Raw genomic sequence first — 68,079 nt, forward strand, 5'->3', positions numbered from 1 at the left:
AAACTTCATTTTTAATGAAAAACCCTTTTTAAAGGTATAGTGAATAGCACCCGAGAAATGTATAAATATGGTTTTTCGTTAAAAGTGAACAGTACCAGGAGTTTTTTTTGTTAAAACTCCCAAAAATAAAACCACAAATACTTATTATCTTGTTAACCAAACACCCAACTTTAAAACACTTGTCATTTAATACTTGTTATCTTGTTAACCAAACACCCAACTTTATCTTCAACCCACATCCAAACACCCATCTTCTTCCTTGCTTTTCTCCCAGACCCGACACCCCCAACCGCTTTTCGTCAATCTCATCCCCACACCTCCTCCATCAACCTCTCCTCCGTCCATCGCAACCGCATCTCCTTCCCCGTCGATCCCACTCCCACCCCCTCCTTCGTCGTCCCCACCGTAATCCCTTCTTCGACTTTCTTCCAAACCTCTGTTAATCTCCTCCACCATGAATTCCGACGAGAGCGAGGGGAGTGGCGAAGACCTGGGGTTCAGTGGTGTTTCCCGGTGAGGGGAGTAGCGGCCGCCACTCGTCGCTCCCACGTGGCTTCGCCACTGGGCAGCTGGGGTGATTTGCTGAACACTGTAACGGAGCGATTATTATGTATGGGTTTGCAACTAATTATATGTATGGCATCTGATTTTGTAATACATACAAATATATGGAATTTGATACGATTATTATGATTTAGGTGAAAATCAGTTGAATATCAGAGTGCGCAACGAATAAGACTAACAAGAATAATAAGAATATTATTAATAAACGAGAATGCTGAAACGGCTACAAAACCCTAACACTACGTTTGGATGAGAGAAATAAACTTGTAATTTGTGTAAAAGTCAGAATTTATAAATTGATATGAACCGGTTCCCTTGTTTGGATTCATAACCATAGAAATTTAGAATTTCCGCGTGGAAAAAATATTGGAATTTGGGACCTCTACTTCCCAAGTTTAAATTGTATGTCATTTCTCAATTTCTATGATTGAGAGTTTAAAAATAATAAATTCCGTATTCAATTCCATTGTTCTTTTATGTTAACCAAACAAAAAAATTCACAAATTCTAGAAAATAAAATCATGTCAATTTAATTTCCATCATTTTGAAATACCTTAGTAATCTTAAATTTCTTCATCCAAACATAGCGTAAAAGGCTACTTTGTCACTAACTTGATATTCTACAAGCTACAAAGCACCATATATATAGAGAACTAACATAACCCTAATAAGCAAGAAAACGAAACCATAATACTAATGGGCTAAGCCCAAGTTCAAATAACAAAATAATCCTAAATTCCACCCCCGTCAAACTTATGGCGGTACACATCATGAGTTTGCTAATAAGCAGATGCAGATGCACGCTTCGTTAGGCGGACAAGACAAGACAAGCTTCGTTAGGCGGACACGACAAGGCAAGCTCCGTTAGGCAGACACGACATGGCAAGTGGGTGAGCAATCAAGCAAGCAAACAGGCAAGCGAGCGAAAGTATTCCAAGTGGTGCAAGTGCAATATTCCAATTCCAATGCCAGTGCAAACTTTCAATCAAACAAACTTCAGTTCACCAGCACACAACATCACTTGAGTGGTCACCAATTCAAGTACTCGAGTAATCGTTGCAACAACAAGCTCCAACAGCAGGTTATTTCCATGATATCCCTGTGGGCCTCAAAGACATCAAACCAAAAAATGGGCGGTAAATAGCTTACAACCCATTTTTCCTCTCTGCTCGTGTGGGCCAAAACTTCCAACAATTTTTTTTATCTATTTTTTTTTTTCATTTTTTTCCCTTTTTCCCCTAATATAGAAGCAGCAACGATGTAATCCATGAAGATGGAAATGGGTGCAGCTTGGTAACTGGGTGCATGAGCAGCGGCAGTGTGCATATGGGTTTCTCAGCAATGGTCGATGGATCGAGCGGTTTAGATTTAGTCAAATGTGGCGGCGGGTACTGGTATGGTGGGTTCATGCAAGCTGGGTTAAACAGGAAGGCCTAAGGTAGAGACAAACTTGATCCGAGTTTGTGATTCTCGAGTCAGAGCTTCATTAAAACCGTTGGCAAACAAATTCTTTTTCTACACTCTTTTCTTTACTTTTTCTGCAACCTAAGCCAACGACAACTGAGAACAAAACAACTAACAAACGGAAGAGACAGACAAATTGATACTGAACAGAAGCATATTAAATCCCGAAGGATCAAACCTGCTCTGATACCAAGTTGAATATCAAAGTGCGCAACGAATAAGACTAACAAGAATAACAAGAATATTATTTATAAACGAGAATGCCGAAACGGCTACAAAATCCTAAGAGGCTACATTGTGACTAACTTGATATTCTACGAGCTACAAAACACCATATATATAGAGAACTAACATAACCCTAATAAGTAAGAAAACGAAATCCTAATACTAATGGGCTAAGCCCAAATTCAAATAACAAAATAATCCTATATTCCAATAAAATCAACATTAGGGTTTCGAAACATGAGAAGATACGATTTTCACAAACAATGTAGGAGTCCGATTAGCGTTTTGCTAATCATAATATCAAGTCAACCTCAGAGTTGGTTGATTGCGACGATGGTGCATTGCCGGAGCTGTTGTCCAGTTGCTGAGCTCTCAATCTGGCTTCCTTGGCCTTATGCTTCTTACTGTTTGTGTTGACTTAACCCTTTCTCAATTGTTTCACTAACCTGGCACAGGATGCGACTCCAGGGCTTCTTTTTCACCTACATGCGTTGGTCGACCCTACCTTTATTAGAAAGATAGTACAAATAAGTAGTAAGTGTATCATTACTGATGCTAGATACTATTTACGTGATTTGTATTTTGTAGATTACATATATATAATGTGGCATTTTGATGGTTGGATTCCTTCAAGTCATTAGAAAAAGAATTCAACCATTAATCGCCACATCACATACGTGGTCTACAAAATATGATTTTAAAACATAATCTCCCTAACATTTTGATTGCATTTTTGCTCACCACCCTCAAGTGGTAGTAATGTTCATTACCCTATGTTTGTACCATACTTGACCAATCCCGAAACTACTGAGCACCAGTCAACGTTATACCATCAAGGACCTAGAAGAGTTTCCCTCAAACCAGGAGGTCAATCACAGCGCGACACGTGTCGACATCAGAAGCCAATCATAGCGCGACACGTGTCAACATCAGAAGCCAATCACAACACGACACGTGTCAATGTCAGAATGAAACTAGAAACTCTCTTCTATAAATAGAGATCATTCTCTCATAATATTTCCTAATGTCATTTGTCCTAAATGATTCACTAGTACTCACTAAAGGAGAGCTTGAACCTATGTACTTGTGTAAACCCTTCACAATGAATGAGAACTCCTCTACTCCGTGGACATAGCCAATCTGGGTGAACCACATACATCTTGTGTTTGCTTCCTTGTCTCTATCCATTTACAAACTTATCCACACTAGTGACCAGAGCAATCTAGCGAATGTCATAAACCTAACACTTTCTGTTGTACCAAAGTCCTCACTGATTTTGTGCATCAACATTTGGCGCTGTCTGTGTGAACAACACTTATTCCCACTCTCTTCAGCTTTGCCAAGCTGGTTTCCACCATTCGTACACTCTCTTTTGACCAGGCATCCCTCTCCAACATGGGGAGCGAAGGAAGCCACATCACACAGAATGACACCCCTCTTGCACCTAGTACGAAGCAACGAAAGAAAGAAGGAAAGAGAGTTGCTCTTCAAGCTAAAGTCGATGAGCTAGAAGCTCAGAACAACAAGATAACAATGAAGAATGAGGTCCTCCAGGAGCAGTATGAAAAGCTTTTTGAGACGCTCCACGAAACTAGGCGTACTCAAACATGCGAGCTCGTTGCCCCTGTGGACATCAACCATCATTTGGGTGCCCCCCAACACGGAGGGTCACCTCCCTTCGACATGGGTATCCCTGATGAGGAGCGAGCTAATCATCAAAACATTGATCAATATGAGACTTCTCTCAACCCAGATGCTTCGACCTGAAGTAGAAGAAGTGGAGGAAGACACCTCATTGCAGAAGGGTTGGAAGGATCGAAAACCGTTTATCGTGACTGCTGAGACTTCCTAAAGCAACGTCGAGAGAATCCCCTCCACATATGCTCGAAGATCAATGACCCAAGGGTTTCTGAAAGACTAGGTCCCCTCCCACGTCCTAGGCCAGCTGCCAATCTAGGAAAGGAATGATAGGTCCCAGAGGAACATGAAGGTACGGGGGACTCTAAGGTATTCCGACAGACTTGCCCTAGAAGTCAGTACGGTGAGTCCAAGAAAAAACCACACGCCTTTGTTCAAACTTTCCTACTTCCAAGAGGCGATGAAGACTTACGAAAGAAAATTCCAGTGGCACATGACTCCACTCAGGACCCCATTGAGACAGTAGACTCATTTAAGGAATTGAGGAAACTGTTTGTCTCTCAACACATTTTCCAGACTGATCACTTGCATTCTGCAGATGACTTGTACACTATTCGCCAGAAACCGAACGAGTCACTACGAGAGTATGCCGGCTGTCTCGTAGTGCCGGTCGCTTCAGCCATGAGTATTCTCACTGCGCTGAGGCAGATGACAAGACCGCCATCAAGGCCTTCACGGCAAGCCTACGTGATTATTTCTTCAAGTACATGATCAATGCCAACACTTGGAAGACTTACTCTGAGGTGATGGCATAAGCTTACAACCACGCCTCCGCCGAGCAAGGACATACCAAGGGAACCCCCATATGGTTAACCTCTATCAACAAGTGGGAAGTGGAAGTCAAGTTCTACCAAGTGAGGAGATATTGGCCATTCAGACACCCATTGCATCATCTCCTGCCTCATTTAGCTACTCGCTAAGTCACTAAACGTATCTGTCTCTTGGTAAGAGGAAGGATTTTTACTCTCAGCAAGCCCATTACAACAAGATGGATAAAAGTTCGTATCAAGACAACCAGGGTGAATGTACCGTCGACTATTATGACTATGGGTCCAAGCCTCACTCTTTCAAAGTGGAGGACTAGGTACTAAAGGAAATGCTATTATAAGAAGGCATACACATTACAAATGTTTTTACTCTTAACCGCTTGAGATCTTTTATCACACAAGCCATTTGGCAAATATTTAAAGAAGAGGGAATTCAGACAACTTCTTCTGAGTCTTTTGTGTTCCTAGCACTGGAACATTTGGTCTACGCTGACCTACCCTTATACTCTAACTCAGAGCTTCAACATGCGTACTTTGACACAAAGTATGTGATACTAAGTGTTACAACCAACATGGTTCACATATCAAAAGCATGGATCCCTTCATGCATAACAAAACATTCATAAGGCATCACTCATATCAATCAACATAAACATTATACATTCCAACACATTCATACATAAACATCATACATTCCAACACATCCATATATAAGCCAACTGTGCTTCGAAAAGGTTCAGCATACTTTGTGTCTTCGACACTTGCTACAATGTGCCTCGACACCTTGCCCTTATTCTCACTAACCAGGTGGTGAAATGTGAAGAAGGAACTCATCTTCATGCCACCAACCAGGTGATGAAATGTACAACCCGTACTTTCCTTCATGCCACCAACCAGGTGATGAAATGTACAACCCGTACTCTAATATCATTTGGCAACTTGCCACTCATGCCACCAACCAGGTGAAGAAGGAATTCATATTTGTGCCACCAACCAAGTGATGAAATGTACAACCCGTACTCTCCTTCATGCCACAAACCAGGTGATGAAATGTACAACCCGTACTCTAATATCATTTGGCAACTTGCCACTCATGCCACCAACCAGGTGAAGAAAGAACTCATCTTCATGCCACAAACCAGGTGATGAAATGTACAACCCGTACTCTCCTTCATCCACCAACCAGGTGATGAAATGTACAACCAGTACTCTAATATCATTTGGCAACTTGCCACTCATGCCACTAACCAGGTGAAGAAGGAACTCATCTTCATGTCACCAACTAGGTGATGAAATGTTCAACTCGTACTCTTCTTCATACCACCAACCAGGTGATGAAATGTACAACCCGTACTCTAATATCATTTGGCAACTTGCCATTCATGCCACCAACCAGGTGAAGAAAGAACTCATCCTCATGCCACCAACTAGGCGATGAAATGTGATGAAAGGTGATAAAGGAACTCACCTTCGTACCACCAACCAAGTGATGAAAGCAACTCACCATTCATTCCACCTACCAGAAGACGAGTGGTACAACTTGTACATGTGAACTCCTAGCATTCACAAATAATCAAAAATCCTCAAGCTTGACAACTCAACTAGGGGAGCATTTATGCCCAACAAGAGTTATAATCACCAACAAAGTCTTATTGCAAGCCAACAACAACTTCAGTGCATGGCATACGAAGATCAAGCTATTCAGCCCTCTTGCATCTGCTTCAGACATTTCCCCTCTGTAACAATGCAAACACTACAACTCGTAGAAAGCTTCACACTATTGATCAAGACAGTGTGAAGCAAAACCAATTTATAGTGCCAACAACAGCTTTATCAAAGGAGTTCAACCATAATTCTCAAAAGCTTCACACACTCTTGATCAAGACAGTGTGAAGCAAAACCAATTTATAGTGCCAACAAGAGCTTCATCAATGGAGGGCAACCACAATTCTCAAAAGCTTCACACACTCTTGATCAAGACAGTGTGAAGCAAAACCAATTTATGGTGCCAACAAAAGCTTCATCAATGGAGGGCAACCACAATTCTCAAAAGCTTCACACACTCTTAATCAAGACAGTGTGAAGCAAAACCAATTTATGGTGCCAACAAGAGCTTCGTCAAATGAGTTCAACCACAAATCTCAAAAGTTTCACACACTCTTAATCAAGATAGTGTGAAGCAAAACCAATTTATGGTGCCAACAAGAGCTTCATCAATGGAGGGCAACCACAATTCTCAAAAGCTTCACACACTCTTGATCAAGACAGTGTGAAGCAAAACCAATTTATGGTGCCAACAAAAGCTTCATCAATGGAAGACAACTACAATTCTCAAACCTTTGAGGCAAATTCAAGACTGTTCAAAGCAAATTCAATTTATATGGTTCATCCAAACCTTCGACTACTACAAGGTGTGGCTTGTATCACAATCTCTTGATCAACAGTGCGGAAGCAAAATTTGTATATGTTGTCTCTCCCACATTTTCAAATTTCTAGTTTCCCAAAAAAAAAAAAAGGAAAATTCAACAAAACTTCATTAATGGAGGACAACTACAAATTCTCAAAAGCTTCACACTATCTTGATCAAGATAGTGTGAAGCAAAATCAATTTGTGGTACCCAACAAAGCTTCAACAACAAAAACTTCATCAATGAAGGACAACTACAAATTCTCAAAAGCTTCACACTATCTTGATCAAGATAGTGTGAAGCAAAATCAATTCATGGTACCCAACAAAAGCTTCAACTCCAAAGCTTCACCTACAAAGCTTCAACTCCAAAGCTTCACCTACAAAAGCTTCGCCCACAATAGCTTCACCTACAAAAGCTTCACCCATAAAAGCTTCACCCACAACAAAAGCTTCACCTACAAAAGCTTCACCCACAATAGCTTCACCTACAAAAGCTTCACCCGTAAAAACTTCACCAACAAAAGCTTCACCCACCACAAAAGCTTCACCCATCAAAGCTTCACCAACAAAAGCTTCACCCATAAAAGCTTCCCCCCACCACAAAAGCTTCACCCACCAAAAAAGCTTCACCCACAAAAACTTCACCAACAAAAGCTTCACCTACAAAGCTTCACCTACAAAAGCTTCACACTATCTTGATCAAGATAGTGTGAAGCAAAATCAATTCATGATACCTAACAAAGCTTCAACCTCAAAGCTTCACCTACAAAGCTTTACTTATAAAGCTTAATATATATATATATATATATATTTGGAAATTCAAAAATTCAAAAATTCAAAAATTCAAAAATTCAAAATTTTGAAAATTAAAAAAAAAATTAAAAAATTGCCTAGGCCTCCTCTTCTTTGGGCCTAACAACTTTCATAACAAATATATATGAATGAGGAGTTTTGGGCTACCACTTAGAAAGGAAAATGGTGAAGTTTTGTTACTTTGGAAACTTGACTACTAGCAAGACACCTCATTCGTCAACTTCCTCGACCGGAGACAAGAGGGACTCCTACCATATGCTACTGCACCTTGATACTCGGAAGTCTCACGACCACTCAGTGACTTGGATTTTTTTCAAGTCTTCAACCGAGAAGTTTTCCTCACTCGGGAAATTAAGGGAGCACTACCTCAACCTACATGCTTCACTCACAAAGCTTCAACATACAAAATTCAACAAAAGGAAAAATTCAAAGAACTTAGTGAAGAAGGCCTTGGTGTATTTAACCCAATATGTTGAAATGAAGCAAAGCTTGTTTATTGATATCTCCGATAAGTTACAAATATGTACATATACATGAATCAAAATAAACAAACAAGAGGGAGCCTTCATAAAGGTTGCTCAGGAGAAGTCTCAGCAGTCGGCAGAGCCCTAGAAAAAAGAGGCACCAGAGGGTGATTATTCGGAGTCTCAGTACTAGGCAGAACCCCAGAAGGAGGAGGCACCGAAGGTTGATCATTTGGAGCTTCATTACGCGGTACAGCCCTAAAAGACGAAGACAATAAATGTCTTTGGAACAAACCCACAAACCTCTGATGATCAAGTAAAATCTGCCCATCAGATTCCTGCAGCTGGTCGAGCTTCCTCTTTATGTTTGTAGTATAGTCATGTGCGAGCCTGTGTAACTGTTTATTCTCATGCTTGAGCCCTCTGATCTCCTGTTTGAGACTTATCACTTTAGCTGCCAATGATTCAACTTGGTGGGTTCGAGCAAATAGGCGTTGGGCCATATAGGACACAGAACTTGCACACTGAACACTGAGAGCCAAAGAATCCTTAACAGCCAACTCATCAGACCGTTTGGAAAGTAGTCTGTTATCTTTGGGAGTGAGAAGGTTCCTGGCCACCACCACAGCAGTCATATCATTCTTCATCACAGAGTCCCCAACGGTAAGAGAACCAGTAGAGGATAAGAATGATGGGCGCCATATGTTGTCTTGAGAAGGCATGACTGCCTCTTCACCAAAGTTCAAGTCAAAACGATGGTCGGATGGGCCAGACATTCTCAGAAATGATGAAGGAGAAATAAGGTGCAATAAATCTCTGAAGTAAGGGGAAAATTCCTACAAGCAATAACTCTCTGAATGTACTTCTTGCACACAATTGGTGCCCTTATAAAAGAAATGGCAACAGGGCCGTTGGTTCAAAAATCGAAGAGGCACCACTCTTCGGATTCTGAAGAGGCATCACTTTCCACATGCAACATCAGCTCCTTGGGTACCACAGATAACTTTGTCAAAGATCTCTGACAAAGTGTAGACATATAAATTTTGAAGGTCCAGCTACCCTACTATTACCCACAAGGGTAAAGGAACAACACCACTGCTTGATAACTAGAAAGTCTCAATGTGTGTCAACCTCCGTGCTCCGTGGCAAGGCAGACTGGCAAAAATGCCCAACCTTTACTCACATTCGAGAAAACACTCCCAACAAAATTGCTTGCTCAAAAATCGAAGAGGCACCGCCCTCCGAATCTCGAGAGTCAGACTTCCAACAGGATTACTTTCTTAAAAATCGAAGAAACACTGCTCTCCGAATCTCAAAAGTCAGACTCCCAACAAGATTGCTTTCTTAAAAATCGAAGAGGCACCGTTCTCTGAATCTCGAGAGCCAGATCCCCGACAGGATTGCTTGTTCGAAAATCGAAGAGACACCGCTCTCCGAACTTCGAGAGCCAGATTTCCTTGGATAAAGCTTGTCTGCAATCTTCACACACAACATCAACTTTCTAGATACCACAGACCACTTTTTCAAAGTGCTTTGATAAAGTTAAACACGTGAAGCTTGCAGCTCCTACTACATTGCTATGACCAAGAATGGTAAAGGAATATCACTACTACTTGTTGTTAGGGAGACTCCTATATATGTCGACCTTCATCCTCCACAGCCAGGCAGACCTGCAAATAAATAAAAAAATGCTCAACTTTTCTTCACATCTAAGAGGGCACTCTCAGCAGAGTCTCTCGAAATACTCAGCTCATTTTCCTCCCGATAATACCTCTGCAAACAAGCCACACCAGAGCAAGAGTATCCTATATCATCAGGGTTAAAAGCAAGAGTATCCCATATCATGCTTTTTCCCTTTCTTTTCCTTTGGCCTTGTTCTTACCTGCAAGACAAGGAGAAAGAGAGCAATCAGTCAGCACTTGGAATCAAGCTTCCAGTCAGGAACTGACTGCCTGGAACCCCTTGCCTGATTACTTACCTGGAATTGCTCTCGAGTACTCATCTTCAACGTCTTATGCTTCCAAAGAAGATACAGCATCTGCCTGAGGAACAAATAGGGCAAGTGACAAGGATACAAGGAAGCATGTGGAGACAAGTGTAACAAAACATGTGCCGATACATCCACTACTTTGTCAACAGCAAAAGTATCTCATATCATCAAGGTCGAACGTACTCTAGATTTGATGGACTTATTTTGATCCTCAAATTCTTGAGTCGGCCTTATACTCTGAAGGAAACCAGAAAACCTTCCAGCATAGTTCAAGAATAAGCATGTGGAAAGTTACTTCTTCAAAAGCAAAAGTATCTCATATCATCTCTTCTCCATTTGCTTCTCCTTATCCTTGTTGTTGTTTATGACATAAGAAGAAGGAGAACAATCAACCGGAAGCCGAAGTCGAACCTCCGATCAAGGTTGCTTGCTTGGAAGTCTGATTGCTTACCTTGTTTGTTACCTCCTTCGGCAAATCTCCTAACTCGGTGACTTGGGGGACTCCCACTATAAGGTTTGTATCGCACTTGACCAAGCTCGAAACTACAAGTAAGCTTCAAGTGAAATTGATACATTACCTTGTGCATCTTCATCGGTTAAAGATACCACCCCTGGATGGAGGAAAAGTACTTCCAGAGAAGATGCCACATCTACATATGAGACAGATAAGGCAAGTGAAAATGATACCACACTTCGGTACTTAGAAGTTTCGTGATTACTCAATAGCTTGGATCTTGCAAGTCCTCAACCGAGAAGCTTCCCTCACTCGGGAACTTAAAGGAGCAATGTTTGTACCATACTTGACCAATCCTGAAACTACTGAGCACCAGTCAACGTTATACCATCAAGGACCCAGAAGAGTTTCCCTCCAACCAGGAGGCTAATCACAGCACGACATGTGTCGACATCAGAAGCCAATCATAGCGCAACACGTGTCAACATCAGAAGCCAATCACAACACGACACGTGTCAATGTCAGAATGAAACTAGAAACTCTCTTCTATAAATAAAGATCATTCTCTCACAATATTTCCTAATGTCATTTGTACTAAATCATTCACTAGTACTCATTAAAGGAGAGCTGAACCTATGTACTTGTGTAAACCTTTCACAATTAATGAGAACTCATCTACTCCGTGGACGTAGCCAATCTGTGTGAACCACGTACATCTTGTGTTTGCTTCATTGTCTCTATCCATTTACATATTTATCCACACTAGTGACCGGAGCAATCTAGCGAATGTCATAAACTTAACACTTTTTGTTGTACCAAAGTCCTCACTGAGTTTTAATTTTGAGATTTGTGTTTGTCCACTACACGAATCTCGAAATTTAAACTCATTAACGGTAGTAAATAGGATGGTAAACATACACCATAATTTATGACGGTGAGCAAAAATACTCCCTAACATTTTTCTTAAAATACATTAAATACGCTTTACATGAACTATCATTAATTTGTTATTTTTTAATAAACATTGAACAGTCGCATGTGTTCCTTCCGAGCCCATGTCTCCGGCATCAAATCTTCCGTACTCAAAACTCCCTGTACCTCATGTGCCACCTCCAATTTTCCCACACCTGTACAGTAACATAAACACCCATTTAACTTCAACTTTACACTTAAGTCGTTATGTAAATAATTGTTTAATTGGACAGTCTAGAGAGCACCAAACCAAATTAAAATCGCAACTACTATATATACAAGGTTTTCTGATTAACCCTAGACAACCACACTTCGATCATATCATCACTGCAATTAAACCCTAATTAACACTTTGATCATATATATATATATATATATATATATATCGTCTGCGCATGTCTTCAACCTCGTCCCTACTACCTGTTTCTAAGCCATCCCATAATCTTCCAGATGTGTGGAAATTTTCAGGTCGACGGGCCGAGGGCCCACTCTAACAACACCGATACTGTCCCCACTTAACCACATGCACAATCCTCAGGTGTGGGGTTTTATCACAAAAGGCCTCGATGTTAGTTAGAGAGGGGTATTTCTATTTAAAGCACTCTTCTCTTCTCCCTCTGTCCGATGTGGGACTGGGGGTTCCAACCCCCAGGAAGAAGAGAAGAGTGCTTTAAATAGAAATACCCCTCTCTAACTAACATCGAGGCCTTTTGTGATAAACCCCACACCTGAGGATTGTGCAGGTGGTTAAGTGGGGACAGTATCGGTGTTGTTAGAGTGGGCCCTCGGCCCGTCGACCTGAAAATTTCCACATGGTATCAGAGCCAGGAGGCGGGCCCGTACTGCCACGTGATTGGGTGGGTCCCCGTTGGCCCCTCGTGATTGTCCACGTAGGCCAAAGATGCCACGTGTTTGGGTGGGTCTCCATTGGCCCCGCGTGATTGGGTGAGTCCCGACATGGCTCCACGTGGTTGCCGATGTGTGGAAATTCACGTGTGACCCATAAGTGGGGTCTCACGTGCGGGGGAGTGTTGGAACCCCCAGTCCCACATCGGACAGAGGGAGAAGAGAAGAGTGCTTTAAATAGAAATACCCCTCTCTAACTAACATCGAGGCCTTTTGTGATAAAACCCCACACCTGAAGATTGTGCAGGTGGTTAAGTGGAGACAGTATCGATGTTGTTAGAGTAGGCCCTTGGCCCGTCGACCTGAAAATTTCCACAAGATGAGACCATGCAAAATATAGAGGAGAAGGAAGATGTGGAAGCCTACCGAGAAACCTATGCAAAATAAAGAGAGTTACTGCCAAACCTTCCAAAAGAGAAGGGTTGGGCCACTGAACACTTGGTTCAATACCAAGGATTCTGGCTAAACTCTAGCTTTGTCTTAAAAGCGGTCATGCTGCTTCAAGATCATTTCAAAGCTGGTGCAAGTAGTACGTCCAATATATTCTTGGCTTCGTTTCCCAAATCAGGTACAACATGGCATAGAGCACTCATTTTTGCTACCATCAATAGAACCCTGCATGATGTTGCCTCTCCTCATCACCCTTTGCTCACCACGGGGCCCCACGACTGTTTTCCGTACTTACAGTTGGATGCATATCTATATAATAATAATATGCATGAACATCGTGATCATGATCATCACAGCCGTTCATTGATGTCGCATGATGATCGTGATCATGATGGTGATGGTAGTACTAACATTGCTACAACTACTAGACTCTTTGCAACCCACAAGCCTTACTCTTTGTAACCAAAATCAGTGACTACTAATAATATTGGTGGGTCAAAATTTGTGTACATTTGCCGCAACCCAAAAGATGTTTGTATTTCTTCATGGAACTTCATGAACAAATTGAAGTCCCAAGTATGTACACCCCTCTCACTAGAAGAAGCATTTGAGCTTTTTTGCCAAGGATTCTCTGACTATGGACCCTTTTGGGACCATGTGCTAGGTTTCTGGAAAGCAAGCCTGGAATTTCCAGAGAAAATATTGTTCTTAAAATATGAGGATCTGAAAAAAGAGCCGGATGTGCAAGTGAAGAGATTGGCTGAGTTCTTGGGCCAACCTTTTTCCTTGGAGGAAGAGAGCCAAGGGGTGGTGCAGCAGATCATCAAGCTCTGTGGTTTCGAGAATTTGAGCGGTCTGGAGGTTAATAAAACCGGCAAGACTCAACTGTTTAGTAAAATGCAGTTTGATATTAATAACTGTGACTTCTTCAGGAAAGGTCAAGTGGGGACTGGAAGAACTTTTTCACTGAAGACATGGCAAAACGTATGGATCAAATCACAGATGACAAGTTGAACGGTTCCGTATTGACATTTTATACAGATGCCTAGGTTTGATTAATTAGTTGCTTAATCAATAATAATAAGGGCTTATGATCCAAGTATTTGCTTTATTCAGTCATGTTTCGTGTTTTCCTCCCAATTCGGTCCTGTACTAGTTGGTAGATCTGCTCGTTGTTGACTTTGTATAATAACTATTGCATTTTATGCAAAACCCCATTGTTTTCTAATTTTAAATAACCCATTTTACGTAAAACTATTTGAACCCGATTTTGTGCGCATTCGGCTCATGTACTCTAAGTTGTTAGATGATAGAAATATTGAGGATCATGATTTTTTTCCGGATAAACGTTGAATCAATCTAGGTCGCAGTCATCTAGTAACCTTGTCTTCAGGTTTTAGAGCCCAAGGCCAAGATGCGTTCCTTCCTCAAAGCTTTTGTGCAGAAGTCAGCAATGCATTCGACACCACCACCTGTTCTTCTCACCCGACCGAGCTCGGTTGCGAGTTGACACACCCGCTTTCACAATAAAGATGTAGTTAGTTCATAGTTATTACTCGGTCTGTGCGCCACGATGTCTTGTAATTTCTAGGACAACAAAATCCAAAAAGGACTTGTTTTCTTCCATATAAGCAAGCTTTCCTTTATTGTAATGGAAACAAAGAGGAGATAATAACAGGGCGATGAATTGGTTGAAATGCATTAATCTCAAGGTAGTGATCAAGGAGACTCTTCGCTTATATCCTGTCGTTCCATTACTAATCCCCAGAATATCAAACCAAAATGTGAAACTACGACATTAAAGCGAACACACGAGTTATAGTCAATGTGAGGGACATTACAAGAGACCCGAAATCTCACAGCAAGCCGGATGAGTTTGAGCTGGAGAGGTTTGTGAATAGTGAAATAGATTACAAAGCGGCTGACTTTCCAAACCCTTCCGTACGGGAGCTGGCAGGAGAAGCTGCCCAGCAATTTAGTTTTCCTCGGTTATTATTGAGCTTGCTTTGGCAAATGTAGCGCAGAAGTTCGACCGGAAACTGCCAACATCAGCGGAAGATATAGATATCGCTGAATCCAAGGGTTTAACCTTGCATAAAGAATCTCCTCTTAGCGCCATCGCTGTTCCACATCGATCGTCAGCTTGCTAGGGTTTGCATACATTGGGTGTGCAGATCAAATGGAGGGCCTGGCTACTCTTGTAGGTGTCCAGTTGGTGCAGCAGCTCTCTCAATAAGTACGTATCCTGGATTTTGTTTCAAGGTCGATTATTTAAAGGTGGTTATACTGCTGCAGTAAATACGTACCCTCTCTTTTTAATTAGGCATTCTCTTATGTCTATGGTGTTGCGTGCTTAACCGCATTAATCACGGTTATCCAATTTTTGCCTATCAACATCATATGTGCCTGCTTTCATCGTCTTCGTGATCTTCAGCGACACTTGACATTAAACAATTAGGTAAATAATTAAAAATTTATCAAATATTTGAAGGATTTTACCAAACATTAATTAGTTCGCTAATCATCGGTGTTTTTGCTGGATATGCTTACTGCGGGTACTGATACCACGCATACAATCCTAGAGAGGGCGGGTACTGATAATTAATTAACATTAAGAAGTTGCTGTACTTTAGTAAATTACTATTAATTTGCGATCGTCCGTATTGGATAACTACTTATGCTGTATTGTATCTGTAGAGAATGTCTGTACTTTTGTTATATGCTATCATATGCTTGTGCATCTTTTATCGAATCCAACGACGCTACAAACGTTGAGAAATTGGGAAAATAACAGCAATTAAAAAAAGCAGGCAGCAGGTGTTCCAAGTTCTCGCACCGAGCCAATTCAATAATTTCACAGCATGAGTCGAGAACAATACGACTGTATCCATACACTCAAAAAGCTAGCAGTAGCAATTAGAAAGGAAAAGGAGAACCTCGATACAAGTACTTTGGTTTGGTTCTACATAAATTCGGAGAAAAAGAGAAATACAACTTACTTTCATCTAATTAAAAGTAAAAACGCACAAGTTGCTATGCTCTGAAGTTCTTTGTGACCACATTCAAAATGTAAAAAGCCTACCTACAGGTCAATGACACGAGATAGCTTCTGGATGCGGTTCAATAAGAAGTCCCCTTGCTTGATGGTTGCTTGGTACAGTGAATTCTTAGCATCAGGACGATTGGTTTCTAGAACTCCGGCAACTTTGTCAATCTTGCAATGAAGCTTCCCTGCCGCAATGAAACGAGATAGTTCCCTGTATGTCGTAGAATGGGTTAGATATATGCAGAAAGAATGTAAACGTAAAATACTTAACAGCTTCTCCATGAAATCAAGGACCAAAAATTTTTAAACTACATAAGGTAAACCTGAAACAAGGTAACCATAAGACTCAGTCACTTACAGATCAATGAAATCCACGGTCACGCCAAATGCTTTAGCCATAGCTTCAATAGTAACACTCTTGTAGGACTCCAAGAACTGAGAATAAACAACAGTTCTGATCTCCCTCATGTAATACCGAAAGTGTGGGTGCAAATAACGGTCCAACTTTATCTGCTCTGTCAGGCCAGCTGAAAAAGAAAAAAGAAAAGAAAGAAAGAAATTACAACTATGAAATTTATTGATTTGGTTGATATATGACAGGACCAAATTGATGCCCAGGTAGCTTATGAACATGCAAATCAAAATTCTAATATCATACAGATAGATTAATATATCATGTCAGACATATATCACTGCATAGATCTACTTACCAAAAGCTTTGAAAAATGATTTGTATTGGCAATCATATAGAGAGTTCAAAAACTCTGTAAGGTAGGGAATTTTCCCAATCACTGTCAATATTTCTGGAGCATCCACGACCTGCGACATATTGTTTGAAATTAATAATTTCTTGTAAGAACACACATTACTAACACAATGGGAGAAACACATAAAACATGAAGGCCATATCATAAAACATGTGGTAAGAAAGCAGTTTACCTTTTGTTTTAAAGAAACTCTGTCCAACGATATAATGCTTGTAAGGACGGTATAAAATATGAAGATGTCATACGGAAATATCTCATAAGTGGTGAAGGTAGAAATGGAATCCAAGAACAGATCAGCAGCCTTCTTAAAATTCCGAGTGGACATGCAGTACAAACCTTCATACACCTTCAAACGGTTCTTCCTTTCCCAATCACCTCCCTCTTCAAATAAACTGATATCATGATACAATGGTTACAAACAAAGCTCAACTACCAAATTTAAAAACAAAAAGATGCAGGTCACAGATCCATGTCACTACTACTTACTTCTTTGCTTTGTCAATACTCTTAGAAATGAGGTCAAAATCCATGTAAAAGAAACCAAGTTGCAGTGTATAGAAGACCAAGTCCATCTTTTGCCCAACTGCAACTGTCTTGCTTTCCGTTACCTTGAGTTGTTCCAAAGCTTTCTCCTAGGTTCATAAGGGAAGAAGTTTAAAGTCAAATTGGGGAATACCACTAAAAGGGGGAAAATAAAAGGCAGATATAACTTGTACAACAAATAAGTTACAACTTATCTACCTTGTCACCAATACGAATGAAAAACAGGGACTTGGCCAAATGAGCTTCTCGAACCTCACTTTCCCCTAAGTTTTCTTCCGCATCAGCAATCCTAAACAAAGGCAACCAGATAAGCTACTTGGTAAAGGAAAGTACTTGATCACAATGGCTATAATAATAGCACAAACAACAATGTTCTTCAAACTAGAAAATTCAAACACATCTTGTCATTCTACATAGCCCACTGTAAAAATCCCGACTGTTGGTCGACAGAGAACTCATACTCCATTAGCATCCAATCTCATAACACTGTATCACCTGTGTAAAGCCCAATTCAACAAGTTATCCAAGTTCTTTTCTGCATCAGCAATGCTAAACAAAGCCGAGCCGACCATATAGTTAACTTGGTAACAGAAATTACTTGATCACAATGCTATCATAATAGTACAGACAACAATATTTTTCACACTATACAATTCAAGCAAATCTTGTTATTCTTCTTAATTACAGTAAAACTCCCAACAGATCGCGAATAAGTCAACGGAGAAATCATGCTTCATCAGCATCCGATCCAACAAAACTACATCACTTGTGTAAGCCTAGTTCAACAAGTTACCTAAGTAATAGCGAATTTTCATAGCTGTATCTCACAGTGAAGAGCTCAAAGCATAAATTTCAATCCCCAGTTCTCTTTTTTCTCACAATTCTCAGTAACCAAACAGAATCTGGACCAAAATCAAAATTAAAATCGAAGAAAACCAATAAAGAACTCACTTTTCGTCGATCTTCTTGAGCTCCTCCCGGTTCTTCGCCCTCATCGAGTCCATAACGCCCTGGTCCAGCTCAAGCACCGATTCGGCGACCAGGGTTTCGTACAACGGCGCCATATCTACAAAACCCCAAACAGAAACTCAATCCCCGATACGCAAACACCGAAATTGAAAGCACAGAGAATGCAAAAATCGGTTCAATTTAGTGAAAATAGGCGATCTTACGGTCGGCTTTGACGGAGGCGAAAACCTCCTCCCTGAGTTGGACCTTTTCGATGTCCGGAACATCGGAATGGGAGAGGAGGAAGAGCTTGTTTGCGAGCACGAGATGCGGCTGCTGCGTCCCCTCTTGGGCTTCCATTTGGAATCGGTGGTGGTGAGTCGGTCGGTGAGTTAGGTATCCGAGTTGGGAGTTCTTTGCGCTTTGCTTGAAGGAGGAAGTGGAACGACAGTGTGTTTTGGCCTAGTGAGGGTGTTTGTTCTCTCGCTCGGTAACACGAAGGGTAAATTGGTAATTAAGGAAGTAAAACGTAATTTTATGGTCTTTTTACAGCACCATAACTTAGCGGTTTGCATTTGAATTGTGAACCGGGCCGGATCAAACCGGCAAAATTTAAAATATCTAATGCATACCGAGTTAAATTTGATTTTAACTTTTAATCTCTGATGTATCAGAGAGGGACTTAAGTTCGTTTTAGAGTTCAGTGGAATATTTGCCTCACGATTTTAAATGAAAAATTATATTTAAAGGCAAATATGATTTCGCATTATATGTAATCTCAACTATTATGGTACATTAAAAGATGTGCAGTGCGATAAAACTCACGCCAAGAGCTTACTCTGGTTATTCAGCATTTAAATATATATACTTCAAAGAGTAAATTGTAGCAATGGTCCCTCAACTAAAAATCCATTACCATTGGTCCCTCAACTTATCAAAATGTGTAGCTATAGTCCTTTTCATTAATTTCTTCAAAATTTTGTCAAAATATGTTATGTTGGAATAACCATTTATTTAATTAGGGTCCCTCAACTCATCAAAGTGTGTAATTATGGTCATTTTTGTCAACTACGTAAAAAAATTTGTCAAAACGAGTTATGTTTGAAGGACCATAGCTACAATTGGGATAAAGTTAAGGGACAATTTCTCCAATTGAATTAAAATTGAGGGACCAAAGGTAATGGATTTTTAGTTGAGGGACCATAGCTGCACGTTTTAATGAATTGAATGACCAATGGTAATGGATTTTTAGTTGAAGGACCATTACTCCAATTTGAGTAAAGTTCAGGGACCATAGCTACAATTTACTCTACTTCAAATACAAGTAAAATAAAATTGTAAATTGGAGGCCCTACCGATTAGGGGCCATTGTGAGGCTAAGAGTTAACTTATTGTGAAGCCAAGTTCACTCGCTCATCTTTAATATAAATATTATCATTTGTTCAAATATATATATATATAGGCTAATGATCTCTAAGATTGACCAAACTTATCATTTTGATCCCTCACTTTCAAAATCAATCAATGTCGTCCCTGACATTCACCATTGCACATCAATTTGGTCATTCCGTTTAGATTTCATCAACTATTTATGCTAGTTTGCATATGGGACCCACAAAACCAATAAAATGGTGACATGTGGACGTGGATTACACAAAAGAAGGGTTTTTATCACATATAGTCCCTGACATTGATCAAACTCCTCATTTTGGTACTGAGTTTCAAAAATCAATAAATTTTGTCCCTGACTTTCACCATTGCACATCAATTTAGTCATTCCGTTAAAATTTCGTCAATATTTTTTGTTAGTGTGATAATATGGTCCTACTAGTCCAATCATATGGCGCCACATGGATTAATTATAAAAAAATATTTTTTCAGGATTTAAAACTAAAAGTACTATAAGAAATTTAAAAACAAAAAAACTAAAAGAAAAAAAAAAGACATCATCGTCTTCATCTAGATATGCTCAAAAAGAAAAGGAACGCACCATGACACCACTAAAGCTCTTGTCCTTCGTGAACTCATTTTTCATTCTCTCTAGTTGGTTATAATCCAATCAAATTTGAATTGAATTTGGATTCGATTTTATCGAATTTAGATTGAATCTTATTTTCCAATCGGGATTGTGGGATGCGAGAGAAATGTCAATGCTTAGTTTCTTATAGTTAATCCACTTGGCGCCATATGATTGGACTGGTGGGACCACATTAGCACACTAACAAAAAAATATTGACGAAATTTAAAGGAAGGGCTCTATTGATGTGTGATAGGGAAAGTTAGGGACCAAATTTATTGATTTTTGAAACTCAGGAACCAAAATGAGGAGTTTGATCAATGTCAGAGACCATTTGTAATAAAAACTCTTCTTTTATATAATCCACATGTCACCATTTTATTGAATTTGTGTGTCCCACATGCAAGCTACAGAAATAGTTGACAGAATATAAACGGAATGACCAAATTGATGTGCAGTGGTGAATGTCAGGGACGACATTGATTGATTTTGAAAGTGAGAGACCAAAATAATAAGTTTGGTCAATCTCAGACCATTGGTGATAAAAACCACACACACACACACACACACACACACTTTATATACAGGTAAAATAAAATCGTACATTGAAGACCCTTCCAAACTAGGAGCGATGTATTGTGCGGTGGCGCACTTCCACACTCTCAAAGTCGGCTCTAGTTTTCCCCCGGAGGCCTTGGATTATTTCTGCCATAAAATGTACTCTTTTACATCGTGATGTCCGTATACAAACAGTGAAACAAAGGTCCATAGGTCTTGTTGGCTTAATGCAATTGTTTCTGTAAAGTGGGTCAGCCGATCATCGCCCTAATGTGTTTAAGTGACTAAGATATAACCAGGTGATTTAGGAGGATTAATGTTATATCTCATCCTAAATTTTAGTATTTTATTTCATTTTTGAAATATTTTAAAGATTTAATTAAAGTTACCTCGTTAATCTTTAGTTTTGAGAAAAGTGAAGTGAGGGGCATTTTTTGATCCTTGTTATCATTCGGAAAACAATGAAAGACAAGTGGTGAGTCACATCCAAAGAGAATGATGGAATGATAATGATGGTGATTAGAGTGACGGATTGATCCAGTTTTCAGAAAAAAAGTCTTGTGTGGATGGAGGTCATTAGCTTTTACATCTAATCATTTGATTTTACTTATATTCATATAATGTATTATTGTCACTCTATGTTGTATTATTATCCCTCACATGAGTTTTGCGGCTTATCTGAGCTTTTTGTCTGATGCGTCATTCGCACAATGCATGGTTATTTTGCAGAGTAACAGGTAACTGTTAGAAAGAGGATTTCTGACGTGTTTATGTACCCATAATGGGAATCAAAATAAGGAATTGAATTAGGGTTTCTGACGTGTTTACCTCTAACAGGTAACAGTTAGAGAAGATGATTTCTGACATGTTTACCTTCTCTTAGTGTAGATAATATCTTTTGTTTAAAAAAAATTTGAATTCTGATTTACGGACCAATCCAATGTTTACTAAATTTTGAGAAACCAAAAGGACTGTGAGACCCACCTAAATTTGGGAATTCAATTCTTGACTCTGGAGGAAATGGATCCTTGATAATGCCCTCACATAACCACTGAAATTCCCAAAGAGTGAAGGAATGGGGTATCCATTTTTCATACCCATAATGCCCTCACATAACCACTGAAATTCCTAAAAGAAACCCAGAACCCATGCCCAGCGCCTGTCTCATTCTCCCTCCCTTCCGCCCGCCCCTCATACCTTCCCAAGGCTACAAAGTACAAACCCACCATCATCTTCCACAACAACCAAAAAACAAGATCAAACGAAAGCTGAAGAAGAACCTACTGCGATTTTCCACACTCAAACACGAAATTGTAACACCGTAAACCAAACCTTCAAAGAAATGACATCACCAAAACCTCCACTGCCCAGAGGCCATTAACACACCTCCATTTTCAAATTGTTGAAAGATGAGAGAGGCAGAGATGGAGAGGATCATGAGTTGGGATTTGGTTGGTTAGTTTTTTTAGTAAATTACATAGTAGTTCCTCAGGTTTAATGTCTATTACAACTTCATACAACATCTTTAAAATATTTTACTTTCATACCTCACGTACTATTTTATTTCAAATTAATATCTCCGTTACATTTTCCATCCATTGATCCGTTAGGCGCTGACGTGGCAGCCACATTTATGACATGTGGCAAAAATATTAATTTTTAATTTTAAAAAAAAAGCGAAATCTTCTAAATTTTTTTTTTAAAATTTGAAACCTTATCCCCCCCTCTTCCTTCTATCTTCTCCCTGCAACCCCCAGACCTAGAAACCTCTCATCTCTTCTCCCCCATCTTCATCTTTTTCTCCCTGCAACCTAGAGAAAAAAAAAAAAAAAACCCTTCAGTTCGTCTTCCCCACCCCTCGTCCTCCTCTTCCTGTCTTTTCCCCCATCTTTATCTTCTTCTCCTGCAACCCAAAAAAAAAACCCCCAGATCTCATCATCGCCGGGTTCGTGAGGTGGGAGGAATGGGTGTGGATTTAAGGAGTGGGGGTGTATAGAGGAGGGAAGAGGGTGGGTGCAGAGGAAGGGATGTGGGTTTCTGGGTGAGGTGGGTCACGGGAGGGAGTTCTGTGGGTGAGGGAGCATCTCGGAGGTGGGTTTTGCGGGTGAGGAGGGTCGCCGAAAGGGGAGTTCCTGCGTGAGGGAAGGTCGTGGGGGTGGTTTTTCTGGGTCAGGTGGGTCGCCCAGGGGGGATGGATTTTCTTTCTGGCTTCTGGTTTGGGGGGTTCACAGGGGTGGGTGATTTCTCTCAGCTTTTGGTTTTTTTTTTTTTTGTCTAAATAGAAGATTTAGGTTTTTTTTATTTAAATATTTTTCCACGTGGCATAAATGTGGCAGCCACGTCAGCATTTAAAGGATTAATGGATGGAAAATGTAACGGAGGTACTATATTGAAATAAAATAGTAGTTGAGGTATGAAAATGAAATGTTTTGAAGTTGTTGTAAGCAATTGTAATAGACCTCAAACCTGAAGGGTTACTATGTAATTTACCCCTTTTAATTTTATATAATTGACTTGATTTAGTTCCTAAGAAAATTATTTAAATTAAAGGGTATTCTAGTAATTATACAGATTTTTATTCCGATTCTAGTGAATTAGTAAACAACTTTTATTCAATCTGAACCAAGTTTACTTGGATTCCAGAAAATGGTAGTAAACAACTTTAATGGAAATCTGGATTTCAATTCTCCTCAGTTTAATTCATCCTCAATTCAATTCTTTTTCAATCCAATTTCACCTATTTTCATTACGGATTAATAAATAAGCCCCAAGTGGTGTAGATGTGCAGGTAGTACACTAGAGAGTAAGGATTATTCCCCTTATCGTAAGTTATTTTCAATAAAGCTCTAATGTAAATAGTATATATGAATCTTAACGAATCTATATATTGTGTGCTAGTGTCCTATTATTGTGTGTCGATTCCGAATATATCTCGAGATTGGAGCGTGACATAAAAACTTATTGGTTATTGAGATAGGGAAGCCTTTATGTTATAGATATCATCTCTTTCTAGACTGGCCTGTACTTTGCTTAAAGAGATGTTGTAGCTAAACGTCGGCCGAAATTTAGAGCTGTTAATCAAAGTGTTAAGATTACTATTTAGTGTTGCGACATGATCAGCTTTTGTGCTTAAGCAGGGATTTACTTCCCAAGTTCCTTCAACTTATTGCAAATTGCAATGTAAGCCTTGATGCTGTGAACAAGATTTGGTTTCTTCTTCTTCTTTTTTTTTTTTTTTTTTTTTTTTCTGTTTGGATATGGTACATCTTGATGGTTATCATCAAAGGTGATTTTTGAGGGAAAACTTAAAATATAGATAATTCAAATTATTAAAAAAATTACGGAGTAGGCCGAAAACTTAAAATTATCAAAAGTTGTGTAAAAAATGAAATCACGAATATGTCCCTTATTATAAATAATTAAAGGAAGAATTTGGATGCGGTCCATAATTATGAATATTTTTTTACTGAAACCTTGTTGGTTTTCAATTTTTGTTCGAATTCCCTGAAGTTAATGGTGATAATTTATTTCTATTTATGTTAATATATTCTTTAAATTAAAAATTAAAATGTATAGTTGTTTATATTAATGAGATTTTAAATATAAAAAAAACCCCATAATTTGTGGGATGAAAAATTATACTATTGTGTGTGTGTGCGCGTGCATACATGGGTACACTCATCAAAATTAACTAAAAAATGGGTACATTCTTCAAAGCCACACCAAAAAAAAAAAATATTAGCCTTGGTAACATTAGTACATTTCTTATTAAACTTGACATGAATACTGTCACAGCCCATCCCGGAAGATTATTTTCGATGACTTGAAATGACAATTTTACCCTTGGACATTAAAGTGTATTGTGTGATTTAAGTTGGATTTGGACCCATTTATTATTTTTTTCCCTAAGTTTTGGACCCAATTGGAAGTAAGAGAATTGTTGGTTTTGATTGGTGGCTTTTGGACCACACATACCTTCTCTCTCTCACTCCCGTACTCACTCTCAATTCACTCTCTCTCTCTCTTCGAACTCGTACGGACACACACAAACAAACCCAAAATCTACACGGATCGAAGATTCTGAGGTCTCCAGTGTGTTCCTAGGATCCTTACGAGTCGAGTGATACCCAATTTTAGCAAGGAAAACTTCGAGAAACCCTAGTTTGGAAAGGAGCCGTGGGTGTACAGTACACCAAACTAGTTCGTGGAGGTTTCAAGCTGTTCTAAAGCTCAAAAGGTAATCTCCTAGTTCTCTTGCTTGTTTTGGCATAAATTGGAACAATTTTGGACGTCAAAAAACCCTGGAAAATGGACCTTCGATGTGGGTACTATTTATCAACTTTTAAACCTTGAGTTTTTGTGAATTTTAGGACCACAGTGAGCTCAAGGAGGTCCTCACGATGCTCGGAGTGCATCGTTGGTAGGATTTGGGTCACAGGAAGCTTGAAAACGGAGTTTGCAGAGGTCACCGGAATCAGAGGACTTCTCCGACGTGATTTCACGTGATTCGAGACGTGAAAGAGGTATAACGCAATTCTTTACCTCCTAAACTTCATTTTGATGGAAATTTCATGAAAAATGGTGAAGAAATGAGCAAGATTAAGGAGTTTGAAAAATCGCCCAATTTCCGGCACCGGCAATGGTTGCCGGAGCTAGAGGTAGACATGAAAGAATATTCCGTCAAGTCTGACAGAATATTCTCACGCCGTCAATCAATTTTAGCGGAATCTGTTAGGTTTAACGGAATATTCCCTAACGGTGGTTAGGGAATCCGTCAGGTTTGGCCGCGCGTGGGGGGCGCGTTTTGTCGTGCCCTTGCAGGCGCGTGACGGTGTGTGAGAGCTCGAAAAAAATTTCTAAAAATATCACGATGTTCGTGAGGTTGTGTAGGTCACTGTGGTGTATTCATATACCCAATTTGAGCAATGTATGAGAAGTTATTAGCTAGTTTTGTATATGTGCTTTAAAATAACGTTTTTATAGTTAATTTGCATATAGGTGAAACCTATCCGGAGGATGAGCGTATCAACGGGCGACTCGGGGGTTACGACCCGTCGACATATCAGTGAGTGGGCTTAACTTATAGTAAATATACAACTTGAGTTACATTGTTGATATGTAAATATACAGCTTGAGTTTTATTTAGATAATAAAAAGTCTATCATATTGCATGACTTCCAATCATCTGGTCCACACAAAGTCAGACATGTAGGCAAAGCTAATTATTTGGTTTTCATCTCCACAAAACTGAGCTAGTTGCCACACTTAGTAGTATTCATCTCCCCATTAGAATCCATTTTGTAGTTCAACCATGGCCTTGAACATTTTGAAAATTCTGAACACCTTAGACTTGAACTTCAAGAAATAAACCCAGCACATTCTGAACTTATCATCAATAAAGGTAAGCAAGTGTTTGCTGCCACCAAGTGTTTCGCACATGGGTCCACAAACATCTGAATGTACAAGCTTAAGTGGAAGAGATGCCGTCCATTTCTATTCTTTGTCAAAGGCTTCTCTATGAGCTTTCCCAGTAGCACAACCTTCACACACTTGATTGTGATCTTTGAGATAGGGTAAACCATACACCATGCATTTTTCCTGCAATATTCTCAAACTGTCATAGTTCAAATGCCCAAATCTTCTATGGCATTTCCATGAGCTATCTTTAGTAGATGCTCTATGTGCCATAATGTGATCCACAGATTCAAACGTCAGAGGGAAGCATTTATTCCCCTTCATTTGCACAGTAGCAACATGATCTTGTAGTTCTCTATCACCAAAGATACGAGCCATAAAGTCCCCAAATACAAGCCGATAACCATGTTCAACCATTTGACCCACACTAAGAAGGTTCTCATCTAGACCAGGCACAATCATAACTTCTTGTATGAACCATGTTCCTCTCTTAGTCTTCACTACCAAAGTTCCTTTGCCAATTGAATCAACTAGGTCTCACATGCCCATTTTCACCTTGCATTTTGTACTTGTATCAATATTGATAAGTAGTAATTCAGTACTAGTCATGTGGTTACTACAACCACTGTAGCTAGGTACCAAACTCCACTATTACCTTGCACATAGGCCTTATGCCAAGCATAGAACATCATTGCATTATCTTGGACATGGTTCAAATAGTTGGCAGCATGAGTTTTCTTTGGTTGATAGTAATCATTCACCATATGTTAAAATCTGTTGCAATTATGGCATTTGGGTTTCCCCTTAAACCAACATTCTCCATAGTGAACCTTATCACAAATCTTGCATTTCTGTTTACTACCATCAGTGATCTCACCTTGTCTCTTAGGCTGGTGAGTTTTGTTTTCCCACTTCTTAGATTTAGACTTCCAATTTTTCTTCCCTTTTATTGTGATTTCTCTGTACAAATGGCCTATTTTGTGTATTGGTGCAAGATTCATACTAGAGAATGCATGCTCCGAGCAAGCAGAATCATCTCCATATCAACTCAACCTAAGTTCATAGCTCATAAGAAATCCAACCACCTCTTGCACAGTCACAGTATTCAAATCAGAAGTTCTTTCAATCATAACACAAATTGGATCCTACTTACTAGATAGACTAATCAAAACCTTTGGAACCTCTCTTTGGTGAGTGAAAATCTCACCATAAGATTTCATATGATTAATTAGTTCAAATAGTCCTATAAGATAGGCAGATAATGATTCATTTTCTTTCATCCTCATATATTCAAACTCAAGATGCAAACTTTGAAGTTTAACAGACCTTGCATGTTCATTGCCACGAAACTCCTTTTAAAGTAGATCCCAAGCACACTTGGATGTCTCTTGATTCACGATCCGAGGGAAGATATCTTTAGACACAACACTCTGAATTATTCTCAATGCTTTAGCATCTTTCATGAGCTGATCCTCCATGTGAGCATCAAACTCATCATCTTCTCCTTCATCATTGTCCGATGAGGATGAACTTTCCTCGCCTTCCTCCTTCTTTGTTTTCCCTCCTTCCTTTTTCTTCTTCGATTCTGGAGCAACAATTCTTTTGTTTATCAGTTTCCAAATCTCATACGATTTGAAAATGGTGACCATTCTCACTTTCCAGAATTCAAACTTTGTTCCATAAAAAACGGGAGCTCGTAAATCGCTGCTTCCAGACCCAGCAATTGGTAGCTTGAATCAAAATGAAATCGAGAGATTTCACGTTGGATTCTCTTGCAAAATTTCATAGAAACTAACGCCCAATCCAAAATCGAACCTAGGCTCTCTATACCATGTTAGAATCTGTAAAAGTTTGGTAGTATATTTGCAGCAATTCGAAACAGAGAGAAAGAAAATTGAAAGAAGGAATGAAATGATAAAGAGAGAGTGATCAAAAATCTCTGAGAGAGCCAATGTGCTATCTTGCATGTGTATCCATTTCATCACACCAAATTACATAATTGTTAGAGAGGGAGAGAATCTAGGAGAGTTTATGAGCTCATCCAGCCCTTCATTACAAGAACCTATGAGATCTTGCCACTTGCTCAAATTTGAGCCTAGTACACGAGCTAATCTCAACCATTGATTTCTAACGGCCTATTTCACAAAATCTAACAGCTTGATAAAGTAAGGGAAATGGCATTTTAGACCTTCATCAGCCAACAAGTGAAGGTAAGGAGTTCTTTGAGTAGATGAGGGGAATGAGGAGAATAATTCACCAGTACCCAAAGATTGGGTTCGAGGAGCACAGGAAGATTCAAGTCATGGACGCCCTCCCACCTTCACCTTCTTCTAACCTGCGGAACTCCTAGGATCTAATTCTCCATTTTTTCCATTCAGTTAGTTTAGGAGGCTGAGAGGGATGGGGACGGCGAGAATTAGGCGGAAGATGCGACGGTTGGGGTCAAAGATGAAATGGGTCCGGAGGATCTGCATATAGACTTTCGCAGAGGATCCTCTTCCGATTTTTTGAAAGTGTAAATAAACTTTTGTACTGTAAATTAGATTGTGCTTAAGTAATTTTCAAGAACCTTGTGATGTAAAATTTGAGATTTCAAAGCGTGACACGCCTGTACTTTAACTTTCTTTAATAGGACCCCACCTTATTAATTATTGTCGGCGAGCAAAATACATCCCACGGTTTCCAAATTGCCACGCACATCAAATTATTGTCTTTTGTCCAAAAGTTTTGGTCTTTGTCCAAAAGTATTGGTGTTTGTCTCATGACTTTGAATTATTTTCCAATTTTCATATATTATTAGAATTATTTTCCAATTTTCATATATTATTAGAATCTCTGTCGTGATAGTAGTAACAGGTATAAAATATCGATGATATCGGAAATATCAGTAGTTTAAAAACACGAAAATATCGATGGAAATATCGAAATATTATTGATATCGATAAAAATTGAATAAAAACCACGGAAATTGTAAGAAAAACTTGGAAATTTTTATTGAAACTTTGCAAGATGTTTATTTAGTCAATTATCTATTAGTTTATCACAAAAAATTGGAAGGAAATGCATTGCATGATGGATTTAACTGATTTAAGTTGATTATAAAGCGAGCTGGCAAACATTGTGAATGTAGAAAATATGTAGTAATTAATGAAAGAAGTTTAAACACACCATAATCATTTATATATAATGAATTAGTACAATATTTTACACTTTATGTTACAGATTTCAATAATAATAATAATTATTATTATTAATATATATATATATTAATATATAATATTTATGAATATATATATAAATATATAGGACCTAGTGCTGCTGCCATCCGCATCATGCATGCGGCAACATGTATTGAAAGGTTGGATTTAATTCAACCTTGTACCTTTTGGTTGAATTACAACTTTTGGTTAAAAGATATGATGTTTACTCAAATTGTATGAGTAGAATTAAAGGATATAATTAGTCAATATTTATTTTCTGAAAATTCTAAATAGAACACATGTCTTTTGGGTCAACACTATTAAGAAGAGTTGTGTGTCTTCAACTAAAATGAAATGGCTCGATGAACGGGTACTTTGATGTCTATAAATACATGTTGTGGTATAATGTTTCATACACAATTAATTCAGAAATTAGTTATCTACATAATTTCTTTGTTCTCTTTTCTCTCATCATCACATTCATACAATTTCTTTCTAGTTATTTCTAAGGGAATATAATTCGGTTTTGCTAATCGAATATTCCATACTTTGTTGTATCCTGGAAGTGATTTGCCAATAACCCTTTAGCAAACTCATTCGAGTGGGGGCAAATAACACTTTAAGGAAACGATTCAAGTCGTACCTCAAAGTTATTATTCGGATTATTCTCCATAATTCTACATTTACTCTAACAATCTTAAAGTGTTATTTTCATCATGGATAATAAATCTGATAATATGGCTTTGAAGATTATCAATCAAGATGTCTACAAGTTAGACAAATTTGATGGATCAAATTTCACCCGATGGAAGGACAAGATGCGTTTCATGCTTACTGTTCTAAATGTCATATATGTGTTGGACCCGAAATTGGAGCCTATTTGTGAACCAAGTGACAAAGACTCGGACAATATAGTTGCCGATCGAAAGAAGCGTGAAGAAGATGAATTGGTATGTCGAGGACACATCTTGGGCACATTATCTGATCGTTTATATGACCTGTATGCACACATACAATCTCCAAAGGAAATTTGGGAAGCACTTGAACACAAGTACACAACGGAAAAAAGAGGTACCGATAAATTTTTAATGTTCAAATATTATGAATTCACTATGTTTGATAACAAACCCATCCTAGACCAAGTTCATGAATTATTGGTCTTGGTCTCAAAGCTTCATGACCTTAAAATAGTTATTCCGGATCCTATAATAGTTGGGGCTATTATGGCAAAATTACCCCAAACATGGAATAACTATAGAAAGAAACTTTTACACATGGTGGAAGATATTAGTTTGGAGAATTTGCAAAAGGATATTCAAATTGAAGAGAAAACTCGAAATCGTGATAAGAATTTTGCAAATCAAAATTTCTCTAAAGTTCATATTATCGAAGGAAACAAATATAAAAAGAACTTCAAAGTCAAAATTGACAAAGGGAAGTTTAAGAAGACCAATTCCAACAACAATCAAAAGAATGCAAATGGTGTATGCTACCATTGTGGAAAGAAAGGCCATTACATTCGTGATTGTAGACACAGAAAAGCAAGTGAGGAATATGCCAATAAGACCAATAGCGCAAATATGGTGGATTTTTACAATTGCCGGAGGAGCAATTTCTTGGGCTTCGAAGAAGCAAACATGTATAGCACATTCAACTATGGAATCTAAATTTATAGCATTAGCAACAGCAGGTAAAGAAGCGGAATGGATTAGAAATTTGTTATTGGAAATAGAGTTGTGGCCACAACCAATGCCATCCATTTCTTTATACTGTGATAGTGAAGCTACTTTGTCTAGAGCATACAGTAAGGTATACAATGGAAAATCTAGACATATTAGCTTGAGACATGAATATGTCAAGCAATTAATAACTGATGGAGTTATTAATATTGTTTATGTTAAATCAAGTAATAACTTGGCGGATCCGTTAACAAAAGCACTTTCAAGAGCTTTGGTAGTTAGTACATCTAGTGGAATGGGGCTAAAACCCTTTACTGAAAATTAGCCACCAATAATGGTAACCCGACTTTGTCTAGAACATCACTAGTTTAAAAGTTTAATGGGTAATAACAAGTTATTGTTAAGTGGTTGTGAAAGCACTGAAAATTATTATATAGCTCATTCCAGGATGATCAGTGCAAGACTGCTACGTTTAGGAGGATGAGTTTTATCTCTTAATGAGGTTATTTGTAGTTATGTCTATAGTAGCAGGGACATGGGAAGGAACCTCACCTATATGAACATAAGAAGTGGTGCCGCTTCTACCAAGAGTTGGGTTTTCTCTTGTAAATGTTTATGAAACCAGGATGAAGCACAAGACCATAATAGTGCTTAATTGGTTCAGAAATTTCTTTAAGGAAATAAGACATAGTCATGTGTGTGGTGATTCCGGTTTTAACATAAGAATAGGTGGTTTAAACTTAGGTCACCATCGCATTCGTTATAACTTTGAATCACTTACACTAATTAAAGGTTTAATTCGAAAGACACCTTTATTGTATGCATGATTATATCGGTATGCTTGTGATAATTATAAAGAGAGAATTATTGTAATATCATTTACCATATTATTGAAATTGGGAAGGATTGTTAGAGATTTCAATAATAATAATAATTATTATTATTAATATATATATATATATATATATTAATATATAATATTTATGAATATATATAAATATATAAATATATATGACCTAGTGCTGCTGCCATCCGCATCATGCATGCGGCAACATGTATTGAAAGGTTGGATTTAATTCAACCTTGTACCTTTTGGTTGAATTACAACTTCTGGTTAAAAGATATGATGTTTACTCAAATTGTATGAGTAGAATTAAAGGATATAATTAGTCAATATTTATTTTCTGAAAATTCTAAATAGAACACATGTCTTTTGGGTCAACACTATTAAGAAGAGTTGTGTGTCTTCAACTAAAATGAAATGGCTCGATGAACGGGTACTTTGATGTCTATAAATACATGTTGTGGTATAATGTTTCATACACAATTAATTCAGAAATTAGTTATCTACATAATTTCTTTGTTCTCTTTTCTCTCATCATCACATTCATACAATTTCTTTCTAGTTATTTCTAAGGGAATATAATTCGGTTTTGCTAATCGAATATTCCATACTTTGTTGTATCCTGGAAGTGATTTGCCAATAACCCTTTAGCAAACTCATTCGAGTGAGGGCAAATAACACTTTAAGGAAACGATTCAAGTCGTACCTCAAAGTTGTTATTCGGATTATTCTCCATAATTCTACATTTACTCTAACACTTTATACATTGCATGGTAAGATACATGAGTGACTTAGTACCACATAGAGTTCCTATGAGGTTTAAAATTTTCATTATCTTCATCATCTCTAAGTGTAGAGTAAGTGTATTGTGAAAAGTAGTCAGCAACCATGGCAATAGTTTTCAAGAACCAAAACCCAAAAGTCAATAGGAAACCGAATACTTCGGTATTTTTCGGGATTTCGGGATTACCAAACAAATGGGATTTGAAAACCAATCCCATATCAAAAATTTCGGTATTTTTCGGGATGGGATTCCTGAACTTCGGGATGGTTTTGGTTTGGGTTAGGGACTTTTTCGGTTTGGTTTGGGATTTTCGGAAATTTTTTCCAGCCTTACCATGTAAGTGACCAAATAAAAAATAGAAAAATTAAAAACCACATGCCATTGACTAAGTAATTAATTGACACAATTAAAATATAATACCAAAAAAAAATTGGAATATGTGCAAATTTGTTTCTTGTAAAAAGAATTCAAAACAAAACCATATATATAAATATTTTAGCATATTATTTAAGAGTCAAATGGGAGGGGTTCGAATCCCTCTATGTGCAAAATTGAGACTTTTCAGAAATTTTCAAGTATTTTTGGATTTCATATTGCAATATTATAGCTAATATCGATAATATCGCAATATTTTGACGAAAACTCATTGGATAACCATTAAAATATCGGTACCTCAAAAAAACGTTGGCCGATATTTTCGATATTTTGGTCCATGAGTAGTCATCAGTTTGAGTCCGATTGTTCTTAACTCTATTGTGAGGTTTCTATTTTTACTTGCTTCTCCGTCGAATGAAAATGAATAAGAGTCTCGTGGGATTGACGTGAGGATTAAAGATGGCTATGTTTCTGTGAGCGAATTCCACTATCGTCGTCTCATATTTGATAGTTTCATTGACACAGGAGTCCAACAAAATCGACGTCAATTGTAGCTTAGTGGCTTAGTGCAATTGAAGCATATAATTGCTACTCTTTTGTGAGCTTGCACATGTCCCAGAGTATGTTATTCTTCAAATATCCTTCTAGAACTTATCTCAAAGAAAGTATTAAGCGTTTATGAGCTATAACTGATATTTTGTTTTACTTTTTTATTATTGTATATGTCACTCAGGTTCAGAGCATTCCACTTGAGGACATGATTTCAAACTTGATCTCTTCTTCAACAATATTGCTTGTGTGTGTCTATATATATATATATAAGGGGGGGGGGTAAGTTATTGATTTGTACGCCATTAAGTTAAATTTGGTTGAAAGTCTTAATCATTATTATTTGGTGTTTTATTTAAATTATTTAAGCAAGCAAATGGGTCATGCTTGTCGTGTTTTTATTGTTTTCGTGTTATATATGTTATCTTAACGGCTGTATCGTGTCAAATTTGTTATCTTAACAAATTTTTAGCAGGGGACCTGATAACGACTCAATTCGTTAACAGGTCGTGTCGTTCCATGTCCATTTAATAGGTGATGCAAGAAATTAATATACATAATATCTAGATCTAGAAAATGATATCTTATCAAGTTCCTAAACGGCGATCCAATAACAACCCGAATAGTTAACAAATTGTGTTAGGTGCTAGTTAGACGATGTGCAGGGCCTAGCTTAGGCGTCTCAGTGGAGGGCTAGGCAGTTTTTTCCCCTAATTTTAATTAAATTTAGGGAATTGCTAGTGGCACTCCAAAATCTACTTAGTTAGGTGTCAGCCTATCCCTAGGTTAGATGTTTAGACTTCTATGTGATGCGTTTAGCAGCAGCTTCACGTGATGTAGTACTAGAATGTAAAATCTACATTCAGTCTATTCCATTGTCAGAGTATCTCTGCAATGGACTTGTGTGCCTGCATACATTAATGAGCAGTGACTTATGCTTTGACATGGTTGTTGTAGACGTACTCTGTATTCTTCGATTTATAATATATGATGGGTACTATAATTTATTACGTAGTATTATTATTTTTGAGAAACTATATACTTGTTGTACAACGACGTCTTACTTGTCTTCGAAATGGTTTTCAAAACTTTATTTTATAGGCCCATTTATCCTTATTTTTTGCTCCTCTAAGCTTTTAGTGGCAGAGCTTTTGTGACGACAAGGAATGTTGACAAGAGCTGACATATAGGAGGATTTCTCCATTCCATATAAGGTTCTTACTTTATCTTTTACTGTAATTTACTTATGCTCTGACATCACTTGTGAGAAAAGTGGTTCAACCCCGCTCATGAGCTCACTCTAGGATTAGTTACTTTAGGTTTAAATTACTTCCCACTTTCTGCATCATCGTCACTTTATGGCTTCATGACTTCCAGGTGTCGGCTAGCGCAACTCAATTCAGTTGTCCAGGTGGACATTCCAGGTTGGGGTTCCATCATAATGAGTGTTCATCTAAGTATTCAACAAGTCTATTACAATTTATTGAAAAAAATAAAATAAAAGTATTTAATAAATCTATTACTATTACTATGTGTTGAATCAAAAGGAAAGATTATTAAAGTCATCAGGAATATGACCCAACTTACAAGCCTCGGTATTACAAATGTGAAAGCAAGTGACGAGATGGATCTATGTGACTCCCTTCAAACGTTGGAGCTCCTTCAACATTTGTTTTTAATGGCAAGTGATGAAGAGGAGTTTCTTCGGGTTAATGCACTACGTTCGCCGCCTGCAGACCTTCAAATGGTTAATTTGGAAAAGGAACCTCTTTGGTTTGGTTCGCTCCATAACCTGACATGCATGCAGCTAAATTGGTCTAGACTTGAAGAAGATGTGCTACCTCATATTCAAGCATCGCCGAATCTTGAAAGGCTTGGGCTAATTAATGCGTATGTTGGCGAAAAATTGTGCTTCTCCAGAGGCTTCATAAAGCTTAAGCATTTGATGTTGCGCATCTTCCCCTTATTGAATAGTATAGCATAGAGAACGGGGTGATGTCAAATCTCTAGGTCTTAGACATTGATGACTGCATGGAGTTAAAGACATTGCCACAAGGCATTGAGTTCCTTGCTAACGTAGAACGCTTGAATCTGGAGTCTATTCCAATGCAACTTATAGAGTCCGTAAAAGGAGGCATGGATCATCCAAAGGCACAACACATTCCTGAAATTAACCTGGATTATGGGTGGTATCATGAAAGCTTGTCTGGTATTCACTCTCGTAGAAGGTATGCACGCTTTTGTCCATGCATAAAAAATTTCCACAACGTAACCATTTGAACTATTACATTAGAAAGGTTGGTGATTTTCACTCCTATTTTTTCTTTGGAAAATTAATAAAAATAGCTTGAAAACTTTAAAACCTTTTTTCTTATGCAATTTTCCTCTTGTTTTTGCTCTTTAGTATTTTGATTTATTTAATTTTAAGGCTACGAAAAAAGAGGAAGTGGTGCATCGAAGTGTAAAAATCATTTTCCCTTATAATTTGCATGTTCGATCTTATTCACCAGTCTGGAAAAGACATAATGTATGCATGCATTGAGATTTTTTTATGTAACTGTGTTTCTTTTGTTTTGTAATATCCTTTTGTAGAAACAAGCTTCAGAAGCACTTGTCGTGAGACTGCAGTGAGATCTCCTTTTTGGCAATTGATTTTGCGGTGACTCTCAACTTTCGTTATAGTAACAGAGCAGACTATATACGTGGTGAGACATCAGCCCTGCAAGGAAGAATCCAGTGTTTGTGTGAAGTTGCAAACATTGATCGATCTTGGTTTCTTCTTTGCCCTTTATGAAATTGAAAAATGCCCAAGATTCTGTTTGTGTAACTGGAACTTTATTACTGATTGCTTGCGTGTGTTTTTGTCACAGTCAGTCCCGGAGATATGTATTATTTTATTCTCAAGGACGTGAAAGGATGGTTTTATCCTTAGACGTTGAAATTGTAGTGTATGTGTGTGTGACATATTTTGGTACTTGGTTGTCATGTTCTTGGTTGGTTGGTGACCACGTGGGACACACACACACACAAACCTCCTTCTCTCTCTTCTCTCCCATGCTCTCTCTCCTCCTTCTTAGTACGAACGACACCTAAAACCCATTGAAACGTGATAGATCGAGTGTGTGAAGCACACCATTGTGTTCATGAGGACCATACGAGTTCAAAGGTACCATTTTCAGGTAAGAACACCTTCGAAATCACGTGAAAACTCAAACCCCGAATGAGGTAATGTTCATGCACTAATTATTGTGAGGTTTTTATGGGATTCCAAGCTCATAAGGAGCTCTAGAAGGTTGTCACGAAGCTCGGGATGTATCGTTAGAGTGTTTTGGACGTCAAGATAGTGAGTTTCAACCTTGGCCGGTTTTTCTCGAATTTTCCCGACGAGATCCCTTGGTTTTTTAGGTTGAAAGAGGTATAAACATGTTTTATTCTTCATGCACTTCATTTTGGTATAAAGATTGTGAAAAATGGTGCAAAAATGGTCGAGATATCATGGTTTAAAAATTTTCCAGTTTTCCGGCGCCAGCGACGGTCGTCGGAGTTTAGAGGTAGGAGACGACAGAATCTTCTGTCAAGTCTGACAGAATATTCCAACGTCGTTAGTTAGTTTGGACGGATTCCGTTAGGACTTAACGGAATATTCCCGATATATATCTGACGGCGTGTTCAAGGGCGACTCGGGGGCTACGACCCTTCGACATACCAGTGAATGGGCTTTTGGTTTTTAGTATATATTAATATACTTGATATTTTCCCAGAAAATATGTTTAAATGAGAGTATGCCTTGAATGCCATGCATATAAATTTATAATTCGTATATGAATTGATATATGATGCATTATATATATAATTGTGGTGTTGTGGACGCTCAGGTAAGCTCAAGTGAGTTATGTTTGGTTATGTGAATTATTAATGGTGCGATATGTGATTGAATAGTGTTGAGCTCATAGAACTGCACTTAGGATGATTGTGATTTAGCCAGAGATAGGGCACATGCTTGTTTATTATGTCACCTCCCGCACCAAATGCTCATATTGGATCTAATTTAGATGCACAGTCCTATCGTATAGACCATCTTAGGTGGTTCCGACTCGTAGGTGACTAGCGATTTATCGTCCAGCTATTATGCGTGAGTAGTATTGAGCATGATTATATTACACCCATTATTGTCGTAGAGACCTTTTCATTTGGTTCCGACTCTTGTGTAGTATAATGCCGTATAGGTCATTGTAGTGAGTCCGGCTAGATTGACTTTTGAGCTATGCCGTACAGACTACCACAGGGGTTCCGGCTAACATGTTATATTTATATGAAATTATTCTCTCTTGAATTGCTTACTATGTTATATCTTGGCATGGCATACGTATGAATATGATATTGTGAAGCATGATTTGAATTAATATATTTACATATATATTTATGTATATGCTTATCTTCTGATTTTGGGAAAAATTATACATGTTTTACAGCGAGGGGTTAGAAATGTTGATAAATGAAATGGTTTTGTTAAACATTTATTTTTGCCCACTCACGTTTTCTGTTTTGCGCCCCTCCAAGTTTTAGGTAAGCTTGTTGTCAGTGGCCTTGAGTATTTCGGCGGTTCTGACTTATCAAAATAATTGTAGGACATCTTATGGTAATGTATGATTAGTACTTGTCCTACAGGACTGCACCTAGACTTTCTATGCTCTGATTAGAAGTGCTTACTTTTGTATCTTACTCCTAACATTTCCTGTTTTCTAGTGCACTCTAGTAGTTTCGGTTTTTAATTATTCACATATTTCTTATCGTTACTGCTTCCACACTGTGCACATGACTACATCACCCTCACGTGACGGCCATCATGCCTTGATCTCGGTCGGGGTGTATCAATTTTGATGTAATAATATTGGTTTGCAATTGAATCTGTCACTGATGAGATCAGTCCTAACTTAATCAATGGTTATGACCCATTTTTCATTTTCGATATATATTGTTTTTTATCAAGTTTTCAAATATATATTGTACTAGATGAAAAGAAGTGATTTTTGTTAAGTAAATAAATAATAAGAATAATGCTAGGTACACTAAATGATGTGGCTAATTGCATTTTGATATTAATTCAAATTGGATTTGATTAATAATTATAATAAAAATTTATATAGTGTAATACATGTGACATTATTTAGTACATAAATTTAGTGCATAAATTTAATGTATATAACATCGCCCAAATAATAATAATAATGATTGACCAATTTGTGTAAATATATTACTATATAAAAAAAAAACTATATTGATTAAAAACCTACAAACCTCAACATTCCTAAGCAACTTATTTTTATTTTTTGAACAAATGATATTATTTACACTAAGAGGGAGGGGGGGTAAGCTAAGCCTCACAATGAGCTAGCAATAATGTGGTTCAAATTTGTCTTTGGCATAATCAAACCTAAGATCTCTCACTTACAAATGAAGAGAAATATCATTAGACCGTAGTACTAAGTGGTAGGAACTTATGTACTTTAGCTTAAGAATATTAACAACGAGCGCATTCTAGAATTTAGAGGTTATCGTGTTCAATCCTACTCTCATAATGTCCTCATTAGTCATAAGATTGTATTATTTTAGATATAAATATTTAAAATATTTGACAACTTAATAGAGCAAAACCAACTTAAAATCCATGAAATATTAGAAAAATCATTTTCTTGTTTTGCTTAAGTTGTCAAATAGTTTAAGCTTTTGAATCTAAACTAAAACAATTTTGTGGCTAATATGCATTTGGTCTTTACAGGTCATCAAAATAAAGAGCATGACTCTATGGTGTTTCAAACGAGTCCAGTTGATAATGTTCTCACATGATAAACAACGAGCCCATTCTAGAATTTATCGTCGGCCAACATGGTCGATGGAGTATAAATGTTTGGAAGACCCTAAATTATATGTGCCTGGAGCTAGATAGACCCTTATTCGGAATGGACACAAGTACAAATGTTTGAGGGCGTAGGGTGAGAGAATGACTTACATAATTTAGGTACACTGTCACGTTTCATGCCAATAATACAACATCGATATGTATAAATTTTTCTCTATAAAACAATGTATCATTGCAATAAAATGCCACAATAATAATATATTTGTATCATGTAAATTATTCTCGTGTATCATCAAGAGTACACTAAACGGTGACACTACCAATTATTATTTTAAAGACACAGTAGAGTAGGATTAGGACTAACACTCTGTAATTGCTTAGTGTTGTCGTTAAATCTTGACCGTTCGATCGATCTAAGGGCTGTAATCAAAATCCGTGAGATAGAATCTCCTACCAGGACTATGAGTACTTGGCTTCGACATCCTATATATACAACGAGACACGCCATTTACATGCATACATACATCATCGACGTTCAAGTTTCAAACCCTAACGTTGGCTCTTTCCGTCTTTTCTCGTCGCCTGTTTTTGTTCCTTCCAGAAAGTGGAATCTGAAGAATCCGACGGCAACGATGTCGATGATAGATAACGTGTTAAGGATGATAGATAACTTCGAGGACTGGTTTATAACCAAACGCCAAGAGCTTCAGAAATCTGCGAGAGTCGCTATGGAAGCTTTGCTCTGGGAACCCAGAAGTTTCCGGAACGTTTTGAATTTGGCAATCAAATTGACCAAGGCAATCGTATTGGTGCCCCTTTGTGTGCTGGCCTTGTATACTGTGCTCCTGATTAGGGTGGGAATCGCTTGTTTGATCTGCGTCCCAATACTTTTCATTATTTTCATCGTCCTTGTCGGTGTCCGTAAGTTACTGACCATAGACTTCGACTTGCAAATTATGTAACCATGATTTCTAGTTGTTTGTTCGTTGCTCACCAACTGTCTGTTTAAATGACTGAATGAGTTTTTTTGTTTCGTTTCTTTTCTTGCAGGTTACGGTCGGGCACACTATCTGTTCTTCACAAGACGAAACCGCGCGGGGATGTCGTATGCCGACTTCATTGACAAGTTCGGCGCGTGGTTGACAAACAATCCTATTCCACCTTTCGAATCATTTGGTGAATCCGGTCGACATTGGGCACAGTACATGTGGGGCTTCAAATTGGAAGAAGATTGAGGAAGATTTCAGAGTTACCATGGAATGTATGTAGAGATTATTAGATTGGATGACCATAAAATTAAAATTGCTGCTTCTGTTTATTTTTCTCTCTCTATTAATTTAATTTTTCTTTCTAAATAACTACGCCATTTATCGGAGGGCGTATTGAACGACATAGCATCCGTAAGAACGACTTGTGACATTACGATACAAAAAAAGAAAGAAAAAAAAAGCAGTTTGTGACAAAATAGCTAGGATTATGGTTAAAGTATAGCATCTATATCTATATGTTATTCTTCATCACTTGGAAGCAACTATTTTCAATTAATTACAGGAGCACGACAGTGACTGAAACTTTAACATAGATAATCAAACTATTAGAGTCTAAGAAAATTTATTTGGCAAGGAATTAGGATTGTGTGGGTTAAAAGAGAGGCAATACCCTCACTTTTTGTTAGAAACAGACTCTATGTATGTTGTTCATCTCCTATCAACTCGTTCTGTGAAAGTCCCCTTGTTTCTCAAAGTTGTTTAGGGCAAATTGGTTATGATATAGTGCTCGCTTAAGATTGCATTTTTTTGCATAAATGTAAGGAGTGGAATTGTTTGGCCAATGATTTTGCTAATTATGGTTAGTCAATTTGGCTAAACTGTCTTAGGAAACGATTTTCACTCTTTTTCATTCTTTTGCGCTTTTTTATTTATTTTTCTAGCGGTTTGATTGAATAAAGTAAAAAAAAGTCATAAACAAAGAGATAGGCAAGGAAAAGAAAGGGGAGTGTCAAAATCATTTTTCGACTGGTAAATTCAACACATTTTCAACTAATACTCCTTTTATAAAAAATAAAAAATAAAAAATTTCATTTTTTTTGTCAGAATATTTTTTTATTATTTATTTTTATAGTCAAAATTTAATATTTCACGTCTTCATGGACTCTCATTTTTCTTAATTATTTAACTCACTAATGATATTGCTCTATTAAAAAAATGTTAGTTTTTTTGTTGCAATTAATATTTCTTTTTTGAACGGACGAAGATGGCCTTCAATTTTAAGGAGGACTTGACTTGCATGGAACAAATGCACCGTCACATGGTGCCATGTGCCAATAAAATAATACAATGACATATGTTAGCTTTTTTCACATATCCTTGTGTTTACTGACACAGGACGCCACAGTGGCACTGAAGCCATGCAATACAAGTTGTTCTCACTTAATTAACATTTACAATTGAACCTCTATCAATTTAGCTAATATTAAATAATCAATAAGATAATTCCAATTTAATTTTAAGGTTAGGGGTGATTTTCCGTCCGATCGGATCTGAAACAAGTAACCCAATGCCAATCCGAAAAAGTTTTGGAACAAATATTAGTTCCAAATTAGGAATTTTGTATTTTCGGAATTTATCGAAATTTCGGAATTGATTTTATCTCAAAATTTTTGGAATATAATTCGAATTTCCTACGTTTTGTAAGACTTTGAAATTTTTTAAAATTTTATGTATCTGATGTTCAATATTTTTTATGATTTCTTTTTTTGCAACATTTTGTATAAAATTATAATAGATAAAATAAAGAGTGATTTTGTATAAAATCAATACAAAGTTACCATATTGACAATAGATCATCAATATTTATGTTAAATATAAATAGGTCAATCATGTATTGTGATACTTAAATGCATTTAAAATAAACAAAAATTGCAGAATTTACCACTACAGCTGGCACCCACTTCAACTAGCACCATCTTTCTCATATTTTTTATATATTGGAATAGGTTAATACGGATCAAATACTGCAACGCGGTGTCTATTTCCTAATTCTGTTTTTTATATTTGGATTCAGACGTTGTGTTGCAGTGTCCATTTCACAGTTTTGTTTTTTTTCATCAATCACATGCCTCATACGTGCCCGTTTTTACTTTAGATTCAGACACTGTAATGCAATGTCTATTTCCAGGTATTGTTTTTATTTTTTGATTCAGACACTACGTTGAAGTGTTCATTTCCTGGTTCTATTTTTTTTCATCACTCACATGCCTTCTATGCTTAACACCTCACGTGACTCCTGATTTCTACATTTGGATTTAGACACTGCAATGCAATGTCTATTTCCTGTTCTGTTTTTTACATTTGGATTCAGACACTGCAACGCAATGTCCGTTTCATGTTCTCTTTTTTTACATTTGGATTCAGACACTGCACCGTAGTGTCCGTTTCCTAGTTTTCAATTGTTGATCATAGAAGTCTGTGTTTTCTCATTTGAATTGCTGACCACAATGTCCCTTTTTTGATTTCGCATTGTAGACATGTAAATGGTGGTGGGAAAAACGCGAACGTATAAGGAAACAGTTTCGTGAAATGGGAGAAATAAAATCCAAACAATTTCAATTGCTTAATTGGCAATCGAAATTGTCAAGCTCCAAGAATTTGCGAAACTGTTTCCTCTCTGGTACATCAACTCGACTACAAAAAAAATAGCTTTTAATCCTACTCAAGTTTCATCATTGGTATCTAAATGTTTTCCTGATTTAATGAATTCTTTCTTCAAACCTTGACTTTTTAATATCATCACTCCATTGTGCTTTACATATGTAAAGGCCTTAAGAAGTTACCGAATTTCACAACCTTTCACAAATGAGAAAGCACCTGTCTTTGATCTCCACAAGTCCCAACTAAACACCGACAGTCGAACCGTTGAGAATCGACGTCGTTGGTTCCCAATTCTGCTAAGTCCAATTCGATTTCAAAAGCAGAGGAGAGAGAGATGGCGACGAGTCCGACGATACTGAAGGTGGGGCTAGTGTTTGCTGGGATGTGCATAGGCGGGTACATAGTGGGCCCGCCTCTATACTGGCAGTTCATGGAGGGCTTAGTCGCCGTCTCCCACTTTTCTTCTTCCTCATCTTCCGCTTGCCGTCCCTGCACTGGCGATTGCTTTTCTCACCCTCTCCTCCATCCCCATTGGTAATGACATAAAAGCACATGTAACATTCATTATTGACCTATCCCTAATTAATAAAAATATATCATTGATTAAGTCCAAAACAAAAATATGTCATTGATATATAATTAAATTGTAAAGTTGTTACTGATTTTTTATTAAATTAGCTTAAAATAAAATAGTATGTATGGTTATACTTTTAAGAATCAATAATTGTCTTATTAAATTATAAAGTTAATCTCAGTTTAGTACCCTAAAATTTCTTGGTTTTCAACATTTGGTACATGAAGTTTTTTTCATCACAGAGTGGTACATAAAGTTATAATTTTGGGATACTTTCTTACATTCGTTAAGGTTACTGTTAAGTTTGTTTTTAACTGATGACGTGACATCGAATTGAATAATGATTAGACATCACGTGAATATTAAAAAAAATAAAAACTAAAAAAATTTATATAAAAAAAAAAGGTCATTCACCCCTCTCCCTCACCCCTTCCGACCCCCCTCCCTTCTCTTCTCTGCACCCACCCTTCCCCCTCCCTTTTCGACCCCACCCACTCCATTTTTCTCTCTCTCTCTCTCTCTCTCTCTCTCTCTCTCTCCCTCCCACATCTCTCTGCATCAATAGTCTCCCTCTTCGACTCTACCGTTGTTGGAGGTAGCAGAGCCCGGAACACTACTCCCAGTAGAGGGCAAAGGCGGTACCGTCGTTTTTATTTTTTATTTTTTGCTCCCAAAATTTTGTTTTCAGTTTTGTTTGAAAGAGGCAACGGCAATTCAAACACAGAGAGAGACTCAGAGACTCGGAGAGAGAGAGAGAGAGAGAGAGAGAGAGTGACAGAGAGTTTTGGCAACCGAAACGCTGCTCAGAAACCTCTGAAACTCTCCTTTTCTTTTGGATTTCAGATTTCGGATTTCGTTCCCTCCTTTTTAAATTCAAAATCTTAAACATTTAACCCCAAAATTCCAGCTCGGAATTTCAAGCAAGGGACTTGAATCGTGCAATTTAGGGTTTTTGTTGGTTCTCGATTTACCAACAAGCTTCTGTATCCGAGCCAGCTCAATTCGGTAATTAAAGTTTCACTCTTCATTAATTTTCTAATTTTTTCAATTAAATTTTCGATTTTTCGCATGTTCTGTGAGAAAATAGGATTGCCCAATAAATTTGAATTCTCAAAATTTGCCCCTTTATGTGAATTTGTAGAATTGGGTTTTGCTTAATTTGATTGGAAAATTGTGTGGAAAGAAAAAAAAGTAAAAGATGGCAAATTTGGAAGGTGGGAAGAAAAGGGGCGGAGATTCCGGTAATCGGAAATTTTGGAGGTGATCTCGGTGCCGGCGAAGCTAACGCGGCGGGAGCGCTTCTGCTTGATTCTTAGGGCTATTGTTTCCGGTTCGGTCTCGGAGTTGCAGGGCTCATCGGGGCCGTCGGAGGCCATTGGAAATGGAAGAATCGGAGAGGGGAATTGGGGAGATTAAGGTTTGCAGTTTAAATTAGGACGGAGCAGTGCGCTGTATGTCAGAGAGATGTGGGAGGGAGAGAGAGAAATGGAGTGGGTGGAGTCGAAGAGGGAGGGGGAAGGGTGGGTGCAGATGGGAGAAGGGAGGGGGGTCGGAAGGGGTGAGGGAGAAGGGTAGGTGCAGACGCCCAAATTTTTTTTTAGGGTAAAAGACTGTTTACCACCCTCATGTTTCGTGGTTTTCAACATTTAGTACATCAAGTTTTTTTCGTCCCAGAGTCATACCTAAAGTGTAAATTTTGGGACAGTCTCATACATCTGTTAGTCAAACTGTTAGTTCTCCCGTTAAGTGATGACGTGGCGCTCTGATTGGACCCCACATGTCATTAAAAAAATAAAAAAATTATTTAAATAAAAATAATATTAAATAAATATTAAAATAATATTAAAATAATTTTTTTTTTCTTCTTCTCTTCTTCTTCTTCTTCTTCTTCTTCTTCTTCTTCTTCTTCTTCTTCTGGGTTCGGTTTTTTTTTTTTTCCTTCTTCCTCCTCCTCCTCCTTCTTCCTTCTCCTTCCTCCTCCTTCTTCTTCTCCTTCTTCTTCTTCTGGGTTCGGTTTCTCTCTTTTTTTTTTCTTTTTTTTCTTCTTCTTCTTCTTCCTCCTCTTTCTCCTTCTTCTTCCTTCTCTTTCCTCCTCCTTCTTCTTCTCCTTCTTCTTCTTCTGGGTTCGGTTTCTCTTCTTTTTTTTTTCCTTCTTCCTCCTCCTTCTTCTTCCTTCTCCTTCCTCCTCCTTCTTCTTCTCCTTCTTCTTCTTCCTTCTCCTTCCTCCTCATTCTTCTTCTCCTTCTTCTTCCTTCTTCTTCCTCTTCTTTTCTGGGTTCGGTTTTTTTTTTTTTTTTTTCTGTTTTTTTCCTTCTCCTCCTTCCTTCTTAAGAAGGAGAAGAAGAATGAGGAGGAAGGAGAAGGAAGAAGAAGAAGGAGGAGGAAGGAGCAGGAAGAAGAAGAAGGAGGAGGAAGGAGAAGGAAGAAGAAAAAAAAAAAAAAAAAAAAAAGAGAGAACCGAACCCAGAAGAAGAAGAAGAAGAAGAAAAAAAAAAAAAGAAGAAGAAGAAGAAGAGAAGAAGGAAAAATTTTTTTTTATTATTATTTTTTTATTTAAATATTATTTAATATTATATTTATTTAAATAAATTTTTAATTTTTTTAATGACACGTGGCGTCCAATCAGGGCGCCACGTCATCACTTAACGGGAGAACTAACAGTTTGACTAACAGATGTATGAGACTGTCCCAAAATTTACACTTTAGGTATGACTCTGGGATGAAAAAAACTTGATGTACTAAATGTTGAAAACCACGAAACATGAGGGTGGTAAACAGTCTTTTACCCTTTTTTTAATTTTAATTTTTGTAGTTTATTTTATTTTATTAATTAATTAATTAATTTTCTTTTTAATATCTACGTGGCGCTCAGTTATTGTCCACGTGGATACCACGTTATCAGTTAACGGCAAATTTAACAGCAACCTTAATAGATGTATAAAAGTGTTTCAAAATTTTAACTTTATGTACTACTCTGAAATGAAAAAAACTTCATGTACCAATTGTTGAAAACTAAGAAATTTTGTGATAGTAAACTGAGATTAACTCTAAATTATAAGTATTATGAATCAAAAAGTTATTTATTTATTTTATCTTTTATATAAAGCCAATGGCCCAATAAAGTGTTTTTTCGTGTCACAAACTTCACCAAAAATAATTAGACAGAAATGCTTCTCAAACAAAAAACTTCAAAAAGAACCCAAATAATGCATCAAACGTGGCAAATGTATTTTCGTCATTTTAACAATGTTTTTAAATAATTAATTTTTTTGTATAGTTTTTTTTAATAATTAGTAACTCATAATAAGTTAGCAATAATGTAATTCAATGAGTTGTTCATTAAATATTATTTTTTCTATTTTTAAACACGTTCAAAATATCTTAAGAGACGTGTAATGCCGTTTATAAAAAAGGTTTTCTAGACGTGGATAATAATGTGATTAAATTAGTTGTTAAATGATTTTTTGTTTAACAAACGATATTATTTAGATTAAGGGGGAGGGGTGGACTTAGCCTCACAATGGGCTAGCAATAATGTGATTCAATCAGTTGTTTATTAAATATTATTTTCTCTACTTAATGTAAATTCAATAGAGACTGATTTTATTATGTGGATTCAACTGCTTTAATTGGTTTATGAGAGGTTTCTTCTAGCATGATCTAAGATTATTCGTTTACTTCAAATATTTGACTTTCCTTTTATCAATTTACGCATATAAATACATTTAAAATGTGTAAATCGCACGTAGTAAGCCTGATTCAAAAAATAACTTCTGCACAAGCGTGAGCGCTGCATGAAGGCTAGTATGTTATATGAGAATGAGACCTGTACAAATATTTTATAATATATTATCCTACAAATTTAGTCAACTTTTAAATTAGCACGTTATAATCCGGCCAAGAATATTTAATGGATTTATCGGGAATTTTGAAATGACCGCCTCGTGCCCCATGCACGGCCAGCAGCTCGAATGATCGCGGCTCTGCCTGAGTCAGACCGCGGGGCTCTTCTCCCCAAGCTCCGGGCCAAGCGAACTACCGTCGGAGCCGTGGAGTCGAAGCCTCACCGGTGCCCCCACATCGCCACCACTGCGAATATTTTCGTGTACAGCACTCAGTCTTTCATTGGATACGAGCCTACTAGCATGCGCGCGCGCAATTCGGGATAGCTACGGCTTTGGTAAGTTCTTTGGCGCATTTTATCAAACTTTTTTGTAGGCAGTAGAAGTTTTATTTTATTCTTGGTTCGTCGTCGAAGTTGAAACTTTTCGGCTTGATTGATTTGACTGTATGAAAGTGAAAGCTCTGTAATTAAGATATTATTTTTGAAGGAATATGGTGTTTTAATATAGAATTGGTGGAGTTAATTTGGTTGTTAATTGTCTGGTTTTGTGTTTTTAGATACAACGCATATAAACTGAAGAGATTGGGTCATAATTAATGTAGACAAGGTTGTGACTGTTTCTGTATTTCCAACTTCGGATATGCAGTAATATGCATAGTCGTTGCCCACAGATTACCGTGATTACAATATTAGAAATCTGCACGTTGCCCGCGGATTACCATGATTACTTTATTAGGCACGATGCCTTATTTGGCCACTGTGGAAGAGGCAGTTGCCTACTCTGCACGGTGCTACTAAATGTATTGGATTGACCGTTAAAAACGTGAGTTTTTAGTTTCATTTTTGAAGATCTTAGTACCTATCTTTGCAGTCATGTATATAAATTGGTTTACACTTTACAATACTGAATTTTAATTCAGCTCGAACATTTTATGGAACTCTAGTTGGTTTTGGTGTTACCAATCATCTAAGTTCAGACGAGGCTTTGTATGGCTATAATTTTTATGCCGGAACAAGTGGAGCTTGTTCATTGTGATTATAAGGCATGTGAAGGATGAGAAACATTTCTTTCATATGAAGATACTCGCCACGTATTCGTTTATATATATGTGTGAGAGAGCGCTTCTTCACACGAAATCATCATTCTATTCTTCTTATGTGCAAATGTGTTGCGCTGATAAAAGATGAATACTTGGGGAGATGATGATTGTAACATTGAGTAGAATATCTAATTTTCGCTTCAGCATATAGATGAACTTAGGATCTCACTGTTCCAGAACTTGCTGTTTCTCTGATTTGCATATTGATTTGTGACAGAATCTTATGGCTTGCGTTTTCTCTCGTGAGCAGGTTGTGTATACTGATACTTAAGAGGATTTTGTTTTTATTCTATCATTAAACAGGATATTCTCGTTGGGTTGCTGCAATTTAGGACATACATCCAAAACCAGACCAAGTGGAGCTTGTGCGGCAAATGAAGGATGGGAAACATTTCTTTCATATGAAGAAACTCGCCAGGTATTCCTTCCATATATTTGATAGAGTGCTTCTTCACACGAAATGATCATTCTGTTCTTGTCATGCGAAATATGCGTGTCTCGGATTTGCTTAGTAATTAATTTGTGCACAAGTTCTTATGGCTTGAGTTTTTCCAGGTGAGCAGGTTGTGTAACATGATTTTGTTATTATTCTTTTCGTAAACAGGATTTTCTCGTTGGGTTGCTACGATTAAGAAAGTGAGGCCAGAATACTACTTGTCCCAGATGAATGATTAGTGCTCTGGTGTTCGTGAGCTCCATGTTTATGGGACTGCTGTTCCAGTGCATGGGTGAATTCTGACAAGCTGCAACACCAGGTAATGTAGCTTGTACATCAACTGTTTTATGTTACCGTTAGTGTTGAGATTAATTTATTGGGTAATAATGTACTCTGATTGATTCAAACAGGATTATGGTACCCTGGAGGAGGCCGAGCGGATTGCTAGCGGGGAGCATCGATAGAAAAAGATTGCCTGAGCTTGAAGGGAAACAATCCAAAAAAAGTACAACAAATGACTGAGACTTTATTGTTAGCACATTGAATTGGACGACGTTCAAAGAAGACAAATTTTCAACAGCAAACTTGAACCAGAAGAACCTCTTAACGAATCTATGTAGCTATTTTTCTTATTACTTTTTTATTCTCTGTTCTTGATGTTGATTTCCATCTTGCTCTTCCGGTTCGGACTGTGAACAACAAAACTGAATCAAAAGAACCACTTGAGGAAATCTACCAAGCTATTTTTCTTGTATTACATTTTGATTCTTCAATCTTGATGCTGATCTTGTTCTTCCTCTTCAGACTGTAATCCTCGAAAGCTATAATTATTGGCTACCAATTGAAAAGTTTCAGTTAGAAACTCTTTCGTTGCAGACGAATAAGCTCTGACAACTTTGCTGACAAAAATTGTCATCTGTCTCATGAAATTAACCCCCTCAAACAAGTATGGACACAAGAAATTTGCAGCCTCGCCTATGAAGATAATGCACTGGACCCCCTTCGAAAAATAGCCAACTAAGTCAATGAAAGCTTTCAGGTCTTGGGCTGCTTTGCTTCCAAACACGAGCTTCGCAGATTTGATTACATATCGAATTACTTTCTTGATGTCACCCACCGAATTCTTGAAGAAGTCCGCAGTTTTCCACCACTCAGAGGACCAATATTTTCCGGTGATGGGTTTTCCGGCCATACACTTTGTAACGGTTGCAAACTCTGCGCTCAATAGTGTATCGACTTCTGATCGGGTTGCCCCACATTGGTCATTGTCAAAAACCTTGATGAGTTCTTGAAAACATTGCAGGTCTGACCTCTCTTCATCCCCTCGAAGCTTTCCAGCAACTGATTGTTTAACAAACTCGAACTCAAACTCAAACTCAGACATCAGTAGAATATCAACTTCTGACTTCATGGATGGATTCTGCTTTGTTCCATTAATCTCGAACGCCATCTTGGTCAGTTCTTGTTCGTCTACTCGGTCTCCTGACATTGTTGTTCTTTCTTTCGACGAATGATCTTTCTGGCGAAAGAATCAGCGTGAGTGTGACGGAGAGAGGGTCTCTGTAAAAAGAAACCGAGAGAGAGAGAGAGAGAGAGAGAGAGAGAGAGAGGGAGAAACGATTTTTGATTTTGGTGCGGTGCGTAGGTGTGAATTTTGCGAAGAAGTTCAATATATACTAAAACTGTTTATCAACTGAAACTGTTTATAAACACAGTATAGTTCCGATTTTACCCTTGCTTGGTTTGTGTTATGAATTCTGATATTTTGAGTATAATTTTGGTTTTTGGAATTTCGAATTTGTACCCTGACCTTGCTCTAATTAATTTTAATTTCGTCTGTTATTGTTGGGTTTGAGTAAATTTCGAACCTTTTGTTTTCGTTCTTAAAATTTTTGAGTTCTATCTATTAAATATTTGTTAAAAGACCCGAATTTTCTATTCGAACAATTTGTAAAGCCTATGAAAACTGAACAAAAGGTCATATGATCCGTGATTTCTTCCTTCCTATAGGTGTAGAAGCTATGTTCTCCCGTTTTTTTGCCCAATTTCAAAGGCTCTGAATTGCTTAATTTTCTTTAAATATATTTTCAACTTCAAATATATTTTTTATTTATTTTTTCGGTTTTCTGATTTCTGGTTGTGTTTTAGGGCATAATAGTGGGAGTTTGAATAATGGAGCTGCAGCCATGCAATGGAGTATAGCAGGAGGCAGAGGACCTTTCACTCCATCTCAATGGATGGAGCTAGAACACTAGGTCTTGATCTACAAATACATCCCAATGTGCCTATTTCGTCCACACTTCATCCCAATCAAGAAGGCCCTTAATTCTACAGGATTTTTTTATATTTTCGAACGGAATTCTCAGGCGCAATTCATATAATTTCTTCATTTTACTAAAAATAAAAAGATTTCCGCACACTTCACTTTTTTTTTCTTATGCACGTTTTTGCTTGTTTTGTTGTTTGATTTTTGCTTGATTTTATTTAATTCAAAAGCTAGAAATAAATCTAAATTTTTCATGCCTTCATTCTAAGTATTTTTCGATTTTCGTGGGGTTGTGTATGTGCAATGAGATGGGGTTCTATCCATTTGGGATTCTCCAATCACTGTGAATTACAAGGATTTCATAGATAATGTACATATTAGGGATACACTTGAGCCTAGATAAGCATGAAAAGCATACGGTTTTGCTTCACCCATCTAATCATAGAATTGGGTACCATCAATTCAAACCCGCATACGGTTTTCCTTTTTTGTAAATAGGGTTGTAAGATTTCCACATGTATGTAAATAGTATTGCCTATCATATATACATTTATAACTTTCTATATGTTTTATCCGGTTTTAAAACCCGCAGCATCGCGTAGGGACACTTTCGCTAGTAAGGCTTAAATGTCAAAATGGTCCCTGTGTGATAGGATCAGACATGATAAAAAGGAAAATTGCAAGAAAGTAAATGCAGAAATGGAAAAGAAATTAAAGTAAATTCATATCTTCATTCATAGTACTCATTACACTAGAAAAAAGAGTTTAAATACATCCAAAGATAAGTAGGGTTCGAGCTATAGACGGGCCTAATGGTATTACATATGTAATGGGTCTAATGGTATTACATATGTAATGGGCCTAATGGTATTACATATCTAATGGGCCTAATGGATAGTAATAACATTAGGTGGTCCAACTAGTCAAAACCGAAGCCCAATAGCTTAGAGTTGCATCATTGTGTTATAATTATATGGCCAATTTAATATTTGGCTAATTTAGTCCCCGTGTCTGTCTATGTTAGCCAATTAAGGACATTTCATTCAATCTCTTTTAAAAAATTCATAAGAAAAATTATATGAGATATAATTACCCTAACCTTTTACATAAAAATAACACATATAAGAAATAAAACTTCCAATCTGAAAAATGTTTAAGGTTGCGACGTAGAAAAGAGAGGAGGTAATGTTAGGGAGGAGGTCGGGAAGTTGGAAGGAGAATAACTTCTTTTTTCTTTTTTTTTTAATTTTATTTCATTTTTAAATATTTTAAATCAAATAAATAATTTCATAAATAAGTTTATAATAATTTATAATAAAAATGGAGCTTTAACGAAAAGCTCCCAGAACTGTTCACTTTAACGAAAAACCACATTTTTACTCTAAAATTCAATTTTGGTACTATTCACTTACAACATTTTTTTGTCGTTTTCGTTAAAACTTAAAGTTTTCAAGCTCTTTTTATTAATTTTCCTTAATAAAAAATTACAAAAATTAGATGAAAATGTTCTTAATTGGCTAACGGAGGTAAACACAAGGACCAAATTGGCCAAATTGAAAATACAGAGACTAAATTGATCTAATGACTAAAACACATGGACTATTTTAACATTTAAGCCAAGAAATAATATATTTTAACATTTACGCATATAGATGAGTTTCCCCAGGACAAGAAAATCTCTACCCAGCAAGTCAACACCCTGCCTTCTCTTCTCAAAACCTTGCCTGGCAGGCAGCATAAATGCTGCTGCATACACCGGAAACTTATTATGGGGCCATTCTATTTGGGCTTCTTGTTTATTTTCTGATCTTAGGCTCCACTCGCGTGTCTTTACTCTCTTAATCTACCCAGATTTTGAAGTTCCCTCCCATAATGATCGGTCCAATTCAATAAAGATCTTGATTTTGAAATCTCTTTCCAGGGACCAGCTCCAGCAGGACCTAAGGCCATCTCTGGCCCTACAAGATTCTCCAAGATATTAATATTTTAATGAACAGTACAGGGCCATATTTGCCTCCGTCTCCAACCGAGGGCCAGAGGGTCAAAGGGCTCGTTTTAGCCCTGTCACGAAAAGCCGTCTCAAACCGAGGGCCATAGGGCCAAACATAATTTATTATTTAAAAACTACAATTTAATGTTGTATAAATGGCTTAGGAAGTTATACGAAAAAAATAGAATTGAAAAAAAATATGAAACAAATTTTGTGAAATAGAAGTTATAGGAAAACAAATATGAAACAAAATTTGATTCATATGAAAAGGAAAAAAAAAGGGAAAAAAAGAAGTTTAAATTCATTAAAAAAAAAAAGAAGTTTAAATTCATTAAAAAAAAAAAAAAGAGGCCTAATAATCCAACGGCTACTAGCCGTTATATTAAAAAACATTTCAAACTATTAGTGTCGGTTATAACCGACACTAATAGTAGAACTATTAAAAAAAAAAGAATATCTTTAATGTTGTCGGTTATAATCGACAGCAATAGGAAATCATTAAAAAAAAAATAGCCAGCCCGGGGCTGGCTGGCTGGCCGAAAGCAGCCAGCCCTCCAGCCCTCTCCGATCCCGTGGGGCCCTCCCAGATTCCAGATTCCTCTGGCCTAGCCCTCGGTTGGAGACGATTTTAGGGCTATTTTCGGCCCTCTGGCCCTCTGGACCCTTCGGTTGGAGATGGCCTAAGTCGCTAGGCAGGAACCAAGCTTTGGTCTCTGACGTGGTTGATACGAGCGGCTTAGCCTGTGTAGGCCTTATAATTTTGGAATGAGCAAGCTCCTGAGCAGCCTCAGTCATGACATCAAGTATCAATATGCATTGACTGATATCCACTTTAGGTGAATAAAGTAGTTTGTTTAATGTCTCAACAGATTCCAATGGGCATGTGACAAGCAAAGCAACCAATGCTTTTTGTCTCGTCTTCAGCTGATCTTCCTCACCTTCTACAGCCAAGCCAGAACAACGAAGCTGGACAAGTGTTCTCACAAAATCACTGGCTACGTGCTTGAGCTCATCAGGTGATGCTCGGACAAGTTTTTCAGCAACACCAAGAGCATTCTCCACCTGCAATATGAAAATAAAATTAATGATCCAGGAGCCAAGGATAATATTCATCCCGCTTGTGTAATTTACTACCAATGTTCTAAAAATGGGCCTAGACGACGCTAGACGGTGAAGGCCCGCTGCGGGGCAAATCATTTCGAAAAGTCAGTCTGGAGCTAGGCAGTCCTAAACGACTCCTAGGTGGCAGGCTAGGCGGTCCTAAGAGGTCTTTTTATTTTTATTTTTTATAATTAATTGCGTGCTTTCTTTTTTTGGTTTCATGGCGGTATATTTATAGAAATGGTGTACCTAATTTGCAAATGATGGATTTACTACAAGTTCATTCAATAGTAAAACGAATTGGAGCACCTTTGAGGAGATACATACAAAGAAAAGAAATAAATTAGATACAACAAGGTTAAATAATTTAGTCTATTTCCAATCCAATGCAAGGATCATGAACAAGAAGAATTTAGTCTATCATCCAAGAATACTCCTTATTATGATTATATGCTTACTGTTTTTTAAATATTGAACTTTTTGGATGTATATACTTTGTGTATTCTTCTACTTCTATTTTTGCATTTTATCATTCTTTTATTATCCATACAAGTATAGTTTTTTTTTTAAGTGTAAATAAGCACTTATTTACAAGTTATATAATAAATTTATATAAATCCGCCTAGGCCGCCTGGGCGCCCACCTAGACCCCGCCTAGCCGCCTAATCACTAGGCCCCGCCTAGCCGCCTAGGCACTAGGCCCCTACTCTCCTCCCGACTAGCGCCTAACGTTTTTTAGAACTTATGATTATTGTAAGAACATTTGACAAAATTTTAAACCAATGAACATGGTTTACTTACCCTATCAGCATCATCAGAATTCCGAAGTGCAGCAACTACGTCGACCAATTGTGAAATTACACAAGCGGGATGAATATTATCCTTGGCTGCTGAAAATTACACAAATCATATGGCTGTAAAGATGACTCACTTGAAACATCAGACTCATTTCATTAGCATCGTCATTTTCATCGTCGTCCGAGACCGACTCGTAGTTTAGTGCAACTGGATCAACCAACTTAGATTCATATGATTTCCAATTTCTACTCGTACCATCACTAGATTTATGGGGTTAAGCCCTTTTTCAGCACTGAGGTAGATGTTTCAGGATTGTCGATACCCTGTTGTATGCAATTTGACATGTCATCAAAATAAAGACCTTACGAGAGCATGACTCTATGGTGTTTCCAACAAGTCCAGTTGATAATGTTCTCACTAGATTAATAACGTGCGCATTCTAGAATTTATCGTCGGCCAACATGGTCGGTCGAGTATAAATGTTTAGAAGACCCTAAATTATATGTGCCTAGAGCTAGATAGACCCCTAATTTATAACCTTTTGATCTTGCTTCATCTGCAGCTAAACCAAAATCTGGACAGTCCCAAATATAATTCTGTCAAAAACCAGATAGCAACACCATGTAAAAGCCATATTGGGTGTCTACACCCACACTTATCAATTTACACAAATTTGAAATTTGAATCACTTGGACTTCAAAAATATTTGCACAGAAATTCAAAAGAAGATGAACAGTACTGGGCAATTGAGACTCACCTATAACTGCTACCGAGCTATGCTGCACGGAATAGTGATGCACCGTGAAGAGAACTCGGCGCTGTTGACAAAGTCCCAGAATAACCTTGAAATTTATAGGGGTCAAATTTTATAGCCGAAGGAGCAATCATTTACTGAATTATAAAGAAAAACCCTAAATAAACAATCAATCAAACAGAACCAAATCATATTTACCAGCTTCAAAATTTTGAAAATTTTCGTACTAAACCCAATTATAAAGGGAATGAGTGTACTGTGTACCTAATGAAGTATTACACCACTGTTGATGGCAGACTGGGTAGTGCATGCAGCATCAGTATGCACTCCATAATTGTCTCTCTGTTTTTTCTATATGACAAATGATTTGGGAATTAATAGGGGTGCAAAATGGATAGAACCAAGAATTGAAATCAAGAGAAAACACACATCCAATTTGATAACAGTCAAACTGCTAGTGTGGTGCAAAATGAGCAATTTTAAACTCGTAAAATAATTTGTACCCCTCTTCCCCCATTTTCTGTGCAATTCACCACCTAAACAATGCAATAAAAAACCAAATGGAGGGATTTTACACATACATATATCATTCTGTCTCTCAAATTTACACCAATGATGCATGCATGAACCTCAATTAATCCCGTATTGCGAGTGAAATTTCCATTTTTAACCACTAAATCAGAACAACCACTGCCGGGGAAGCAAACATGAGCTACTTTCATAAAAAATTAAAATTAAAGACATAAACTTCACACAGCTAGAACCTGACAACCAGCCTATAAATTAAAACAAAAACCAGGCTCAAACATATGTATTTCCATAGATGCATGTATAAAGCTGTACATACACACCTGTATAATTGTGTAACCACAGAGGATTTGGGAAAGCTTTCAACATACCTGTGTATCGCAGTAGCAAGTTGAATTGCTAGCTTTCATCCCTTTTTCGGGCCGGGTTTTGCAGCATCTACATTCACCTATAGCGTTTAAAATTTTCAGTCGGAGAGCAAGAAGAAACGTAATAAAATGCTCCAAAGGGTAAACCCCAGCAAGCAATAGAGTATATATTGAATGCCATATGGCAATTAAGAGTCAAAGGTACCTTAAAAATAACATCTCTAAAATCAATTTACCAAACCCCTAAATCTAACAATTTTAACAAATACTATAGCATCAATTGATTTAACCCTATACACACTTAATTTCTAGCCTATCATCTACGAACAGAATAAGTACAATCTTCCTAGCCTCTGTCATTAGCAAATAGCAGCAGGGCAAGTTACAATTGATCAATAATATTTCAGATATACAAAGTTTTAAATATGGTTCTAGTCAAATGTAGAAAACTAACATCTCTCCTTTTCTCAGCTAATCCATTTTTGCATTTCCAACCAATAATCGAGAAAGTGAGGGGAGGGCGCTACAAAGAACGCATAAGAAAAAAAGAAAGAAATTACATTTGTGATCAACCATCAAAGTAACAAACCGCAGTGAAAAATCAAATATTTGGCTTCGCATAGAGAATTAATTTTGTTTAATGGAATAATACAAAATCCCATCCAAACATTTCACACAACCAGGGCCATCTATTCCAATTTCCAAGCTTCATTCACAGAAAAAGAATCGGGGCCAATATCGATAATGCCATGAAAATTAAGACGATTTCATATTTGATTTAGTGAAATTTCACACAACCTAGAAAATATCAGCACAATTTCAGGCCAAAAATAAAATGCAACAAATAAATAGGCCGTGCAAACCTAACCGCATTGCACAAAAGATTCGGAAATGATTTTTACCTTTTCAATCAATTGATGCAGGCATGGGCTTCGGTTATGGTTCAGTCTCTGCAGGCATGGCCTTCGGTTATGGTTGTCTGGTATATTGGTTATACACAATGATCAATCACACACAAAGTTATGATAACACTTGAAAGAATAAGGCAAATCAAGAAGGATATTTCACTCAAATTAGATCATACACACACTGTATCGTCCTCTAAATCCTAAGAGAAAAAGTGTGAACACCACAACCTCAGGTTCAAAAATATTGTGACTGATCTATAAAATATAGCATATCATTTCATTAGACCTAGCCTAAATTCAGGTGCTTAAGCACATTAAGATATAATTTCTACCTAAAAGGAGACTGTAGACATCGAAATTTCGGTAAATAAATGTTGACCGATAAATCAAAGTGTCAACGCTCATGTATTACATAAATTTTACACGTAGCGTGTGACTCAACGAAAATTGAAATGAGTTAGAAAAGTCATCAAATAGGACACGTGTCAACACCTGGCAGAAACGACTTATTTCATCTGGAATATTATATTCAAAATTAGGCCTTGGAAAATTCTATAAATACAAGCCCATTTCATTCATTTAAGAGAAATTCATATTACACCTTGAAGCTCTGAAGCTCTGAAACCCCGAAGCTCTCAAGCATCTAGGTTCCCGAAGAATCAAGAAAGCCTTCTTCGTTCTTCGTTCATCGTTCTTCCAAGATCAAGCCTCGACGGCCCTTGAAGAAAGTGTTCTTCGTTCTTCGTTCATCGTTCTTCCAAGATCAAGCCCCGACGGCCCTTGAAGAAAGCACCATCGTTCATCATCCGTTCATCCAAGATCAAGCCCCAACGGCCCTTTGGATCAACAACGTCGACAAATCCACACATCCAACCGTTCTTCAAGATCAAGCCCAAAAGCCCTTGAAGATCCGTTCATCATTGTTCTTCAAGATCAAGCCCAAAAGCCCTTGGAGATCCGTTCATCACTATTCTTCAAAGATCAAGCCCAAAAGCCCCTTTGAAGATCCGCTCAAATCCACCTTCAAGATCAAGTCCACGGCCCTTGGAGATCCGTTCATCACTATTCTTCAAAGATCAAGCCCAAAAGCCCCTTTGAAGATCCGCTCAAATCCACCTTCAAGATCAAGTCCACGGCCCTTGAAGAACGTTCATCCTTAGATCAAGCCCAACGGCCCTTTGGATCAATCACACGTCCACAAATACACACCTTACGGAGATCGAATCAGAGGATCAAAATAGAGAGAGATTGTAACCCAAAATCATCAAATACATAATATTTGTTTGTGCACGTCATTCTTGTCTCTTTCGTTTCAGGAATTTTCCGTGTTCACAAATTGGCACGCCCGGTGGGACAATCTCTGCCTCTCATCTCTTTTTCCGTTCAAGAAATTCAAGCGCACTTCCAAAATTAATGGCATCAATGAAGGCTCAAACTGTTCCCGCAACCGGCGCAAAGAACAAAAGCGTCCTCGTCGCAACTGGTGTCACTTTGGGCATCACGACTCGAAGCATGGCAAGAGCTACTTCTGCCGCCTCTTTCACCTCTGCATCAACTCTGCCAAGGGAACAAAAACACCCAAGGCACGAGCCTTTGATCACCTTAGCCTCACTAAGGGCACCAAGGGGGGAAAGCCCAAGGAAATACTCCGAATCCATGCTCTCCGATGCCGATTCAAGCGACAGTTTAGCCATGCAAGTCATGACCATTGGAGCAACTTCAATCGATGAGCAGCTGGCTCAAATGAATGAAGCAATCGCAAGGCTAACCCGAACTGTGGAAGAAAAAGACTTGCAGATTGCAGCACTAGTCAACCGACTGGAGGTGCAGGACGGCGATAAACCCGACCCAGAGGATGATCCACTAAAGGGAGGAGCTGGTGGAGACGAAGAACCCCCGGTGAAGAAAATCGATGGGAAGCCGGAGCCAGACCAAGCAGCGGCACTCATGGGATCTCTTTCTATCCAGCAGCTGCAGGAGATGATCACCAACACCATCAAGGCACAGTACGAAGGGAGCTCACACACCTCCTTGTTCTACTCGAAGCCCTATTCCAAGAAGATTGATGCCCTAAGGATGCCAAAGGGTTATCAACCACCAAAGTTCATGCAGTTTGATGGAAAAGGAAACCCAAAGCAGCACGTTGCCCACTTCGTTGAAACTTGCAACAACGCAGGAACCGAAGGGGATTACCTCGCCAAACAGTTTGTGCGCTCGCTGAAAGGAAACGCCTTTGAGTGGTACACAGACCTAGAGCCCGAGTCCATCAACAGCTGGGAGCAATTAGAGCGGGAATTCCTCAACCGCTTCTATAGCACCCGCCGCACTGTGAGCATGCTAGAGCTGACGAGCACGAAGCAGTGGAAGGACGAACCAGTCATTGACTACATCAACAGATGGCGCACTCTAAGCCTCGACTGTAAAGACAGGCTCTCGGAAACCTCTTCAATCGAGATGTGCATCCAAGGCATGCAATGGGGTTTGCAATACATCATTCAAGGCATTAAACCACGGACTTTCGAGGAATTGGCCACTCGCGCCCATGACATGGAGTTGAGCTTCGCCCATCATGGGAAGAAGGAACCGATCGCCGACTACAAGAACGACAAAGTTCTTGGGACAAAGGGGGAAAAGGCTGCATGGAAACCCACCAAAGAAGCGATGACGGTCAACACAGCTCCCGTCAAAATATCCACACGAGGCAAGGCGATTCAAACCGAAGCTTTTCGTGATCAAGAGATGCGTAGACGCACTTTGAAGGAGCTTGAGGAGAAGACTTATCCATTCCCCGACTCTGATGTGGTTGCCATGCTAGATGACCTGTTGGACAAGAAGGTGATCAGTTTGCCTGAGTGCAGACGGCCGGAAGAGATGAATCGTACCGATAGTCCAAGATACTGTAAATTCCACCGCTTCATCAGTCATCCGACAGAAAAATGTTTCGTGCTGAAAGATCTCATCATGAAGCTGGCTCAGAAAGGAATCATCGAGCTAGATCTTGACGAAGTGGCGAAATCAAACTATACCACCTTCACTTCTGGCTATTCCGACTCAAAGTTTTCACCTCAACCGCTGGGGGCATCCTCAAAGACAAGCAAAGTTGAAGGATGGACTCAAGTCACTCCTAAGAAATTGCACAAGAAGCATACGTCTCATCCACATGTCGGCCAATCGGAAAGGGGGCAAGGTAGCTCTTGTCAACCTTCAAAGCAACATGAACGTGTTGAAGATGATGAAATTTCGACACATAGATCGTCCATCCCCATCACGATGCGCGATTTCTTTCCTGAAGACTTCTTCAATCACTCAGTCAAAGCTCCTTGCTATGAAGATTGCGAGGAACGACTCTCCCGGATCGCTTGACGAACCAACAGTGCTCCTTGTTCGCATGAGCCTAAACTGCACGAACCAAAGCTCCTTGTCCGCACGAGCCTAAACTGTAGGACACAAAGCTCCTTGTCCGCACGAGCCTAAACTGTAGGACACAATGCTCCTTGTTCGCACGAGCCTAAACTGCATGAACCAAAGCTCCTTGTTCGCACGAGCCTAAACTGCACGAACCAACGCTCCTGGTCTGCACGAGCATAAAAGGCAACACCAACGCTCCTGGTCTGCACGAGCATAAAAGGCAACACCAAAGCTCCTTGTCTGTAAGAGCCTAAACTGCAAGACACAAGGCTCATCGCCTACACGAGCCTAAACTGCATGGCACAACGCTCCTGATCCGCACGAGCATAAAAGGCGACACCAACGCTCCTGGTCTGCACGAGCATAAAAGGCAACATCAACACTCCTGGTTTGCACGAGTTTAAAAGGCGACACAACATGCTCCTTGCCTGCACGAGTTGAAACTGCAAACGACACCAAATTCTCCTTGCCTGCACGAGTTAAAACTGCAAACGACACAAAAAGAAAATACCAAAAAATATGTATGTATTTGAACTACGTTTTGACTTGATCTCTTTCTTTGGAAAGGGTACGTAGGCAACTCAAGCATTCAATTTTTCGAGTTCAGTCACATCAAAAAAAAAAAGAGAATAAATGTTTTATTAAAAAAGGTCAATTTTATTACAAATTTATTTTGTTAAGAAAATTTGCAATTTTCTTTGTACAAAATTAAATTACAATTTCTTCAAAAAAAAAAAAGGAAATATATATATGTCTGTCTCGGCCCAGCAGCAGAAGGACATGCAGACGAACAACAGGTTCGTCATCGAGCACATGCCCAGGAGCCCAGAATGTCTGTCTCGGCCCAGCAGCAGAAGGACATGCAGACGAACAACAGGTTCGTCATCGAGCACAGGCCCAGGAGCCCAGAACCGGTTGATGCCATTAGATGCAGCCCAGACCCTTCAAAACTATAGACCAAATCTGGGCCCGGCTCTCAAAGCCCATCTTCACTCGTCTCTCCCTCAACACCCAATCGGATCTTCCTCCCCTCTATTGAAGAAGTAGCAGCCATGCCGTCGCAGGAGTACATGGAGCTCGATCGACTTGAACGAGTGCAAAATGTACAAGACCGAGTCGGTCGGCGAGCCCACTGGTGAAGCCGCTGTCGATTTAGACTGATGACAAAAGGTACCAACCCAATCTTGACCTTCAAGCACCTCCAGATCTACACACCCTCTCATCTGCTCTCTCTCTCCCTCAGTTGGAGGCCATGGCGTCTCGTAGATCCCCGGTAGTCCTGGCGATCTTCCTACTTCTTGGCGATCTTCCTACTTCTCGTCCATGGCGGCCCTAACCCGCCTATCAAAACCCTCATTCTCCTCCGATCTCGGCGACTCGGGTTTCGATTCCGGTTCATTTGGTGGATTTGGATCGACGAGAAGGACCGTACTGGCTCTGAAATCGGATCCACTGAAGCCCCGACTGGACCATATCCGGAAGCAGGCGGACGATCATCGGACCCTAGCCCTAGCGTACGCGAACTGTGCGCGGAAGCTGAAGCTCGAGAAATCGAAGCTGGTTCGGGTCTTCGCCGATCTCTCACGGAACTACTCGGATCTCATGAACAAGCCCGCCTATCGCGCTCTGTTCGAATCCGACGCTCTCAACATCGACGAATCGGTGTTGCGGCAGTTCGAGAAGGAAGTAAAGGAGCGAATCAAAGTAACTAGACAAATAATTGCTGAAGCGAAAGAGTCTTTCGATAACCAGCTCAAGATTCAGAAGCTGAAGGACACCATTTTCCAAGTGAATGAGCAGCTGACGAAGGCTAAGAAGCAAGGGGCTTTCTCGAGCTTGATTGCTGCGAAATCAATCCCCGAGAGCTTGCATTGTGTGGCAATGCGGCTAATGGAGGAGCGAATTACGCATCCGGATAAGTACACTAATGAAGGGAAGCCGATCCCACCGGAAATTGAGGATCCCAATCTATATCATTGTGCTATATTTTCGGATAATGTGATTACAGCATCAGTGGTGGTGAATTCGGCCGTGAAGAACGCCAAGAAGCCATACATGTGTCCCATGTCGTGACTGATAAGATGAACCTCGGAGCAATGCAGGTTATGTTTAAGAGCAAGGACTATAATGGGTCACATGTTGAAGTGAAGGCTGTGGAGGATTACAAGTTTTTGAATTCTTCATATGTGCCGGTGCTAAAGCAATTAGAGAATGCAAAGTTGCAATCGTTTTACTTTGAAAATAAGCTCGAGAATGCAACCAAAGACGCAACAAACATGAAGTGCAGGAACCCCATCTTCTACGTCGGCGAGAATCGGATCTTCTGTTGCAGCCTGGATCTATCCAATTTCTTCGGGCGCGAGTCTCTGTTTCGGAAATTGGAAACCGACCCGTATATCCTTAGGAAGCAAAGATCAGTAAGCAAGAAATCGGTCGGTTCGTCTTCGAATTTCTCACGGCGAAGCTCCTACAGGCCCAAGAAGCCCAATTGGCGTTTTCTCCTTCATCGTGCCTTCAACTTGCAACTCACCATATGCCACGGGCCAGCCCAGTGCCGTCAACAATTACCACCCTCATGGTCATCACACTTATCATCATCATCATCAATACACGGCGCCACATGATCATGTAGAACATCATCGTAGCAGAGTCCACTCAGAAGAAGATGACGGTAGCGATGACGGCCAGTGTTACTTCTCCGATGTCTTTGCAGCCGCAGCAGCGGAGCAGCAAGCAGCACAGGAGGAAGGTGTTTCTTTGAACTGCCTTGAGCCTCGCTCTTCGCCGTGCATTATTTCGGTTCCAAACCTTCGTCCCCGTCAAACGCCGTCACTTCTGAAGATTCTGACGGTGATGGTGCCACCAAAGGCTCTGTCTCCTTCACTGCAGCTGCAACTTCACTTGACGATTTAAAATGCGACTTTGGGAGTTGGATACTGTCTTCCTCTGCCATGGCTGCTCCTTCTGCTCACCCTCCCCCTGCAAATCAAATTTCAATAAAAAAATAAAAATAAAAAATAAAAAAATGATGCTGCATGTCGGTCCAGTAGTGCAGCGGACGGCGAGAGTGCAACGGAGCGTAGCAAGGCAGCCTCCTTTGCAGTAGACAGCCACAACCTCACTGGTGCATGCTCCATCTCTGTCGTCTTCATCCTTGCCTCGCAGCTGCCACCAACTTCAAAGACCGCTGTCAAACGACTAGCCGGCCGAGAAGCTCTTCATTAAACTGCACCTCCCCCGTCAACACCTCCCCCGATCGCAGCAGCAACCATCCTCGCCGTCTCTGCCGCAACGGCCTCAGCCTTCGCCTTCCTCCTGCGTGCTCCACGAATCCATGGCCACCCAGTTATCGTCGTCTTCCTCATCGGCTGCGCTGCTGATCCTGGACACCAACCTCTGCGCCAGAACTGTCATCAAGGGCACCGACGACGCCATGGCTGCTCCTTCTGCACTCTTGCTCCGCTCCCTGCAGATTCATCTACCCATCGTCCAAATTTATACAGAAAAAAAATAATAATAAAATATAATTAAAAAAAAAAAAAAAAAGGTGGTGGTGCATCTGGCACCACGTGAAAAAGAGGAATGGTGGATCAAAGATGGGGTACAGCCCCATGGCAGATCAAAAGTTTCTGGTGGTGCATGGGCACCATGTGCAGAAAGAAAAAAAAATTGTAAAAAAATAAAAATAAAAATAAAAAAATAATTAAAAAAAAAAAAAAAAAAAAACAAATGCATAGAGAGAAATAGAAGGTCCATTTTATTTATTTTTTCTGGAAATTTTACAAATTTACAAGAGGGGATATTCAAGGACGATCAAGTGGCGCCTCACAACTCGGCAGAGCTCCAGGAAGAGAAGGCGTCGGAGGTTGGCTGTTTGAAGCCTCAGCAGTCGGTACAGCCCCAGAAGACGAAGGTAAATGCTGCTGAAACAAACCCACAAACCTCCGATGATCAAGTAAAATCTGACCATCAGATTCCTGCATCTGGTCAATTTTCCTTTTCATGTTTGTGGCATAGTTGTGTGCAAGCTTGTGCAACTGTTTATTCTCATGCTTGAGCCCTCTGATCTCCTGTTTGAGACTCATCACTTCAGCCGCCAACGATTCAACTTGACGAGTTCGAGCAAATAGGCGTTGGGCCATGTTGGACACAGAACCCGCACACTGCACACTAAGGGCCAGAGATTCCTTAACAGCCAACTCATCAGACCGTTTGGAAAGCAGTCTACTATCTTTGGGAGTGACAAGGTTCCGGGCCACCACCGCAGCGGTCATATCATTCTTCATCACCGAATCCCCAACGGTAAGAGGACCAGTAGGGGATACGAATGAGGGGCGCCATATGTTGTCGGGGGAAGGCGGGACTGCCTCTTCACCAAGGTTCAAATCAAAACGACGGTCGGAGGGTCCAGACATTTTCAAAGGTGTTGAAGAAAGAAGAGGTCGGACATATCAAGATCTTAGAAGTGCAAGAAGGGAGTTTCTGCAAGCGAAAATTCAAGTGTGCTTTGAAACGAACTGCGTGGCTCTATAAAAATCAGGACTCGACGGGATTTCAGAGATCGAAGAGGCGAGCTCAGAATTCGAAGAGGCCATTCAAAAATTGAAGAGGCAAGCTCAGAAATCGGAGAAGCATCTTGCTTTTCCAGACGCGTCGGCACCCGTCACACGTAAACTCAGCTTTGCGGAAATCACGGGTAATTCGTCGAAGCGCCAATCCCAGATATCGAAGAGGCGCCAGTCTTTTTCAGCCGCGTCATCACCTGTCATATGCACACTCAACTTTGCGCAAATCACGGACAATTTGTCGAAGATTTTCGGTGAAGGAGAAAGCACGTGAAGTTTACTGTTCAATCACGCGTTAGTTGCCGACACGAGTGAAAGAATAGTACCTCTACAGGTATTAAGGGACCTCCTATAACTGTCCACCTTCACCTTCCATAGCAAGGCAGACACACAGAGTCTTTCTTCATCTCCAAAGATGCTTTCCCAACGAAGCCTCTCGAGTCATTCAGTGTTCCTTATTCCTTGGGGTACCTCTGCAAGCCAATGACTCCAAAGCAAAAGTATCTCATATCACCAGGGTAGAAAGCAAGAGTATCTCATATCATGCGTTCTCCCTGTCCTTTCCTTTGTCCTTGTTCTTACCTACAAAGACAAGGATAAAGAAAACAATATGCCGGAACTTCCACTCAAACTCGGGTAAGGAACCGACTGCTTGGAACCCTTCCCTGATTGCCTACCTAGCACTGCTCTCGAGTACTCGCCTTCCATTGTTGCTGTACTTTCAAAGAAGCTGCCACATCTGCCTGAAGAACAGATAAGGCAAGTGAAAATGATACCTTGCAGCATGTGGAGACAAGGTGCAGAAGGAACAAGCAGAGAAGAATGCGGTCTGCACGGTCAACTCAGCAGAAGGAGTCCGAACTGAGGAACTCGAGAAGCTGCCATATCTACCTGAAGAAACAAGCAGAGAAGAATGCAGCATGCACAGTCAACTCAGCAGAAAGAGTCCGAGATGAAGAACTCGAGAAGATGTCGCATCTGCCTGAGGACAGTGAACTTGTTTTGACCCTCAAATTCTTGGGTCGACTTACTAGGCGTTGTGGGCTGCACGTGCCGATTCACCACCCTTGAATCGAATCCTTAAAGATCAAGTCACCAACTGGAAGAAGAGTTCATCAATCTTGAAGATCATACCGTTGACCAAACTGCTCAGGTGTGAATTAGAAAGATTGAACAAAGAAATAGGTTGTCACCTTTACCTCGTGCCTGCTTGTCATGTGTTCGAGTCAACCTTCAAGAATCAAGCCTCAACGGCCCTTGAAGAAGCTTTCAGCCAAATTCGAAATCAAGCCTCGACGGCCCTGGAAGAAATCACAAGTCTGATTCAAGATCAAGTGTCTACCACCCTTGAATCCAAACCTAGTTCAAGAATAAGCTGTGGAAAATCAACAATTGGAGGAATCCAGAAAATCCTCCAACCCAGTTCAAGATCAAAGCTGTGGAAAGTCAACAAGCGCAACAAAATACGTGCCGATTCATCCACTACCAAAGCCAAAAATCATCTACCACATGAAGCTCCTTGTGGTCTAATTTCAACCTTCAAGATCAAGCCTCGACGGCCCTTGGATCGACATCTACAGTAAGGGACTTCAAAACACATCTCCTACACGTGACAAGCACATGTATACGACGTGCCTTGAAGTGGGGGCATTTGTAGACATCGAAATTTCGGTAAATAAATGTTGACCGATAAATCAAAGTGTCAACGCTCATGTATTACATAAATTTTACACGTAGCGTGTGACTCAACGAAAATTGAAATGAGTTAGAAAAGTCATCAAATAGGACACGTGTCAACACCTGGCAGAAACGACTTATTTCATCTGGAATATTATATTCAAAATTAGGCCTTGGAAAATTCTATAAATACAAGCCCATTTCATTCATTTAAGAGAAATTCATATTACACCTTGAAGCTCTGAAGCTCTGAAACCCCGAAGCTCTCAAGCATCTAGGTTCCCGAAGAATCAAGAAAGCCTTCTTCGTTCTTCGTTCATCGTTCTTCCAAGATCAAGCCCCAACGGCCCTTTGGATCAACAATCATCCACCAATTCAAGATCAAGCCCCGACGGCCCTTGAAGAAAGTG

At 38.8% G+C, this 68,079-nt stretch overlaps 3 protein-coding genes, 2 long non-coding RNA genes and 1 pseudogene across 5 annotated transcripts; 4 read left to right on the forward strand and 2 right to left on the reverse strand.

Annotated features, from left to right (window-relative positions):
* The first annotated feature begins 13,219 nt into the window (after nt 1-13,219).
* On the forward strand, nt 13,220-14,166 carry LOC114825480 (flavonol 4'-sulfotransferase-like). Its single transcript, XM_070823273.1, has 3 exons — nt 13,220-13,517; nt 13,782-13,978; nt 14,050-14,166. The coding sequence occupies exons 1-3, from the start codon at nt 13,220-13,222 to the stop codon at nt 14,164-14,166; spliced, it is 612 nt and encodes a 203-aa protein (XP_070679374.1).
* Nucleotides 14,167-15,935: 1,769 nt separating this feature from the next.
* LOC103433495 (26S proteasome non-ATPase regulatory subunit 6 homolog) lies at nt 15,936-18,890 on the reverse strand. The gene is made up of 8 exons (XM_029103856.2): nt 18,646-18,890; nt 18,425-18,539; nt 17,672-17,762; nt 17,417-17,562; nt 17,103-17,322; nt 16,874-16,982; nt 16,522-16,690; nt 15,936-16,374 (listed from the first exon to the last, which is right to left on the reverse strand). Exons 1-8 carry the CDS (start codon nt 18,779-18,781, stop codon nt 16,200-16,202), a joined length of 1,161 nt encoding a protein of 386 aa, XP_028959689.1. The 5' UTR covers nt 18,782-18,890; the 3' UTR covers nt 15,936-16,199.
* A 21,276-nt stretch (nt 18,891-40,166) lies between these two features.
* On the forward strand, nt 40,167-41,020 carry LOC114825374 (uncharacterized). The gene is made up of 2 exons (XR_011582118.1): nt 40,167-40,623; nt 40,753-41,020. It is a non-coding gene; the product is annotated as an uncharacterized lncRNA (long non-coding RNA).
* An 8,459-nt stretch (nt 41,021-49,479) lies between these two features.
* LOC139196960 (uncharacterized) lies at nt 49,480-50,037 on the forward strand. The gene is made up of 2 exons (XR_011581878.1): nt 49,480-49,625; nt 49,717-50,037. It is a non-coding gene; the product is annotated as an uncharacterized lncRNA (long non-coding RNA).
* Nucleotides 50,038-53,872: 3,835 nt separating this feature from the next.
* LOC139196916 (uncharacterized) lies at nt 53,873-57,112 on the reverse strand. Its single transcript, XM_070823274.1, has 5 exons — nt 57,067-57,112; nt 56,797-56,927; nt 56,219-56,303; nt 55,465-55,553; nt 53,873-54,624 (listed from the first exon to the last, which is right to left on the reverse strand). Exons 1-5 carry the CDS (start codon nt 57,110-57,112, stop codon nt 54,061-54,063), a joined length of 915 nt encoding a protein of 304 aa, XP_070679375.1. The 3' UTR covers nt 53,873-54,060.
* Nucleotides 57,113-62,750: 5,638 nt separating this feature from the next.
* Nucleotides 62,751-64,188, forward strand: LOC139197161 (galacturonosyltransferase 8-like; annotated as a pseudogene).
* The last annotated feature ends 3,891 nt before the right edge of the window (nt 64,189-68,079 follow it).

Source organism: Malus domestica, chromosome 06 (genome assembly GCF_042453785.1).
Source record: "Malus domestica chromosome 06, GDT2T_hap1".
In the NCBI taxonomy this organism is placed as follows: domain Eukaryota; kingdom Viridiplantae; phylum Streptophyta; class Magnoliopsida; order Rosales; family Rosaceae; genus Malus; species Malus domestica.

Bases quoted from the DNA above. Each gene is read 5' to 3' on its own strand.
- LOC114825480 (XM_070823273.1), top strand. From the start codon at position 13,220: ATGCTGCTTCAAGATCATTTCAAAGCTGGTGCAAGTAGTACGTCCAAT. The intron at 13,518-13,781 runs GTAGTACTAACA...ACCATGTGCTAG, and splicing joins TCGTGATCATGATGGTGATG to GTTTCTGGAAAGCAAGCCTG. The intron at 13,979-14,049 runs GTTAATAAAACC...TGACTTCTTCAG, and splicing joins AGAATTTGAGCGGTCTGGAG to GAAAGGTCAAGTGGGGACTG.
- LOC103433495 (XM_029103856.2), bottom strand. From the start codon at position 18,781: ATGGAAGCCCAAGAGGGGACGCAGCAGCCGCATCTCGTGCTCGCAAAC. The intron at 18,540-18,645 runs GTAAGATCGCCT...GGGGTTTTGTAG, and splicing joins CGCCTCCGTCAAAGCCGACC to ATATGGCGCCGTTGTACGAA. The intron at 17,323-17,416 runs GTAAGTAGTAGT...TCATGATATCAG, and splicing joins AGTATTGACAAAGCAAAGAA to TTTATTTGAAGAGGGAGGTG.
- LOC139196916 (XM_070823274.1), bottom strand. From the start codon at position 57,112: ATGTTGAAAGCTTTCCCAAATCCTCTGTGGTTACACAATTATACAG. The intron at 56,304-56,796 runs GTATGTGTAAAA...ATAAATTTCAAG, and splicing joins TGAGAGACAGAATGATATAT to GTTATTCTGGGACTTTGTCA. The intron at 55,554-56,218 runs GTGAGTCTCAAT...TGTAATTTTCAG, and splicing joins TAGCTCGGTAGCAGTTATAG to CAGCCAAGGATAATATTCAT.